This window comes from Triturus cristatus, chromosome 5_1 (assembly GCF_964204655.1).
Source record: "Triturus cristatus chromosome 5_1, aTriCri1.1, whole genome shotgun sequence".
NCBI lineage: Eukaryota > Metazoa > Chordata > Amphibia > Caudata > Salamandridae > Triturus > Triturus cristatus.
The window spans coordinates 841,012,189-841,084,277 of NC_140587.1; positions in this window are offsets into that span (position 1 = coordinate 841,012,189).

The following is a 72,089-nucleotide window of genomic DNA, read 5'->3' on the forward strand; positions in this document are numbered from 1 at the left end:
AGGCATTTTAGAGCACCCTTCTGCTGATCCTGTTTTGAGCAATCTGCCTTCTCTTTGGGGCTGCGGAGAAGGCCAGCTGGCCTGGGTCATTTTGAGTACCTGATGTACTGGTAGGGCGTAAGGCCCTAACGTGAGGCACACTGTGTTTATGCCTAATTATGATGTATGCATAATGTCTCTTGCTATGTTGATACTGCATGCCCTCTGGGAAGGGGTATGGTAACCTGCTGATGCTAATGCCAAATATGTTTCATGCATAAACTGCTGATGCTAAGTGTACCTAGACCAGTAGTTACTGGTTGTTCTCACAAAGTATGATGGTTTCCAAATGTGATTTATGCCCATGGTCATTATGCCTAACGTGCTTATGCTGGTGAGGCCTATTGCGTAATGTTTTTATGCTAATGAGGTTTGGGCCTAATGTCTTTTATTCCTAATGTGATAATGCTGAGTTCATTATTGTACCAGTAGTTACTGGTTGAGTTTTACAGTTACTTACCTGTTCTGATGGTTCTGACCTTGGCCTGATTTGCCTGGTCCTGTATGTAATCCCCTGTGAATATTGCCTAGTGCCAGTTGGCACCATGTATATGTGTGATTATGATTCTAATGTGTTTATGACAATACAAAGGCTATTTTTTGATATAACCTTTTGTGGAGTTTCTTTTGTAGTGTGCCTAGTGTGTTGCTGCTGTGTGTGTGTTGCGCAAACGCTTTACACATTGCTTCTGAGATAAGCCTGACTGCTCATGCCAAGCTACCAAGGGGGTGAGCAGGGGTTATCTTCAGTGTGTAACTCCCTTGACCTGACTAGAGTGATGGTTTCTGCCTGGCAAAGGCACAAGCCCTAGCCAACCCGAAAACCCATTTCTAACAATCTCAGTGCCGCTTTTGACACTGTGGATCATGCTATTTTAAAAGTGAGATTGGAGAAGTGGGAATTCAGGAAAAAGCCTTGGAGTGGCTTGCCTCCTTCCTGGATAATAGATCTTTCCAAGTGATGGAAGGGGACTGCGCTTTAGAGCACCTCCCTACCACATGTGGCGTCCCGCAGGGTTCGTCCCTCAGTCTGACTTTGTTCAATGTTTATGTCCGTCAGTTGGCTGAGCTGGTACAGGAGTTTGGAATATCAGTGGTGTCATGCGCCGATGACACCCAATTAGTGGTGTCCTTTTCCAATGGCTCTGAATCTAGTAACAATCAACTACCTATCTGTCTGGAGAGAGTGGTGAGTTGGATGTCCAACAGCTGTCTTAAGCTGAACGGGGGAAAACGGAGCTCATGTTGCTCGGTGATCTAGGTATCCACTCACCTCTGATCCATTAGCCCAAATGTATGGGAGATCCTCCTGTTGCCAAATCCGCAATAAAAAACCTTGGTATTTGGCTGGAGAACTCCCTAATACTGGACTGTCGATCCAGGAAACTTTCAGGGATATGTTTTTCCCTGCTCCAAATGGTAAAGAAAATCATTAATGTAATCCTTGAGCAGCTCAGGAAAATAGTGATACAATCCCTCCTCATCTCACGTTTGGACTATGGAAACTCCCTCTATCTGGGTTCACCTACATATGTCATTAGGAGGCTGCAAGTGGTACAGAATGCGGCCCCTAGACTCTTGTTAAAGATCTCCAACGGCATCTCTGCTAGGGAAGCACTTAAACAGCTCCACTGGCTACCCATTGAGGCTAGAGATAAGTTTAAAACTCTTTGCATCGCTCGTAAAGCTATTAACAATTCTGGGCCGGAAAAACTGAGGAATCTGATATCCAGGTACATTCCTTCTAGAAATCGCAGATCCGGCCAGCAACAGCTCCTCAAAACTACCAGAGTTAAAAGAGCCAGATGGGGAGTTAGATCTTTCACCCATCAGGTACCGGAGTTGTGGAATGCCCTCCCACTGGAAATTCGTGATGCCCCTATCGAACTAGCTTTCAGGAAGAATTTGAAAACCTGGCTTTTCCCACAATAATTAGGCATTGGCTCAGCTTGTTCACTGTCGGAGCTCTTTTAAGCCCTTGGGCAGCCATGAGGTTTATAAATCCAATACATAGAAATAGAACGAGAACAAAGATGTGCCCAAGGCCGGGAAGCGTCACCGAGGAGCCGCTGCCCGGAAGATCGCAGCGCAGACCGCCCAGCCCCATCCTGCCCTCAGGTAACACAGCTCTGATCTACAATCAGAGCCTGAACTCAAAGCCGGTGTTCTGGAGCGCATTACCGGCAGGCCGTGTCTTGGGGTGCTAAAGGCTGCAACTGTCTGGCGTGCACTCACGCATCGTGAAGGGGGTAATTTCCTGAATTAGAGCTGAGCAAACAACTGTAGCACATTCCGTGCTACAGTGGGGGTATTTATCGATAAGGGCACCATTTTTAAAGTGACTTTCAATACGCTAAGAGCAGGAGTCCTACAGTCATAACGACTCAACCAATTCCATTATTCTTATAAGTACTTTTTCTACAAAGGAACATTGCTATAGTGAACCATTGCTAGAAGAGAGTCTATTTTTGTATTTTGTATTTATGTCATTTTGACACTGTCTAATCAAGATAAAGTGATTTATATTTTTATAAATAACTTGTTTAGTGTCCATTTGTGGTGTTTCACTGTGTTACTGTGAGGGTTGGTACAAATACTTTACACATTGCCTTGGGGATAAGCCTGTCTGCTCGTGCCAAGCTACCAAGGGGGTGAGCAGGTGTTATCAACAGTGTGTATCCTTCTTACCCTGACTATAAGTAAGGGTCCCTATTTGGACAAAGGTACTTACCTCTGCCAACTAGAGACCCCCAGATCTAACAGTGACATAACCATGAATCATGCGACTTTGCGTTACTTAAAGAGCATTTAAAAGCTATACAAATTAAAAGACACTGAATCACAAAACACTGGAAGCTTGTTTTATTGTATTTTATTATTGGGGTGGAAATGATCCCTGTGTCTTAAACTAGGTCCATATGCTACACAATGTTATTCTCTGGTTGGACAAATTAGTGACACTTCTTGAAGCAGGGTCTCTAGTAGTAGTTAATGTGCATTTTGAAGGCAGCGAGCCTATAGCAGTATCTACTGCACATAGTGTGTGTATATATATTTAGAAATACTCATTGAACCCTCATCAGTTTCCAATGCGCCTATCATGTGCTCAGTTTATTGTAGATTCTATCATGCTTCAATCGCAATGTCCCAACTGCTTTTCATACACTCTGACCATTATCATCCTCCTTGTTGGAGACTGTAATGGACTCTTCTACTGGGCAGGTTGTCCCTCCCTGCAAACATCCTGTCACCGCCGTCACGTGCTGCATTTTCTTTTCACTGCCTGTCAAAGGCCAGCAGTGTCACGTTGTGATACATGGAAGCCCTTAAAGCCCATCCCAGGCCTGGTGCAGGTAAGCAAGTGACAACAGGTGCGCTCTTTGCATGCAGTGACAGAAAGGCCAGAGCGCACTTTGTGAGGAGGGTGGATGACCCAGGGCAGCAAGGGGTGAGCTGCCAAGGTAGGCATCCGCAGAACAGACATAAGCAGATGGAGGTGGAAGGGGCGGGGGCAGCGGGCTGGGACAGCCAGCAGGCAGGAGACGTTCATATTCAGCCATCAAAGTCTATGTTGTTAGGAGGGTGGATGACCGCCAATGCTGAGACGCTTGAAGAATAGACACCAGCAGGCATGGGACTGGCACCATTTCCTTCAGCCCAGTAGGCAGGAGACTTTCATATGCAGCTGCTAGGAGACAAAGATTCAGTCTCTCGAGTGAAAAGGCCTGTGGAGAAATGAGTGGCAGCAAATAATAATACTAATAACAATACTAATAATAATAATAATAATAATAATAAACAATTGATAAAGTGCATGGCTACTCCCACTGATGTGTCCCAGCACTAATTCCCTCCACGCACTTAATACAGGAAGACGCGGGAACTGCCTTCAAGCCACGCTAAACCCGACCCACAGCCAGTTCTCCTGCATCCACTGCTGCCAGACTTTCAACACCACCCCAGATACCAAAACCACAGACGACAATACCAACAACACCCTCAGCTGTATCCTCCTGAACATGCGCTCCATGCACAAACACACCATGGAGATATGGAACCTACAAGACGCCCTCTCACCTGACATCAACTTCTTCACAGGGAACTGGACCAACGCCACCTCCTTCCCTGACATCAACCCTGCCATCCCCGATGGAAATAAAATCCAGAGGAAGGACTGCCCCAATCACCAGGGAGTGGGCCTCGCCATCGCCCACAAGAACACCCTCTGCCTCACCACCTCCAGTGAGACCTTCTCCACCGCCAAACACCTGCATTTTCAGATTAAGACCAGCCTCGGCTCCACACTCTGCTGAAACCCCATCTACAGACCGCCCGGCCCCCAGTCCCGCTTCACCGCCACCATCACCGACCTCATTGCACCCCACACCATCACCTCAATGAACTACATACTCATCGGAGACCTGAACTTCCACCTCGACAACCTCAGGGACCCCAACTCCACACCCTCCGGGACAACCTCGCCAACATCGGACTCAAGCAACTCGTCACCACACCAACCCACAGGGCGGGACACACCCTCAACCCCATCTTTGCCACAGGAAACAGTGTACACTTCAGCCACACCACACAACCTCCCTGGACCGACCACCACTGCGTACACTTCACCATCTACAAGCACAATATACCCAAACCTGCCCCACACCCGCCACGAAGGAACTGGAGCATGGCCACCAATGAGCAACTGAACTCCACCCTCACCCGCACCCTAGTAAACCACATTACGGCAGCAGACTCCAACGTCGCAGCCAGGGAACTCCACACCTGGATCTCCACCTGCGCAAACGAGCTCATCCTGCTACGCAACCCCGACAAACAACGACCCAGGAAAGCCGTAAAGTTCACCTCCAATCTGCAAGAAGCCAGATGCACCTGCAGATGCCTGGAGAAGAACTGGAGAAACACCAAGACACCCGAAAACCACACCACCTACAAGAATGCCATGATGGACTACCACGACCGGATCAGAACCACCAAGAGTACTTTCATCCACAACAAGATCCTCGCCAACTCCAAGGAGCTCTTCAGTATCATCCAATAATTCACCAGCCCTGGCAGCGAATCCACAGACATCACGCCATCCCATGACCTCAGCGACAAGCTCAGAACTTTCTTCCATCTCAAAATCAAAAACCTCTACGACAACTTCATCGGCCATCAACCAGATGCCACAGCCGCCCCACCCCCTAGACACACCAGCCAGTGCACCATCTCCACTTGGACGCCAATCATGGCCGAAGACACAACCTCGACCATGAAAGGTATCCACTTAGGGCCCCCACTGGCCCCTGCCCACCCCACATCAACCACAGAGTCGCCGTGGCCATCGCACCCGAATTACAAAACAACACCACCTTCGAAACAGGCACCTTCCCAGACGAGTGGAAACACGCAGAAGTCAGACCCCTACTCAAGAAGCCAACAGCGGACCCCAGTGACCTCAAGAACTACTGGCCAATATCATTTCTCCCCTTTGTGGGAAAAGTTGGAGAGAAAACTTTCAACAGGGAACTGACACGTTTCATCGAGGACATCACCATACTTGACCCGTCACAATCAGGATTCCGAAGCAACCACAGTGCACCGAAACTACCTTACTTGCCGCCACAGACGACATATGCAACATCCTTGACCAGGGCCACTCCACACTCCTCATCCTCCTCGACCCCTCAGCAGCCTTCGACATCGTCTCTCACCGCACCCTCCTCTCCAGACTACATGACGCCGGCATACAAGGAACAGCCCTAGACTGTATCCGGTCCTTCCTCACTGGAAGACGCCAGAGAATCAAACTACCACCCTTCCTCTCTGACTCCACAGTAATCACCAGCGGAGTCCCACAGGGGTCATCACTAAGCCTGACTCTCTTCAACATCTACATGGCTCCCCTCGCCACCATCATCTGACAACATGGCCTCAACATCGTATCCTATGCTGACGACACCCAGCTCATCCTCTCCCTCACCAAAGACCCCACCAGCACCAGACTACACTTCTAGAAAGGAATGCAGGACGTAGCAGCCTGGATGACCAACAGCTGCCTAAAACTCAACGCCGAGAAGACGGAAGTCCTCGTACTCGGTACTCAGTACCACCCCCTCAGCATGGGACAACACCTGGTGGCCATCCGTCCTTGGAAGCCCACCCACCCCCTCAGACCACCCCATAAACCTCGGAATCATACTCGACTCATCTCTCACCATGAACCGACAGGTCAACTCCATCGTCTCCAGCTGCTTCAACACCCTCCGCATCCTCCGCAAGACTTTCAAATGGATCCCCCCCCGAGTCAAGGAAGACCGTTACCCATGCACTCATCACAAGCAGACTGGACTATGGAAACACACTCTACGCGGCATAAACAAGTCCCTACTCTGGAAACTCCAGACAATACAGAACACCGCCGCCAGACTCGTCCTTGGCATCCCTCTGCACGGACACATCAGCCACCACCTTCAAAGCCTCTACTGACTCCCTGTGGAGAAAAGAGTAACCCATGCCTACAAATGCCTACACAACACTGGACCCAAATACATCAACAACAGAGTCAACTTCCACGTACCCAAGAGAAACATCCGATCCTCTAACCTCACACTAGCCGAATTCCCACGCATCCACAAAGCCAGGGCAGGAGAAATTCCTTCTCTCACATTGCAGCCAAATCCTGGAATGAGCTCCCAGGAAACATCAGATGCATCTCCTCCCTGAACACCTTCAGGAAGACCCTCAAGACCTGGCTGTTCGGCTAACAGATCTGTGGACCCCCCCTTCCCCCAATACCTTGAGATCCTCACGGGTGAGTAGCGTGCTTACAGTTCACTTATTAATTGATTGAATGCAAACTAGCTGTTAAAATGAAACAAGGCCTAAAAGAAAAAAATAGCTACATAAAAAACATGTTCTAACCTCTTTGTAAAACAGAAGCTCAGTTTTACCTTGTCAAAGATACAGCAGAAGGAAGTTCCACAGCTTTGCGGGAAGGAACCTGATAGACAGTAGGAACCTCTGTCAAGGATCCTGAAGACCTCAAACACCTTATAGGAAGGTAGGGTTTAATAAACTGGTTAAGATATCTGGCACCATCTTATTAAAATCCCTGTAATAATAACAAAGAGCCATATTATCAAGAACGGGCAATAACATTATCGCTGCTTTAGCCACAGGAAACTGCCGCTAAAGCCCTATGGAATTCCAATAGAAGCCGAGGATTGCTGTCCTTCACACCAGAACCTGGGCTTCTATTGGAATTCTATAGGGCATATTATCAAGCCCCTTATCGCCGCTTTAGCGGCAATTTCCTGCTGCTAAAGTGACGATAATGTTATCGGCTGTTCTTGATAATATGGCCCAAAGAGCCTTAAAAGACATAAGCTTCTTAAATGGTAGCCAGTGCAATTTCTTCAAGACTGAGCCCAACAAAGCCCATATGGGATGGTTCAGCAATAATCTAGCTACAAAATTCTATACTCCTTTGAGTCTCGCAAGACGGGCTTGAGAGACACCCAGAAATAGGATGTTACAGTAATCCAGCCAAGAGATGATAATAGCCTGCATTACTGTTTTCCTTGTGGCTTCAGGCAAGAGTCAAATGATCTTTTTAAGGTATTTCAACATACTGCTAAAGCGATAATCTGGTTGTCAAATGTCAGTCTCCCATCTAACAGGATGCCCAGATTCTTGACCTTGGGATTTGGGACTGAAGGGGAACCGAGTAATGGTGGCCACCAGTGGGGAGTCATAAAGAAAACCTGACCCCCCCAGAATAAGGATCTCAGAGCCATAACGTTAGCGGCAGTTTTCTTACTGTTGCGTATCGCTGAAAACTATCGCCATGTTGGCGACGTACTCACAACACATCACTACATGGCGATAGCTTCAGGGATCGGTGGAAAAACTACTGCTAACATTAGCGTGATGGCGATAGGAATTTCGGCGTTAGCGGGCGAATATCAACAAAAGGCCCATAAGTGGCAAGAAAACCACACGTTAGTCAGCCCAACATGAGTATTTTTTGCCTCTAATGGAAAAAATAGACTATCAGTCGACCTCCAATAGAAAAATAGGCAAAAAAACAATGAAATGCAGAATGGAGCAGCCAGGGCCAAGAGCAGCACAGATCAACAACACCTTCAAGCCACCCAATATCCAGGATGACCAGGATGAGAGCCTGGATGCCTCGCTTGACCTGCATCTGGGGCCTGGATGCCTCGCTGGACCTGCGTCTGGAGCCTTGATGCCCCACTGGACCTGCGTCTGGAGCCTGGATGCCTCGCTGGACCTGCTTCTGGAACCTGGATGCCTCGCTGGACCTGCGTCTGGAGCCTGGATGCCACGCTGGACCTGTGTCTGGATGCCTTGCTGGACCTGTGTCTGGAGCCTGGATACCATGCTGGACCTGCGTCTGGAGCCTGGAGTGTGATGCGGAGGTGCTGTGGAGTCAATGAGCCGTGGTGGTAGACATTGAGGCATGGCGATTCCCCGTACCTGGTGGTGAAGTCTGGCCGGTCACATGGAGACACATTGCTGACCTGTGTGAGAAGACCGCCTTGAGCCCCTTGGAGCTGTGAATGGTAGAGGTGCTCCTGCGCACCAACGTAGGGAGGTCTGGATCGCATACTACGATCCACCACTACACCGGGGTGCACAGAGGGGATTACCAACAGTGGGCGACACCTCTCTGCATCACAGGATGGCTGATGTTGCACTGGCTGGAAGCTGTAGAGGGTGAGGCCCTGAGCTGCGCAAAATTTGAGAGGCGGGAGCACTGCAACTTCATGCCTAAGGGGCTCCTGCTGCATCAACTGCATCAGGAGGTTCACCAGCAGACTTGGTGGCGACTGCTGTACCCAGACTTGTGAAATCCCAGCTGGCTGAGGCTCATGCTGGCTGTGTCACAGATTTGAAGAGAGTGCAGCAGATTGGGCCACGCTGTCAATGTCCAGGTAAGGTGAAGGTGGGACGCGTAGCGTAGGAGGCCCGGGGGTCGATTCACCCATGCCGAGCACCTGTAGATGATGCACCCCAGTGACGGCTCATCCGCTATGGTGGAAGAGTGTTGCCCCACTGCTTTCAAGCAGTGAATGAAAGGGAAAAATCATCACATGATGATGACTTCCTGATGTAACTGTGCTATGTTTCCATTGCGGGTCAGAGAGTGGGTAGGGCTGCTTCACTCACGGAGCAGGGCGGGGGCGGAGTGGCATGGCCACTCAAGTGCGCAAGGACTGTTTGGTCGGTCTACTCAGGCTGCCCAAAGCAGTCATGTGCACTGTCCTGTTCGCAATGCAGGCTACATTACAGCCTGCATGGAGAACATGCCCACTGCTCCAGCCCCTGGTTGACGCCTTGCTCCAATGACCAATCCCAACGCTGCATTGCAGCGTTGTCATTGGCTTAGAAGAGGAAGCCTGGCTGCCTACTTCCTGTTCCTGGAAGCAGACTCAGGAGAGCAGGGACAACAAAGACATGGGACCTGGGCTCAAGGTAAGATTTCTCTCATTCAAATATTCCCAACACCCGCTCACACCCCCCCGCGTCCCTGCCCCTACCTGTGTCCTTTCTGGCATTTCCCCCCTCCCAGTTGTCCAGTCCCCCCGCAGCACTTCTCAATGGCAGCCGCTGTGCTCCCATGCGCAGCGGGCGTACCACCGGTGTGCCAAAGGTATATCGCATTCCATTACTATGCATATTAATACTTGGCATAGTGCAACAGTGGGGAAGATGTAGGATAGCAGAGAGTGAGTGCAACCCTAAAACTAACCCTGAATCCTAAAATTCATCTTAGAGCCCCCAAAACACACCCTAAAAATGATACTTGGTCCTCATGCACACCCTGAATTTCATAATTGACCCCAAAACACCCCCCAAATTTTACCAAATAATACACCCCAGATTTCATCTCAGACACCCAAAAACCTTACCCACCCTAAAACTTGTTGTAATGGAATGTGATGTAAAGGCACCTGCATTGTTGGAGTTGCATTGTAAAGGCATTACAATGTAATGCCTGCGTTGTAATGGATGTCTCCTATGCCAAAGGCAAGCCACAGGCAAGCCCGTTTGCGTCCGTCTGCCCCTGGACCACGCTCAGCACCCAGGACCCTTCCTCTCGGACACTCCACTGCTACGACGCCAGCACCCTCCTCGCCATCAACCCTGGATGCCACATCGCCTACCAGGACCAATCTTAGATCTGGACTGTACATCACGATCTCCATCACTGATGGCTACTAAATCCGCCGCAGGGACCAACCCACTCATCCAGGAGGAGGCATTGCCATCACCTACAGAAGCACACCCCAACTGACCATGCACTCTAATGACCCAATGCTGACCATGGAACTCCTTAACTTCCAGATCCGAACCAACCCCAACCGAATCCTCTGCGGCACCCTCATCTGCAGGCCCCCCGAGCCATGGACCCCCAGTCTCCGATACCATTGTAGACCTCATTGCACTCCAGGCACTCCCATTCACTGACGACATCCTACTCGGTGAACTCAAGTTCCACCTGGACAACCCCAGTGACCAGAACACCACCCCCTCCTGGGGAAGCTCCCCAACATCAGACTCCAGCGGCTAGTCACCGCAGCAAGCCACATAGCAGGACACATGGTCAAGCACATCTCCTCCGCCAGCGGGAACTTCAACTACAGCCACACCACCGGACTCTCCTGGAATGACCAATATTGTAGACATCACGTCTTCACCTTGCCCACCGTACACCACCGCCATCATTGCCCCCTCGCATCTGGATCAAGGACACCGAAGAACGTCTCATCAACTCCCTCAGCACCACCACTCCACCAACGCTTAGAGACGATGACACCGCAGCGCGCAACTGCCACCGAGGGATCTTCAACTGCACCGACACCCTGGCACCCCTCAAGAATGGACCAGGCAAAACTAACACCAGGTTGCACCGTATTTGAAAAGTGACACATGTAGGCATATGCGTGACCTTGTGAAGCCCTGTGCCGTATCATAACTGCATCATGTGACAATTGTAGGATGGCACAGCGTCAATACCTTACGCAGGCGTAAGGGTGACGCAGTGCCACAGGGATAGGCTGGCCCCATGCATTGCTGGAGTTGCGTCATGCGTGTGACACGACTGCAGCAATGCGTGACTTTGGCACAGACAGATACATCAGGATTCCAGACATATCTGTCATTACTCACGTCAAGGAGTGCTGTCCAGTGAATACAGCGCTTCCGTGGTGTCGCAAGAAGGGTGTAGTGAAAAGTGTTGCAATGCTGTCTTCTCGCAGCGCTGCAACGCTTTTCATGACTGAGGCCCAGGAATGCGCACTATCTTATTGATGGTGCTCATTCCTGCCCTGTAGTTTTGTCGTAGGGCAGTGCAGCAACATTGCTTGCAGCGCTGTCCGGCACCAAAACTTCCTGAAAAGAGGCACCAAGTGTTATCTCCATTTCTAAGACCAGCTATTTCCTGGTCTTAAAAAACTGCCTCTAACTGCAGTTAGCTGCAGTTGTTTTGGTCCTCCAAACTTCAGAAATCCCCTTGTAAATATTGTGAAGTGAGGTTAGCGTCTGTTTTTGCATGGGAACGCCTCCCTTGCATGTCATTTTCGCTAACAGAAGTGGTGATATTTAGAAATGACGTTTTCGCTAGAAAACAGTCACTAACAGAAGTTAGCGACAGCTTGGACACACAGCGATAAAAAAAATTGAGGTCCATCCGGAGAGCCACCTCAGACAAGCATGACCTCAGAGAAACTGCTGCCACAGCCGTATTCTGAGACAGGGTGAAAAAGATCTGAGTATCATCGGTGTATGATATGATGTCAAAATCATACCCCTTGATGATATCCACCAGGGGACGTATATAGAGATTGAATAATGTAGGGCTCATAGACGAGCCCTGTGGCACCCCTTGCTGAAGTGGCAAAGCCTCAGAATGAAAAGGCTTCTGCAGTACCTGAAAAGTACGGCCCTGCAGAAGGGATGCAAGCCACTGCAGGTCCTCATAACTGACATTATAGCTGCACAACCGCTCCAACAGCAGGTTGTGGAACACAGTGTCAAAAGCCGTGCCCAAATGGAGCAGCAATAATGCTGCTGTGTCACCTCTGCCCAGAATCTGGCGCAAGGATTCAGAAGACAGCAACAGAGCAGACTCTGTACTGTAATGAGGACAGAAGCCTGACTGGGTGCTGTGCAGTAGGTCCCTTGTCTCAACAAACATTGAGAGCTGGGTGTTGACTAATTTTTCGGCCACCTTTGTGGAAAATGGGTTCAATGGACTCCAACACACACTATGAAGAGGGTCTTCAGCCCCAGGTTGGTAGTAAAAAGCAGACACATAAAGATGCAGTGGCCCCCTCACAACCTTGGGCCCCAGTGTGACTGCACCTGCTGCAACCTGCTAGCTATGGCCCTGGAAGAATTTCAGAGAGTGGACTGACTTTTCCTTGCACCAGCAGCCTGTTAAAGAAATCTCTCAACTGTGTGCTCAGTCCAATCCTCTTTTACCATGGAGTTGGAAGAGAGCAGGGAGTTATCCAAAAGTTAATATACGCCAAGTGTACATGATTTGTTCTTTGTATAGTGTAAAATTCGATGAATATCAGTCATTAACAAGGAACAGGAGGAAAACAGTCCAGGTTTCGGCCCTTTCTCATAGGATTAAGAAGCAAAAAAGTGCCATGCACATTAATAAATATGCATAAAAATAAATGTTGTGCCTCTCTAAAAAGTTTTTTTCTTGACCTTATAAACATTGGCAGAAGCTGCTGGTTCTGCATCTGGGCGGAGCATATTCCATGACGTAACTATTCGCAATGCCAAAATTCTTCCCTCTAACTGTGATTGGACCTTTTCTTTTTTGACCATATCATATGTCCCGTTTATTCTGCTTTTCTCTAACCCCAAAATACCTGCAAGATCGATAAAAGAGTTTAGCGCTTGCCGCTGACATGTGTTATTAGCAAATCACAACATCGAAATAAAACAAGGCCAAATCAGCCTTCCATCTTTTAGTGGTTGGCAAATTGAATGTCATTAAAAATGGCAATACTAACCTTAGTTACACCACTACGAATCAGCAGCATCTTCAGAACAAGATGGATGGCGCTGCTTTGGAAAGCGTAATGGGAGTGAATTATAATTGTGCGTTCCAAAGGAGTGTCAGCCATCTTACATGGTGTTTTCGACTGTAGAGGAGATGGCATAAGTGATTGAGCGGCTAACCTTGAGGCCGGGAACAGGGTTCGAGTCTTGGGGGCTCAACATCCTATGTTTCAGTGTAGATCACTTCTTAAACTCCAAATCCTGTCAAATAGCAAAATAAATAAAGGCGGTACTACATTTAAAATAAATCCTCTAACTTTGAAGTGATTAAAAGATTAGTAAACAGAGCCCTCCTGATGGCAAGGAAAGATGCACAGATGAAGCAAAACAAAATAAGCAGTTACGGGGGTAAGGAATGGGAGGGGGATGGAAGAAATACTACCTGCATTAAAGCGGTAGGCCACTAATTAAGGAACATTAATGTGTAGTTGAGCGGTGCTCCTGAGCTCCAAAGAGAAGAGGTGTTTGGGGAGGGGGAACCAATGAGGAGCCACCAAAGAAGAGTAACGCTGGAGTCAACCTATGGTAAGCAGCAGGCAGGGGTACACTCCATATAGTGAATACAGCAGCAGGTCTTGCAGCAGCACATGCGTGCTGCCCAGTCTGACGATAAAAGCAATAGAAATTCACAGAAAAAAACAAAGATTACAGAGATATTATAGTTAAGAATTAGCATTTAAAAAAACATAGAAATTCACTGAAATAACCAAAGGTTACAGGGACGCTATAGTTAGTAAATGGAACTGAAAAAACCTTAGAAATTCACTGAAAAAACAAAGGTGATAGGGTGTTATAGTTAGGCTCAGGTTTCACTCATACAAAACCAGTAAAATTCAGTTGTTTTAGTTAGCTGAGCTAAATATATCTCATGCCTCCCTCAATGAACATCTTATGACCTCACATTTTACATCACATTTTAAATCATTGCTGACACCTCAAATGATAAATATAGGAATGGGTGCACTCTCTGGCTATTCAAAGCCCTGGGAAATGCCACCTCCCCGGGGCACGGAATGAAACTGTAAATAATGCAGGGGAGGCCCTACTGCCTCCCTTCTCCGGGGCTAAATTTACCAGGAATGCGGGGGAGCCACGCAGCCCACCGCAGCCCCTGGGACCGCTACCTCCACAGGACTAAATTAAATATTAATAGGTGGGGGCATTAGTCCCCCATGTAGCCCCGGTGACCACCACCTTCCCAGGGCTTAATTACATGGAACCCTAGATGGCCCTGGGGACCACCACCCCCCAGGGTCGGCTCCAGGAATGTCCCGGGGTGCCCACTCCTGGGACTTTGCAGTTCATGATGGCAAGCAAGCCAGAGCATGCAGCCCCCCTGCTGAAAAAAGAGATAACAATTATTTTAAAAAATGGCAACTCATTAGAGGCCCCGGCCACTTTTTCCACCTCTCTGTAAAAGCACCTGCTGACATGCTGCTGTTTGCGGCTGAAATACCGTTTACTGCTGAGGGTCCTTAGCGGCCAACAAAACCTTCTGTTACCTCCAGTAAGCCCTAAACAGTGGGATTGCTGAGAAGTGGTTTGAGGCCAAGCACCCTTTCTCCACCACTCAGCAAACACACCTCTCATTGCACTGCTGGTCAGGGGAAAAGGAACACTTGCTTCCTGCGGGCCTCATGACTAAAGTGTACTTCTTCCCCCAAGCAGCAGTGTGCCAGGAGGTGTGTTTGCAGAGTGGTGGATAAAGGGGGCATGGCCTTCAACTAGGTCTCAGCAATCTTGCTGTGTAGGAATTACTGGAGTTAACAGGAGGGATAGTTGCCCCCAAAGGACGTCCTTGGGGTCCAACTATCCCTCCTGTTGTCTCCAGTAAGTCCCATACAGCAGGATTGCTAAGAGGTCTTGGGTAGCCACGCCCTCTTTCTTCACCACTCTGCAAACACAGCTTGAGGTGCACTACTGGTTGGGGAATGAGGTCCACCTTACTCGTGAGGGACCTTGGGAGCCAAGACGCCTTCCTGTTACCTCCTATAAGTCCTACACAGCAGGATTCCTGAAAGCTGGTTGGAGGCCCAGCCTCCTTTCTCCACCACTCTGAAAAAAGGACTACTAGTTAAAAAACAATAGAAATTCACTGAAAAAAACAAAGGTTACAGGGATGTTATAGTTAGCAAATTGAATTTAAAAACCTCAACCGTGCACTGAAAACAAAGGTGACAGGGACATTATAGTTAGGACTTAGCATTGAAAAACATTAGATATTCACTGAAACCCCCCTCCACAGTCCCGGGGATGCCACCTCTCCGGGGTTAAATTAAATAATAATGCATGGGGCTGAGGAGCACCCCATCCCTGGGGCAACTCTGTAGAACTAAATACGCGGGCACGCGGCCGCTGCAGCCCCGGTGACCACCACCTTTCTAGGGCTAATTACATTGGAGGGTGGCACGTCCCCTCCTCGCGGAGCCCTAGATGGCCTCGGGACAATACACCCCAGGGCCGGCTCCAGCAAAGTCCCTGGGTGCCCACTCCTGGGACATTGCAGTTTGCTATGGTTTCGAGGGAGCACCGCTCCTGCTAGCCATAGCAAACACTCTGCTTTCAACAAATAAGAGCATGAAAAATGGTCTCACTTGCTGAGAGCAGAACAAGTCTTTTTCCCTGCCTGCTGTCAAAGCGAACAGACATTGCTATAACATCCAGGGAGCTGCATGTTAGCATTTCCGTGGGTCCCAAAGTAATGCCGGCTCTAGCAGGAGGCAGGGAGCTAACAGGGACCATGGGGGCCTTCAGGCTCCCCATGTGGTCCCCAATATTCCAAAAGGGAGTGCCCTCAGTGGGGCAAGGTCACCCACACTGCAGGCCAAGCCCCTGGGAATGGGGTCCCTGGGCTGAAATTGGCCTGGGAGGGAGGCTGCTGGACCCCCTCCCTTTTTAAAAAAAATCATTAAAAAAAGGGGCAGGCCCAGGGAGATGGGATCTCCAGGGCTGAAAATCGCCCGGGAGGGGGGCTGCATGGCAGCACTCCCATTTTGTTTTTAAAACACATTTTTTAGAGGGGCAGGCAATAGGGGATGTGTTCTCTGGGGCTGAAAATGCCCAGGAAGGCTCTCTTTTTTTATAAAAATATTTTTTGAAGAGCAGGCCCCGAAGGATGGGGCCCCTGGGGCCCAAAACTGTCCAGTGAATGGGGCCATGCAGCCCTCCTTCCTAAAAAAGAGCTAAACAAACAACAAAAATGATAACTTGCCAGAGACCCCACCCCCTTTTCCCACCACTCTGCAAACACACCTACAGGTGTGCTGCTGGTTGGGATGAAGTTCCCTTGGCTGCTGATGATCCTTAAGGGCCAACAAAACCTCCTTTCACCTCCAGTACACAGTGGGATTGCTGAGAGGTGGTTGAGGTCACACCCCCTTTCTCCACCACTCTGCAAACACACCTCTTGGTAGACTGTTGGTAGGAGGAGAACGCCCCTTTGCTTTGTGAGGGCCTCATGACTAAAGTGTACGTCTTCCCCCAAGCAGCGGTGTGCCAGGAGGCATGTTTGCAGAGTGGTGGAGAAAGGGGACATGGCCTCCTACCAGGTCTCAGCAATCTTGCTGTGTGGGTATTACTGGAGGTAACAGGTGGGATATTTGACCCCAAGTACGTCCTTGGGGGCCAACTATCCCTACCTGTTTTCTCCTGTAAGTCCAACACTGCGGGATTGCTAAGAGGTCTTTGGAGGCCATGCCCTCTTTCTCCATCACTCTGCAAAACCAGCTCGAGGTGCACTACTGGTTGGGGGATGAAGTCCACTTTACTTTTGAGTGACCTTGGGGGCCATGAAGCCCTCCTGGTACCTTCTCCTACACAGCGGGATTCCTGAGAGCTGGTCGGAGGCCTAGCCCCCTTTTTCCACCACTCCACAAATGTGACTACTAGTTAATAAATTAAATAAAAAACAAAGGTTACAGGGACGTTATAGTTAGGAATTAACATTTAAAAAACCTTAGAAATTCACAGAAAAAACAAAGGTTACAAGGGCATGATAGTTAGGAAATTGAATAAAAAGATACTTAGAAAATGTATGGTTTATGAGTGGATGACAGTGGCTGTATTAGTGAGTGAGTAGGTCTATGAATAGCTGTATGGGGAGGGAGTATTTTTGTGTGTAGACCTATTAATCAGTGAGTGGGTGTATAACTACAGGTATGAGTCTGTAAATGGGTTTGTGACTGGTTGTATGAGGATGTGAGTGGGTGCATTGGTGATTTTGTCAATGATGTCATCAGTGATGTCATTTGAGATGTCATCAGTGATGTCATCTGTGATGCCACTCACCATGTCATCAGTGATGTAATATGTGAGATCATAAGCATGGCATTGCTGGGGGAATGTTATGGTAAGCTCATCTAACTCTAACCGCTGAATTTCACTGGTTTTGTACAAGTGAAATCTGAGCCTAACTATAATGTCCCTGTAACCTTTTTTTTCTTTGTAATTCTAAGGTTTTTTTTTTAACAGGAAGTAAGATGCCCATTGCAATGCACAGTGGGGGTGGGGTTGAACACAGGCCCTGGTCTGGCATTGTGATGCCCCCACCTAAGCTTGTTGTTCCTGCCCCCTCCTCCTTGCTACACATTGACCATGACCTTGCTCCCTCATTACAGCTGTGAATGGCCATTGTTCTACTACTGCTCTTCCTGCCTTCCCTAAACAGTTAGCTTGCTGCCCCAGCTTCATCCTCCCTACCCTCTGCTGTCTGAGTCAATGCACCAGCCCCTCGCTCCTGCCCTGTATGGTCTGATGTGCTGCCACTGCCTTCCACTTAGCTCGCTGTCCCAGGCCACTCCTCCTGACCTCCGTTTGCCAATTCAATGCAGCATCATTGTCCTCCTGCTTAGTCTCTGTGCTTAAGTGCTGTCCCTAAGCTCCTACCTTCTGCCCTCTGATGTCTTTGTGCATGCCCCTTCTCCATCCTTTCTGCTCACCATATTCAATGGACCTCCTATTTACTCTGAGTGTTCTTTTGAGCAGCCACTGCCCCTCCCACCTACCTAGCATAGTCAGATGGCTGCCACCTGTCCCTGCCAGCTCTGCCCCGCCTGTCCAAGTTCCAGCCACTAACCCTTCCCACCTGTCCTCCATGGGCCATTTTGTTGCCTCTCCCTTCTGCCCTCCATGCTTTGTTGTGCTGCAACTGCTCCTACTGTATGACCTGCATGGTCTGTTGTGAAGTCTCTTCCCCTGGCCTCTTTTATCTGTGTCCAGTCCCTACCCCTTCCTTCTGTTCTTGATGATCAATTGTGCATTCCCCTGCACCCTCCCTCTTGCCCACCATGGCTAGTGTGCTGCCACTAATTCTCCTGCTTGCCATGCATGTTCTTCTTTGCTGCCACAGCCCCTCCCACCTGTCCTGTGTGGTCAGCTTGCTAAACCTGCCCCCTCCCACCTTCCCTCCTGTGTGTCTGTGTATGCCATTATAATCTCTCTGTTGCCCTCAACTGTGTCATTTTCTTCCAGTGCCTATCTCACCTCCACTCCATGGTTAGTTTGCTGCTCCTGCCCTGCCCACTTGCACCCTGCCCTTCTTTTTCCATGTGCAGAACCCTATCACCTCCCTCCTGCCTTGTTTGGTCCACTGTTGTTCCCCTGCCCCCTCCCTCCTGCCCTCCATGGTTCATTATACTGCAACTGTCCCTCCTGTCTGCCCTCTATGGTCAGCTTGCTACCCTTGCCTCTATCCCCAATGCTCTTTCTTGTCCATGTGCCTGGCCGTGTAGATTTTATACCAAGTAGCTCAGGGCACCTCCAGCCTTCTGACTAATGAAACATGTGGTGATATGAGGAGCTTATGGCAGCTCAAATCAGCTACTATGAAGTTATATCTCAAAATTCACCATTGATCACAACATGCAAGCCCCCCAAAATCCCCCAGAACACCAAGCAGCAGCTACACCCTCAATAGTAGGCCTCTTAGCATTAGATATTGAGCCACTGTAGCATCAACACCAGTGGCCACTTCAAAATTGCAAGTAGAACACAGACATATCCCCACCTGGGGACAGTCTCTTCTGCCTACAGCTCCTTGCACAGCTTTATTAGTCATGAGCATCTGTATCTGCAACTATTCACTGTCCTGCGCGATATCTTGCCAGAGCCCGCCACCCTCAAATGGGCAAATGGAGATGTTCTCTTTCCCAGGTGACCACCAACACCCATATTTACCAAAGCAATACAGAAATAATCTTATTAGCAGGACCCAACGCAGAGAGCTGCATACACCTCCATTCATCTTGGACTTGTCATTAATGTGTAAATCATGTAAGTCTTGTTACATACATTTCCATAAACTGTGAGAAATATTTTATCTTTGACAACAGTAGAGTGTGAATTGGCAGAGTAAGATAAACTATTGACAATAAACGCCATGAACGCTCTACTTTGGAGAGGTAAAAAGCATGAACATTTATTAATTGTGTCACTGTTGACACTTGGACGTCAAAGGAAATACCTTTGACCTACATTGAATCCATTGCTCAATTGAACTGACAAATATTTATGATGATCATTCCGATGCTGGATGGCTAGCACAATTTTTTCCCAGATTTAGAAGTTCTGAATTTCAAGTATTAAGGTGCAGATCATGTGGCTTCATTAGGATATAGAGGATTAGAAGCAATCAATGATCAGAGAGCTATCTGCTAAAACAGAAAGATTTCCATTTCATTGTCTTTCATCTGCTGCCATAAATAATGATCGGAGCCAAGGGGATCAATCACAAGTTTGTTAAATAAGATCGACGATAAGGTAAAACAATGCAACCCTTATAACTTTATTAAGAGTTGATGGTTTATTGTATAATGATCTTTGATGATATCAGCTTGCATGGCCATTGCACCCACAACTCCATGGAACACCTTTGGAATTGAATTGGCTGCTGCAGGTTACTACATCAAAGTATGAATGATGTTGGTTTGTGATAGTTGTGTGATGAAATATTGCAGACAAAAATGGTGCCAAAGAATATCGAGGACACAAATATCAACTTTCAATGGTTTGTGCACAAGGTCAAAAATATCAACAACAAAATATAAGATCCCACAATATCATTAAAAAATCTATAATTAAATCAAATTTTAACTAGTTACACACTATATTCACTTTAAAACATACATGACGTTAAAAATATGATTGCATTTTTGGAAAGCTAACCTTATAAAAATAAATACATTTTATAAAATATGTAAAACTAAAACAAAAATGTATATTAAAATAACTTTAAAAAATCATATGAAACAATTTGACTTTTAGGGGATAAAATTCTCTGTTCCCACTCCAACTTATCCAAGAGTTGGGAAAGTGAAGGTCTTTGAGGGGAGAATGGTTTTCTATTCACCACTAGTACAAAAAAGTGTAGGACTTGGAGGCGTTTGATTTACTATACCCATCCTGATGTAACCAACACTAGGTAAAGGGTTGAACTTTGGAGGGGTCAGATTTACTATCGAACTCCAACAGAAGCAACAATTGGAAAACTGTTGGACAGCGGAAGGGTTAGGTTTACTATTACCACTGTGATGTAAGCGACAATAGAAACAGTTTCAGACTTTAGTGGGGTCAGATCTACTATTCTCACTCCAACTCCACAAGTGAAAAAAAAATGTTGGACTTTGGAGGGGTCAGATTTACTGCCCACTCGAACGTAAGCAACAGCAGGGAATGTGCTGGACTTAAAAGAGATTAGTTTTACTCTTTACTCTCAAACCTGAGCAACAAGAGGAAGTGTGCTGGACTTTGGAGGTGTCAGAATTACTATTTCCACTCCAACCTGAGCAACAGTAGGGAAAATGTTGACCTTTGAAGGAGTTAGATTTCCTATTCCCACACACTCCAACAGTAGGGAATATATTAAACTTTAATATGACCACATTCAATTTTTACCATCATAAATTATTTTTAAAAGTTACATGTATATAAAATAAACAAATAAATATCAAATATATTCCATAAGCAAATTAAACATGTTTTTAACATTATATAAGTTGTATAAATTATTACAAACTAGAAACATGGAATTAACACGTAAAATGTATATAAATAATAGAATACTAAATAGCTTTAAAAAGTACCACGCCCTGTTATCCTATAATTCCAACAACCACAGTAAGAAATTAAATTAACAGCAGAAAATAAATAAAAAAATAAAACATAATAAAAAATGTAATCAAACGTAACAATACTTAAATGAACAGCTCCCAAAAAATAATTTATTAATATCAGAATTATTAAAAATAATTAAATAAACACACACAATCATTTACTTAACCAAATGGCAAACATACTACAATCATTTTAAAAAACAATTCTACAAAATACGTAAAACATCTTAAAATAATGATATATCTAATCAAATTAAAACTTACTTAACATGTTATAATCAACTTAAAAGAAAAATATTTAAAATGTCCATCCTGTTTCCCTTCAAATCCAAAAACCTTCCAGTAAAATACTTTACATAATTTATTTAAAATGATTACCACATTTAAAAAAAAACTACTCTACACCATGATTATACTTTCTTAAAATTAAAATACTCGATGCCTATAACACAAAAACTAATGAAGCTCAACTAAAGAATTAAAAACAATATATATCACTATATTTAAAAAAATATATGAAAGACCTTCAAAATGATATTCTTACAAGCTATATTTTGTCACACAGTATTTCTGACATCAAGGTTTCGGTTTGTGACATGTACTTGGACTGCGTTGAGGGAGGCAAAGTGCTTGATTGCAACCATATTGTCTTTCTCACAGTCACACTAAATGACAGTGTCAAAGGAAACACAGTACTATCCACTCTCCTCTGATATCCTCCTCATTAGTACTTGTGATAGAGATTTGCAGCAAGGTGACCAATTTCCACCAGGAATTCACATTTCATCCAGGAACCAAAAAAACAGAAAGAATGAAACATATCACTGCTAAAAAGAAATTCAACAAAGGTCATGAATAGTGTGGAGAAGCAGTCACAATTGTCAGCAATGAAATGTATTTTAAAATGTAGCATTTAAAATGAATGAGAGCTAATAAAAATACGAGCTAAATTCAGAAAGAAATATAGCAATAATCAAATTTTCTTAAACATTTCTGGGAAAACAAAATATAGAGAATATATTATAAATCCATAATGAAGAATAATAGTAAAACATTATGGGTCAGATGTATGACCGTGGAAATAGTGCCTCGCAAATTGCGAGTTTTTTGCGACTCGATATTTGCGAGGCGCCATTTCCAATGTACAACAGTGTTTTTCACACTGTTAGCGTTTCCCAATGGGGTTGCAAATTGAGAGGCTCATGAATATTAATGAGCCTCTTGCAATTTGCGACCCCATTGGGAATGTCAGGCCCTCCCAGGTATGGTGGCCTGCTGGGCTCAGCAGACCACCATGTCTGGAACTGCTTTTAAATAAAGCAGGTTTTTTTTTAATGCAGCTCATTTTCCTTAAAGGAAAAAGGGTTGCATTGAAAAAAAAAATGAAACGTTTTTGTTTTGTTTTTTAAGGGCAGGTAGTGGTACCTGGGAGCACTGCCTGCACTTAAAAAATGCTTTCCCCTGCATTTGCAAAGAAGAAGGGTCTTATGGGGACCCCTTCCGTTTTGCGAGTACATTGCCACCCTCTGAAAAAGGGTGGTAATTTGCAAGTCTTTTGCTACGGCAATTGCGGTTGCAAAACATTTGTACATGGGGTTGCTCTCGCTATTAGGAAGGGAATGCCCCTTCCTAATAGCGACTCGCAATTCCAACATAGCGAGTCACAAATAAATTGCGACTTGCTATTTCAGAATGGTACATACCCCTATGGGTTTTTGCATGCGCAAACAGGCACATGCAAAAGCGGTCGTACATCTGGCACTACAATTCTAAAGCAAAAATAGGAAAAATAATTAAACAGGAAAAATAGGACACAATCTGGCTAAAACACGTGAGGGTTCTGCTGATTACCGTTCCAAAGGTAAACAAGTTGACCATCTTTTTCGATAATGATCTTTTTTACACATCTACATCCAAGAAATGTTGTCCTCCAACTGCTGATAGCTTCAGCTTCATCTAAAGTTCCAGCACTTTATCCTAATTCATATGCATGCAATGGTAATTATCACTAGTTCTCTTTTATTCCTTGACCATGGGAATGCCTTGTACCTCTAATTACAGGACTTTTTCTAAGTGGCTAAATGTACAGATTAGGGCCTGATTATGGCTCTGGAAGTCCACGGACTGCCAGACTCATGGTGGCATAGCAGTCTCTGTCCAGCCACCACCACATCAGCGTCTGACTGCCCCATGACATGTTGGGTGGTCAGACCACCATTGCACTGCTCCTACGCCAGGTACCAGAGGTCCCTGGCAGTGGCGCAGCGGTCTGAGGGCCACAATATGCTTGGTGGTGCCCGGAGGCACCGCCAAGCATATTAGGACTTTCCTCACCGCCAGCGGTCTCATGTAGGTTCTTCCTCCATGAAACTGCTGGCGGAGAGGAAAGAAGGCCCCCTTTTGCCCCTGTGCACGGGGTTGCATGCAGGTAGTTTTGCACCCCCAGTTCCTGCTCGGGAAGGAATGCATGATATGATGCATTTCTTCACTGGCAGGAACATACACTGGCGGCCCAACAGCGGTGCAGTTTAAGGCTCACTATGAGCCTTTAAACTGTACTGCTGCGGCACCGCTATGCCACCCGCTTGACAGACTTGTATTCAGATGGGTGGTGGTGAGTTTTGTCAGTGCAGGAGTGTGATGGTGGCCTGCCGCCCGCTCCCACACTGGCAAAACTCAAAATTCGGCCCTATGTCTGTGAGGCTGCCCTATGAGTTTCAAAAGTATGATAGCACCTTGAAGACCGGACATTCCTTTCACTGACTTCTGGAGAAGTAAACAAAGTCAGTATGAGGCAGTTTGCACTGTTCAGCACGCCACCTGCTGATGGCAGAAATCACTGTGAGGCTCTTCAGATGTGTCACAGTCTTTCTTCTTAAAGTGCTCTGATTCAAGTGGGTGTGCTGCAGAGATAGAGGTTTAAGTCTGCTAGGATCAAATCTGCAAATGTCCTTCTGTTGGTAGCCCATTGTTTAGTGGACAACCTTGGCAAAGAAATGCCAGTTATACACGGCCTTCATGGATTTGTAAAAGGCGTTTGACTGTGTGGTACACAGCAAACTGTGGAACATCATGGAGGCCATGGGAGCTGCGGCTGCAATAACTAATGTAATCAGAGTCTTATGTAGACGCTTTTGCTATGGTTTGAGTTGGAAGGCTTGGTGAATGCACAAAGCCTTTTAAAATCAAAAGGGATGTGTTCTGGCCCCCTTTCTATTTGCCCCCTATACTAATAATCTGAACAAAGCTCTAGTTAAAACATCGAAAGACACCCCTCAAGCAAAGACCACCCTCTTCCAATTTTATTATACGCGGATGATGCAGTTTTGTTAGCTAGAGCCCCATAACACTTAAAAGTCTTATTGCTGACTACACAGCCTTTATGTCCAACTTGGACCGCCAAGTAAATAAAACTAAGACTTTTATTTTGTCCATGGGGGGTGCTAAAAAGAAACCACTAAGTTGTAATCTTGATGGGGAAAACATAGAACAGGTCACAAGCTTTAACTACTTAGGGGTAGTCTTTGATTCAAAACAGTCCTGGAAGGTGATAGAATAGGGCAGAGAGTAAGGGCAAGAGCATAGCCGCTATTTTCAGTTTAAAAAAAAAAACACTGTGCAGTAAGCCCCTTCCGGAAATGATTAAAATCTATCTGGCTAAATCAAGATCTATTTCCACTTATGGGGCGGCGATCTGGGGCATGGCGGATACTGCTGCCTTGCAGGTATTAGAAGACAACTTTGTTAGGCTGCTGTTATCAGTTCCTACAGCCTGTAGCAATTTTGGCACTCACAAGGAAGTCGACCTGCCTCACATTAGTGATGGTATTAAACTGGCCCCGCTTTCCCTGTGGTTGTCACTGTGGAAAAGGAACAGTGTCAACTTGAACCAAATGATCCTGCAAGATATCATGTCTTTAGACCATGCCACCAAAATCCCATGGCTATCCTACGTAAAACACACTTTCGCTTCACTGGGGCTATCGGAACTTTATGATACTCCTAGCCTCTGCAAAGGTTTCCCTAAATCTAGGTTAAAGGAACTTTTTATCACAAAAACTGTTTCTGATAGGGGGATAGATGCAGGGGGTAAATCTCTGTTTTGGCTTACAATGGACAAATTATCACATTCACGGCAGGGGGCTCCATCATATCTCTCCTTTGTTGAGAACATCCAGCTCCGGTATTTTTTAAGCAGATTTCAGCTGAATTATATACCGATTATGCTGGGGTATCCAATGAATGTATTCTTAACTTCCCAAATCCCCCCTTGCCAGTGTAATAACAAGTCACTTCAATCGACCTTGGAAATATTGTTCTTCTGCACTTTCTATGTAAAAGAGAGGAAACAATATATTATTCCCTTGTTGAAAAACTTTAGCCACCCCTCGGCCACATTGGCACTTGCTACTTTACAAAACCTAGAAACCCCGTATGTCTGTCTCATTATGGTCGCCTTCCTACAAGCCACGTTAAAAATCTGTAAAGGTTCTAATGGACCGCCCCTTTTATCTGAGGGAATTTATATCTGGGGCAAACCCCAATTTTAGCTGTCCACTGAGATATGTTTTTAATGCCAGCTAGATTTGCACAGTCACATTTTGTACCTACTAACCAATTGTGGGGTATATTCTCAAGGATCTATCGCCGAGTTATCGGTACTTTAGCGCAGCCAAAGTGCCAATAAATAGATCGCCCCATTCACAAGCTGGTGCTAGCAGCCCTTATCACCAGTTTACCTGTGAAAGCAGCCAGAAAAAACTTTGCCACAGATGACCCCGGCAACTAACGCTAATGAGATGCAGAGTAGGCGTTCCCGTGCAAAAAGCTGCGACAACACCACTCCACAACATTCTCAACAACCAGCCAGATCAGCGATAAGAACACAAAACAGGCGATAAGGCACGTTAGCTGCAGGATTTTAACACATGCTCTTACCTGGTGTAAAGTCGGACGAGAACCGGCACCAGACAAGGGAGCACTGCCTAGAGCCACTCATGAAGAACAACAGATGCCCAGGAGCAACTGAACATGCAGCCCGGAGCCCCAATAGAGCAACAATACCCACCGCCACCACCCACAGGACCCCCCCCCCCAGACCCACCCTACCGGTACCGGATGCCCCCCCCCCCCCCCCCCCGGACAAAGAGATATCACATCAACTGTACGAAATCCTGAACAAAACAATTCGCCTGATGTCGCACAATCACAACACCTAACATACATGTGTGGACAGAAAAAGAAGAATCATACAACAATCTTAGAATATCCAAATAATTCGTTTATTTAAGAATAAACCCAAAACAACAATTCTGAAGAGTCATGGTGGGTCTTCTCAGGACATTCTGTAAGTCACAGCCTGCAAGACAAAAACCTAGATAAGAAGGTTTGTCATGCGCTCATCAAAGTACGGAGAGAGAGAGAGCGAAAGAGAGAGAGAGAGAAAGAGAGGGAGAGAGAGAGGGTGAGAGAGAGGGAGCAAGAGGGAGAGGAAAGAGAGAGAGAGAGAGAAATAGAGGGAGAGCAGAAGAGAGAGAGAGAGAAAGAGAGAAAGAGAGAGAGAGAGAGAGAGAGAGAGAGGGAGAGAGAGAGGGAGCAAGAGGGAGAGGAAAGAGAGAGAGCGAGAAATAGAGGGAGCGAGAAAGAGAGGGAGAGAGAGGGAGAGAGAGGGAGAGAGAGAGAAAGAGATGGAGAGAGAGAGGGAGAGAGGAAGAGAGAAAGAGAGGGAGAGAGAAAGAGAGTGAGAGAGAGAGAGAGAAAGAGAGGTAGAGAACAAGAGAGGGAGAGAGGGAGAGAGAGAGGGAGAGAGAAAGAGAGGGAGAGAGAGTGCCGACACTGTGGATCCAGGCCTCACTGCTCACCTGCTGCCACCGGTGTGTCTCCAACCAGGTACCGGTACACAGTGCAGTCCCCCAGGTCCCTCATCTGAAACAGTTTCCAGAGACATGAATGGCAGAGTCCAAACAGTAGCACACTGCATCATCGCTTGCCTGCCCCTGTGCTCACACAGACTGATGCACCCCAGCCCCTCCCGCTGCTCATCGGTGATTGCCCACCCCTGCGCAACCAGGCCTCACTGCTCACCTTCCGCCACCGGCGTGTCTCCAAGAGGGCCCACCATGTGCCGGGGGAAGCTCCAAGCCCGGGTCCCATGACCATGGCACCCTCCACATCATACAGCCCCGCACCGCGGGCCACCAGGTCACACACTTGATTCTAGGTCTTGATTTCACAATGGCAGGGAACATATCAGTGCACACGGCATCATCACAGGCTGCACATCCGATCAGATTTAGAGGTGCCACTAACTCTGTGAACTGCGAGGCAACCCCACGTATCGGTAGACCCGCACTGCGTGCTGGCTCAGGCCTACACTGCGGTCCAGCAAGGCTCACACTAATCCTACCAGTCTGGACCACCAGGATGGCGCATCGTCGCAGGCTGCACACACCAAAAGAAACCGCCCCGTGGCGGTGTGCCTGTGCCTGCCGCAGTGTATCCGGTGCCACCAAGTCTGTGCAGCGCAAGCCATAGACCCTTTATGATTGAGTCTCGTGATGCAGACGCCATCATGTCACCCCCGGCACTGTGCAATGTGCTGTGGCAGGGCCCTAGGCCCTCATGCATAAATGAGAACCACACGGAGACACCCAGCTACAGAGTGGAAATGGCATCCAGCAAGTGCGCCAGGCCCTTTATATTGGCAGGGTCACATGTCCTGTGATGGCTGTAAACCAGCTGTGAGAAAGTGGCTGTGGCATGCTGACAACTAGACCTGTGAGCAGCAGATCCCTACAGGAAAGACCTGGGACATGTAGCATTGTCGTCGTCCCCTGTGAGCGTAAGCTGACTGGGCTGGCCTGGCATATGCCAGTCCAGCATAAGGGTGTGAACCATGACCCCGGGGCGCTGGGTGTGGTTCTGTCCTGGGCTGGACAAGGAAGTAACTAATGCGTGTGTCCCCGTTGTAGTGTGGGCACCACCCGTGCCTCAATCGGCAATGTGTCACCTGTGACCCAAGTCCCACAACATGAGCAACATGGACGTAAGGAGGAATCACTGACTCTACATTCATCCATACTTCCACACCTGAAAGATCATGGGCATGACACATCGGTGTCACCACAAATGTTTATTGCACAATCAGTGGAGTTTTGAAGCCGGAGCAGTACAGGGCCATGCAAACCCCACTTCACATTGTTGACCCGTGTAGGGCCAACCAGAGTCATTCAGGGAATGACAGGTACATCAGAAGAGGAGGAGTTCAGTCCGTAGTCTGATAGCTGTGTCATTGGTAACCAAACAGAATATGGCAGTCCATGTCGAGGTCCAAGGTGAGTGTCGCAGAGTGCATGGGGGGACAGTGGAAGGGGATGATGCAGAGGGCAGAACCAAGCAGAGGAACGGAGTTGGCCTAACGGCTAGGGCGGTCGGCCTCGAATCTGGGGAACTGGGTTTGAGCCTCGGCAATGATGCTGAACATCCTGCGATTCTGGACAAATCCCTTAATCTCCCCGTGCCTAACTAAAATGAATGTGTGTCCTCATGTAACGTAACTGGTGCTATGTAAAGTGCTCTGATACCCGAATCGGGTCAAGTTTGCGCTATATAAAACTCTGCAAAAAACAAAAAAAAGAAATAGGCCATAGGGCGGAGATGAATGCTACCGCTTCCTTCTCACCACAAGGCAGAATCATCTGCATCTTCTTCCTCTGCTGTTTCATGTGCCTCACATGTGGGTGGTGGTGTTCTGTCTCCAGCACTGTGTGGCAGTGACACCTCAGGGGCCGGAGGTGGAATGTGTGCCTCACTGTGTGGCACTGTCACATCAGGGGCCAGAGGTGGAATGTGTGCCGCACTGTGTCGCATTGACACATCCGGGGCCGGAGATGTGGATGGAATGGTAGCAGCAGCAGGCATCAGCACCAGTCCTTGTGGCAGCAATGCCATGAAGAGGGTCTTTATGGCATTGAGGGACCAAGCTTGCTCTCGCTGGTGTGCAGCCATGGCAGCTGCTCTTTCTGCACGTGTCCACTTCATGTTCTCCATGGGCCTCCGCATGAGTCCCAACTCTTGGCCGAGCTCGCTGGAGCCACTCTGACTAGACAGTCGTTCTTGTTTCAGAGTCAGGACTCTGGCGATGTCAGCCATGGTTTATTGAAGGGCATGGAGCGGACTGTGGGTGTCCATTAGGGACTGTGAGTGGTCCTTGATGGGACTTAGACACCCACATATGGTGTCTAATTTGGCTGCCATGCAATCAAACCCCACCTGCACCTTTTCAGCCAGCTTCTCCTGGCACTCCAACACACAGCATTGGAAGGCCATGTGTTCATTGTGGGGGTCCTGGGAGGCAGCCATGGTGGTGGATGCTGCCTGCTGTGTGTTCTGTGCAGGGGGTGGGTTCTCCTCGAAGCAGCTGGGCTGCCCTGCTCATGGAAGTGGGCTGCAGTGGCTCTCCATGAGCTGTTGGAGGGCATCAGAGTTGAAGGTGTGGTGGTCCTTTTCGCCATCAGAGAAGAGAGGTTGGGACTGCTCTGCAGGAGTTGTTGAATTTCCCTCTGCAATGTGAAGGGGAGATGCAGTTTAACATTGTGTTCACATGTATGTTGACGCATTGTACATGTTTACATTCAGACTGAATGACAGTGTACACTGTGACTGTTTGTGGGGAGCTGCCTATATGATGTGGGACAGTGGACATTTCGACAACATCATGGATGTGTGTTTGTACTTGTACATTGTCAACTCACATTTCCCTGCGATGCCATATGTGATTGGCCAGTTTCTGCACACAATCGGCACCAGTTGTGTCCTCTGTTCTGTTGTGGATGTGTTGCGGATTGTGCCATATCGTTGTAAATGTTGATGTGCGATGCATGTGATGTAAGTGTGTCGCATTTTGGGAGAGTCGCCCCTGCAGCTCTGATTTGGTTGCCCCTTATCCCTTACATGCAGTGTGCCGCTGACTTCTGTGCTTATACAGTGCTGAGATGTTGCATACTTGGGTGCATTGGTCTCTTGGTGGGTGTTGGGGGTATGGGGCATGGTTTGTCTCCAGATGTGCTATCCTTCCTTGTGCATTTGTGCCATTGTGCCCATCTCCCCACGTCCCCCAGTCCTTGATCGTTACTCACCCTGTTGCTGTTGTGTCTGGTCATGTTGAGCAGTGTCCGGGCCCCCAACTCCTACCACCTTCTCCCCACTGATGACTGTGGACACCATTTTCTCCATCTCGTCCAGCTCCTTCTGTGGTGCTGGACTCCCACCTCCAGTCTGCATTGCTGCTGATCCAGCCTGTAAACCACCCTCAGATACTCTAATATCTCATACTCACCTTGGGCCCATAAACACTCACACACACACAGGCCGGTTAAACCCACTGGGGTCAATTTTTGTAATTTTTTGTTCAAGATCAGTTATCTGACATTTCTTACCAATCTTTCACAGATCAAAAAGTTCTTTCCTCTGGTCAATGGACCATTAGTTGAACTAGTTGATGGTGAAATGACATGAATACATTCTAATTTCTATGTAATGAAATTACCACAGACAATGACGGTATTTGGAAAGGAGAGGATAGAGAGAGCAGCACAAGTTCCTCTACCGGACATTATATTTACCTAGGATGGTGTGGAAACCGACCCCTTAGCCAAGGAGTTGGAAAAGGTTCCCTAGGAAAGGACAGGAGACAACAGCTTCAGGATTCAGGACAGGATTCAGGACAGGATAAGGTGACCTCTTCTCGATCCGACGCCTGCTTCGCACCCCTCTCTGACACTATCTTCCTCCTCGATTCTTCCGCAATCTTCTTCTAATTATTTGGCTTATTTTCTAAGTCTGCAATATGAGTCTTATTCAGCATTTGCTCGTCACTCCGACAGCATCCCAAGCTCTGCCACATTCCGGTCTCTCTGCTCATCTAACTAACTAAACTACCTCAATTATACTTTCCTAATAACATGCACCACTCCTTAATGTTTTGATTTCATAGAATTCCTAACTCTGGTTGGACAGGCAAAGGGGATAATCATCACACCATGCTATGGTTTTCAATATTTTTTTGAGTTCATTGTCTAATAATCCCGCCCCTTAATTTTTATTCATAAAACTTTATTCCCACCCGTATTCACATTTTTATCAACATAAAGTATACATTTTTTAGCAAACTTCTTCCTTTCTCAGGACATTGAACGGCTTCCCAAGGTATGTTGCTGTTTATTTTCTTGGATGGCATTCAAGGATGTCAGTGCGGCTTCTGGCTCACTTAGACTGCGCATGTTCAATAGTCACGTGGGATATTGACTTCAGACTCTGACAGAGCCCAAATATGAACTAATAAGACAAGTCAAAAAGAAGAATATTAATTTCCAAATAAAATGATTTCACTGTATACCATCTATCTCTACTCTAATCCCATTTACTTATATATGATCTCCCCACATTAGCAATTAGTAAAATAGCTTCATTTAGTTTCAACAAAGCAGATGCTCAGCATGTGAATTTCCTACCGGCCATCTTAGAGGTATCTGCGTATGTTCAGAAATTCCCTCCAAGTAAAAAGCTTGTCATACTACGTAGGTGCAGTTGACGCATGCGCAATACAATTTCTACCGTTAGCAGCCATCTTAGATTTCACTCGAGTTACTTGTTAATAAAACACATACGCAAGCTTCTCTTCTTCTAAATATATGTAATGTAGTGCATATTAATTATACACTACACAATAAGTATGATGTTATGAGCTATATGAGGATTGCCTTCAAGCAAGTCTCTTTTCTACGGGTCCTTGCTCCCTCAATCGCCTCTCTGATGGCATTTTGTTCCATCACAAAAGTACCCATCACCAAATCAGATGCCAACTTTAGCACATCTCAATTCGCTTTTCAGTCTTTTCATTCCCTTCCTCATTTTTACCCTTTCTTGTATATTTCACCTTTTATTTCTTCTAACAGAATTTCTTCATACTTTCTTTTCTTTCCCTTTCCATTTATTTCATATCTCTTTCTAATTTTACAGCATTTGCACCATATCATTATTAATAATACTAAAATTGTTATACCAACTATTGGTAGTATTATTTGACCGATAAAGATTTTCCCTATATTTGCAAACCAAGTCCCTATTGAGGTAATACTATTTGTAAATGTCTTCCATACACTATCAACTTCCAGTGGTTTCAATTTTAGCTTCCAGTTTCGAAATATTTTTAATGTATCCTCCAATTTCTACACTCGTGTCTGGAATATAAGTACAGCAATGTTGGGCTTTTAGCATCTTGCAGACTCTGCCCTCTTTTGCTAATAATATATCAAGCGCAAGTCGATTTTGTAAAACCATTGATCTAATTGCAAACATTTTTGTACTGATCATTAAGAAACCTCCAGCAGTATCAGTTGATAGACGATCAACTACTGTGGATAATTGACAAATTTTACGTGAATTCAGAATGACTCCCATTGAAGGTATCAATGCACTAAATTTATCACCTATTTCTGAAAAACTATCTCTTTTACTACGGATTAGTTCTTTGTTGTTTTCATTGCTTCCAGTGATTTTTTTTACACGGTGAACTCTAGGGAATACTATTCCAAAACAGCAACTCCCGTACCACCGTGTAGGTTGCTTAAAATAAGCCTTATTCCCACACACATAATAAACACCAGGAAAAACTGGATCTGTTCCCCCTTTAAGTCTCCAGCTTCCAATAATCAAAAATGTATGTTCACATTCACTGGAACCAATAAATACATTGTTAAAGTCAGTCTTTCATGTATGGAGGCAGATCTTCCCTTTCTTTTCAAAATCTAGGGCCATCGCAGAATGAATCTTGCCAGCTGTGTAAATTCCCTCTTTCTCAGCCCATTGTGGAATATGTGGTTTCTTTTCAGATGCTTTTCTTTGGAAGTCCTGTCTAATTTCTTCTACTACATTCAAAAATATATTTTCTTCTTCATGTAATAAACATGTTAAATTATTCTGGTGTGCTTCTGCTATCTCTATTGACTTCATAGCTAAGAAATATTCAGCCATAAACTGTGCATCTCGAGTAGTAAGCACTGGATTCATACTCTTCTGAATAGGAATCTCTGAAAATATCACATCTAAGTTTGAATAATATTACTGTAACTTGCCTGTTCTATAAAATAAGCTTGTTAGAATACTACATGAAATACCATATGTTAACGGTAGATGATGGTAAGTTACGCCTTCTGCCACTGAAGCAGGTAGTTTCATACATACATAACAATCACTAATCTCCATGTTGTCTTCATACTGAAATAATAACTTTGTGAATACATTTAAAGCATTGTCATTATCTGTCACAGTGTGATGAAAATCTAACTCATCTGGTGCTTCTAATTCTACCCTATCTCTCTTTATGTTAGCTAACTTTTCCTTTGTGTCAGTGTTATTTTCTTTTCTGATATCATTAAGTAAGGAACTGCTATTTTTAATAATACCCGGACTATAATCAATAATATTATGCTGCATATACATATTCTACAACACTTCTTTAAGCAATTTCGTTTTGGTCTTCCAGCAACTCTATCGTCAGCCATTTTAGTCTAAGAAGGTTTCTCTTCTTTCCCTTTACTTTGCTCTACAATTTTTCTTTTGTTACTTCAGGGAGGTCTCACTTCTCCTTTGTCAACCTGGTCTGCAATTATTTCTTCATCTCTTTCTTCATTTAAATCTAGATTCTTGAGCTCTTCAAGAATCACATAGGTCCACTCAGGACCTTTGAACTTATTGTTCAAGATTCTCAGTCTTTGGCTTCTTCGTCTGGCTTTCTCAAGTAACTGTCCAGACTGACTAGTGACCTCATTCACTTGTTTAGGTTCCTCACTTATTGTCTTTAAATGATATTTTAAACTTTTGACACCACCACCTGGCCAGCTATCACCTTTTCTGACCCTTTTGGCTTGTATTAGACTTTCACCTTCCTTGTCACTATCGAGAACTCTCTTATTTACATTAAGTTGTGGCACAATTTGATAAGCTTTGTCTTCAGAGTCCTTCTCTATCTGACCTTGTTCATAGTTTGTTATTTGGGCTTCATCCAACTGAACGTGTTCTTCTTCTATCCGACCCTGTTCAGGTCTGGGGTCAGCTTGTTCTTCTTCTTCCTGAATCTGTTCTTTTTCTAACTGGTCCTGTTCAGGCCTTACTGCACCTTGGTTTTCTGCAGCCTGAACACATTCTTCTACACCTGTCTGTCCCTGCTCAAGCTCAATTAAATTATCGTTTGCCGGAGCATTGGTTTTTTTCTCTGTCTGGTCCTGCTCAGGGTCTCCAGCAGTCTTAGTCGCCCTTTCCTGAGCTTGTTCTTCTACTCCTGACTGGTCCTTTCTAGTTTCCTGTCTTTCTAGTCTGGCTCTGCTTCTAGTCTTAACAAACACCTCAGGTATGTCAACCAATGGTATCCAGTAGTCCTGACTTGTGCTCGGTTGTTCTCTGTCAGCTCCTTCAGAATCTGTTATTCTAGATTCTTCAGCTGCCTCAACTGCTTGTGTTAGTTGCGTTCTTTGTTTCTCAGGAGCTGGAACCCTTTTGGTATGACTAGCATGTATCCAGTTAGGCAAACCTGCACATTTCACTGTTGTTGTGACCAGTATGACCTGTAGCGGATCATCCCACCTGGGTGCTTGGCACGATTCTCGGGTGTGATTCTTCACTATCACCCAGTCTCCGGGATTCAGATCATGTGCTTGATCCGGCTGCCTGGCAGCTGCATCTTCTCCAACCTGGTGAGGGACAGAACGCACTAGGCCAGCCAATCCTTTACAGTAGTCCAATACCTGATCATCAGTTATATTTAACAGTTTATGTCCTGGTATAAATGCTTGTCTAATTGTTTTTCCCATTATAATTTCATGGGGGCTCAGTCCTGTGTTTTTATCAGGAATGCTTCTGAGTCCCATCAGAACAAGAGGTAATGCATCTGGCCGACACAAAGATGTGGATGCACATACATTTGCCAGTCTTGACTTGATTGTGCCATTCATTTGTTCTACCACTCCAGAAGCCTCTGGAAGGTATGCACAGTGCTGTTTTTGCTCAATTTTAAATGCTTCACAGATTAACCGAATTATTTCATTATTAAAGTGAGTTCCTCTCTCTGATTCCAAAGTTACTGGAAAACCAAATCGCGGAATAACTCCCTCAATAGCAGTCTGGCAACTGTTTTGCTGTAATTCCTTTTTGTAGGGTTTGCCTCCACCTACCGTGAAAACAAACATACTGAAACAAGGATGTACTTCAGTCCCCTACATGGTGGTAATTGTATGAAGTCTAACTGCAATCTTACAAATGGTCCTTCTGCTTTTCCAATTTTTCCCCAACTGACCACAGTTTTTCTGCCGGGATCTATCTGTTGGCAAGTTAAACATCTCTGGCAAAGTCTCTCTGCGACTGCCCTAAATCTTGGATTGTACCGATCCTGACTGAAAAGTCTGATCATGGTGTCCCTGCCTATGTGTGTGTCTCCATGATACATTCTAGCCATTTGTGAAAGCAAACAATCTGGCATGACTGGTCTGCCATCTGGATGAATCTACACGTCATCTTCTGCTCTCCTTTGACACCCTGTTTTTATCAAACCTTCCTTTTCACTCACCTCTACCTCATCCTGTAGTTGTCTCACTTCATCCCATGTCTCTAGAGCTCAGAATAGCATAAGTTGCCATTTGATTACACTTGCTTCAATTTTCCTGTTTAGTGGCATTTCATTTCTGGCAGAGTATTGAGCAACCTGGTCAGCATATCGATTACCTGCTACCACATAGTCATTTCCTGACTGATGAGCAGAGCACTTGACCACTGCTAATTATTTTGGCAATTGTATTGCTTCAAACAATTCTTTTACAAATGTCCCATTTTTAATAGCGGATCGTGAAGAAGTCCGGAAATTCCTCTGCATCCAGAGCTGGCCAAAGTCATGCACAACCCCGTAACCATACTGGCTATCAGTAAAAATGGTTACCTTCCAATTTTTCTCAATTTTGCAAGCTTTGATTAAAGCTATCAATTCGGCTACTTGTGCAGACTTGACTCCTGGTAAATAGGATGCTTCAACTACTCCAGATATTTTGCATACAGCATAAGCTGCACTTAATCCTCCTTCCTCATGTCTCATACACGAGCCATCTACAAATAGCTCATGTTCAGATTCTTTCAGGGGTTCTTCCTGTATGTCTGGACGGGGCTTGGTGCATAACTCGGTTACATCCAGACAATCATGCTCAACTACATCTCTCACTTCTTCTCCATGTACATCTGGCAATAAAGTAGCAGGGTTTAAAATGGTACACCTAACCACTGTCACATTTTCTACTTCCAAAATGATTCTTTCATACTTAGTCATCCGACTAGGTGTAAGATACTGTGTTTGAGTTCTAGTCAAAAGAATCTCCACTGAAAGGGGAACATATACTTTAACAGGATCTCCCATCACAATTGATTCACTTTGTTCCAGACTCAAACAAGTAGCAGCTTCTGCTTTTAGGCAACCAGGCAATGCTGAAGCTACAGGATCCAAAGTAGCAGTGAAACATGCTACTGGACGTTGGCTCAAACCATGTCTTTGGGTTAAAACTGAGAGTGCACAACTTTCTCTTTCACAACAGAACAGAGCAAATTATTTTGTATAGTCTGGCATACCTAGGCCTGGGGCTTCGCATAAACAATTTTGTAATTTTACAAAGGGCTCCACACTTTCATCATCCCAAATTACTGGGTCCTTCGCTCTTTTTCATTTCATCCAAATTAATGGTTTTGCTAACAAGGAGAAACCTACAATCCACTGCCTACAGTACCCCACTACACCAAGAAACATCCTGATCTCTCTCTGAGTTTGTGGCAAATGCATCTGTCTTATTATTGTTATTCTCTCAGGCGACACTTTCCTCACCCCCCTTTCTATTTGGTGTCCCACATATTTGACCCCAGTCCGACAAAATTGTAACTTTTCTGGGGATACCTTGTGTCCACCATCAGCCAAATGATTTAATAAGGCAATCGAATCAGTAACACATTCATCTTGCGACCTTGATGCTATGAGTAGGTCATCGATATACTGGACTAGAACTGATTTTCTGGGCATAATAAATTTTTCTAGACACTTTTTCAAAATGTGATTAAAAATTGAAGGACTTTCTGTATACCCTTGAGGAACTCGATTCCATACTAAAATACGGTCTTCAAATTTAAGAGAGAAGAGATACTAGCTGGCTGGGTGTAAAGGTATGGAGAGAAATGCTTGACCTAAATCGATTACTATAAACCATCCTGCATTCCAGGGTATCTGATACAGAATCACTGCTGGATTTGGTACTACAAGACAGCAAGGCACCACAATCTTATGAATCTTTCTTAAATCTTGCACTATCCGGTAGTTACTGCTAGGTTTCTTAATACCAATTAAAGGTGAATTACAAGGACTGCTCATTATTTCTTTCAAAATGCCTTGTTTGACCATTCGATCAATTTCCGATGCAACACCTGCTTTAACTTCAGGACTCATTTTGTATTGCCTGGTATTGGGGTAAACTGCACCTTCCTTCACAGTCACCTTCACTGGATCTACATTTACCATCAACCCTACTTTCCTTTCCTGTGAAATCCCACACTTCTGGATTCACAGTTGTTTTTAATTCATCTGGTAAATCATCTTTGGTCATTAATGAATACATCTCATCTACCTCTGTGCCTTGTTTAGCCAACATTGTTTTGTAAACACTGTCTTCATCACGGGTCTGAATTGCAACACCATCCGGTGTGCAGTAAATTGTGCAGTTCATTTTGCACAATAAGTCTCTTCCTAGCAAGTTTACTGGACTAGAGTCGTGCAACACAACTTTGTGCATTTCTGTGAAATTGCCAATATGCACATCCATTGGTTCTGTAATCGGGGATCTAATCTGCTTATTTGATACGCCTACAACTTGGATGTTTTCTCTTGAGAGAGGTAGGTTTGGGACGTCTGCTGTTCTCACAGTAGAGCGGGTGGCACCAGTGTCCAACAGAAAAGTGATGTCTTTTCCTTCTACTTTCCCATCAATAAATGGACCTGGCTGATCTACCGGTAAGGATGCGCCAAGTATGCACTCCTCTTCCTCCTCCTTTCTCAGGCAACGTCATTGGTCGTTGTCACTGTCACTGCTGTTTTGCAAAAGAAATTGTGAAGATACAGAATTCTTCTTACCACTGCCTCCTGGAAATCCGGCGTCCGCACTGTATTTTGACTTGCTCACAAAATTTTGCATAGGGGCATGTGGTACCTGACACTGCTGATTAACAACCTGCAGCGGTTGACTCATTTGGACCTCACTCTACGTCTGTGGATTTAAATTATGATTTGGGCCATTATTATTATGAATATTTTTACACTCGTTTTTCCAGTGTCCCAACTTTCCGCATCCATGACTAGGACATTTCTTCTTTGCATCCTCTCTACTCACTTGTCCTCTTGGTTTGCCCCCATTCACTGCATTATCATTCTGACCTTGTTCTTTTGATTGACCATCAGCCTGACTATTTAATTTAAGCTCTTGCTGTTCTGTCAATTTCACTTGTGCCCACATCATCTTTTCCTTTAACTTTTTATGCCTGGCTTCAATATCATGCCCGCAATGCTTTGCAAATGTTAGTATATCGTCGATGGGTTTTCCCTGCCAGCACAGCATGTGCTGCTGAATCATCTGACTAATTTCTGGTCTCAAGCCATACACAAATTGATACACAAAATGGCCCATGTCTTTATCTCCAATGTTTTCAAATCCGCTATACTGCTTGAACACCAGTAATAGGCGTTCATAATAAGCATGTACAGACTCATTTGGTTCTTGGGTTGTTCTGTCTATTTTTACCCAATCTGTTTCTGTTTGTGTGTTCTACTTTCCCTTTCAAGAAAGTAATCACTTGGTGATACTTCTTCATAACATCATCTGAAGGGGCTCCTGTTTTTGAGTCTCTTCGGTACTCCTCACTAGGCCAGTCAACTGTGATTTTACATTCTGTCCATAAATCAGCAGGTACCACTATGTAAAACAGACCATACAAATCTTTCCACAACTCCTTGGAAACCTTCACAAACCTTTCAACCTGCTTATACCATTCAACTGGTTTTTCTCTTAACTTGGGAACATCATTAGTAAATGATCAAATCTCTTGTTGACTCCATGCAACATGCATGCACATATCCCCCTCCGGGAACTTCTCTCATTGGGCACAGTCTCTCTGGCTTTCCTGATTCTTTAATATATATTGAAATGTGGCTTGGCTTGCCTGTGCTTCTTCCTTTTTCGTTGTCCACCTAGTCTTCCACCTGTCTAGGTCTCCCCATTTATGTAAAATAGTCATTAACTCCTTAATCTCTAATTTTCTTCCAGACACATTCATATTTTCCAAATCCTTGTTAGTAAATTCTGCACTATATGGCTTCTGCAGTACCTTCAAACTCCCTATTTCAATTCCCATTTCAGAGGCAAGTTCTGTCAACTTTTCATGGAATATTTTGGCATTTCTAGTTATGCTCCTACATGTGAACAACAACTCTTCTTCTCTGTAAGTGTTTAGCCTGTTTATTCCCACATTTCCAGCTACCGTCTCTTCTATTCCACTTTTAATTTGAAAATGTCTTAAATCTTTGGATGTGAAGTTTGTTTTTCTATTCCCTGTGCCCATCTTTCTAGATCCTCTGGAGTTACTGCCGTAGCACTTCTGACTCCGGAGAATGTCACTGATCTTCCTTCTTTTGAACAACTAGGTGTAACTGTTCATGGGGTTCCATTTGATTGCTCTCTTATTGACAAATCCATTAAGGATATTACTGAATCACGTTTACTGATTTGGTCATCGGTTATTACTATTCCTTTTTGATGTTTATTCAATGGGGTGGTTAAAACTGGCGGTTTGGAACAGTTCGCTTTATCTCCATACAATGGAACAACTGGACCTATAGGTACTGGTATAGTGTTCTAAAAACCGGTGCACTAGGAGTAATCCTACTTGTTTCTTCCTGATGTGGTGGAGGATTCTTAGTCAAAATATCTTCCATAAATTTATCTTCTGATTCGCCAAAACCTGTCATTGTCAAATGTTTTGTGTTTTCCTTACATTTTCCTCCTGTCTGTCAATCAACTGTTAATACTTGATATAACCCTTCTGATGCCTTTGCTTTTCTCCATTGCTTCATCTAACCCTCTCGTGATTCACACAAATACCTGGGAAAATTACTCATGTACCTTCCACTTCTTTTCTTTTCTCTGTCATAAGATTCAGTCTCCCACTCTTCCAGTGCCTCATACTGTGTCATTCTGGGTCTCGGATTCAAATCATTCATCCACATTCTCATATTCTGCAAAATTCTTCCATTAAATGTATCATGTTCTGGAAAAGCCAAAACACCATCACCTTTTGTATACTCTATCCAATTCTCCATCCATACACACGTATGATATCCTCTCTCCATCATCATAAATGAAGCTGGCGTTTTTGGCGGAGGAACAGGAATCCCCTCTCTAGTCAATACTGGCTTGTCTTTCTTAAAGAAATTCTTAATTTTCTTCACAAATGTCATTTTCACTTCTCTCTGTACATTCTATACTGCAAATACATAAAACAATAATCTGCAAAACCTCGAGCTTTTCTGTCAGGTCGACTTGCACCAAATGGCAAATGAGAATCAACCATACAAATTTTCCGCCCACCAATCCAAAATCGGCTCTTTCCAAACTCCCAATAAAATTCCGGCTCACGATCATAATCTGACCAATGTCTGCGCGGCCTTTTTGTGACATCAGTATAACTCCTTACAACTAACCCCTCCTTTATATTTCCCTTTCGTGTCACACGCCCGCAGCTTCAACCTATCCCAGCGCGGCTCCCAGTGACGTCAGTACAATTCTCCGACTGGTGAGAAAATTCGATTTTCGATCATGATCGAATTTACCCGCCATATTGTGCTCCGCCGCCATTTTGTGTTGCCCTCACTCAGGCAGCACGACGATCGAAGTCTTTTCTGCTTTTCCTGCAATATTGTGTCGAGATAGCCTTGTGCCTCTGTTTACAAAGCTGGTGTTAGAGACTGGCCGAGTACACTAATCCCTGTCTGGTTTTTCTAATCCCTGTCTTAACTATCTGTTGGTTCACACTATTCTCTTCTGACTTTATCTAATCTTCTGGCCTTCGCTGTCCTCCGCTCGTATTCTCTTGTTTCACAACTGTCCTCCAAAACAAACAAACGTATCTCGCCACCTGCAAACCAGTTACAGACATGTTAATACCTTAACCTGTGGGAGGGGTGGCAAACACAGTTGGAGGAGAGGCTTCTTCAAGTTACTCGATACTTTGTTTTCCAACTTTTCCGATTGGCTCTATCCTATTTTCGAACTAGTTTTATTGGCTCCTTTTATATGTTTTATGTGTGTCCTTAGTTAATGTATATGTCACCTATGTACTATATAAGATTGTGCGCCACGGAGTGAAGTGGCAGTCTCCTGAGAACATACCCTGTGTACTTCTAGGACAACTGTACTAGCTGCAGCTAATAAAATCTGATCTTTTACGCCGACAGAGTGTCCCGTGTCTCTGTGTAGCTAAGCAGGAGAACCCAGGAGATTAAGGCGTACCCTGCGCTGCCAGGCCCAAAAGGTTCTGGTTCTTCAACTGGCACCCAACGTTGGGCGGCTTCAGTGGTAGTGATTCTGCCTGAAGGTCGTGAGGAACCCCGCAAGAAAATTCTGGAGGAATCGCGAGCCACGTTAAGCGACCCCTGTATGTCGAAGTGGTCCGAAGGTCTTTTTTCAGCGCGGGTACTCCTTCCTGACGGCTACTAACGACTGCTGCCCTGACTGCCGCCCTGCTGTGGCCCTTCCTTTGGTGATGTATGGTAAGGCGAGACGATAGACGGACCTCTGTTGCTGTAAGAAGACGTCCTTAGTTAAGTATTTGGTGGGTCGCTCCCACAATCTTTGTCCTTTGGTTCTTTGTTCCTTTGTTTCTTTGGTCCTTAGATTCGACTATTGCAATAGCCGAAGCCATGGGGTAAGTGCATTTGTGCTGCGTAAACTGAGTTTTACCCCCTTGATGTTTGTGAACAGTCCGGTGAAATCACGAGATGCCTGGTCTGACTAAGTTTGGAAAACTTTGTTGCTTTGGTTGTAATAGGGATTCCCGGCTTGAGGACTCTTGTCCGATTCCTTCGGTTGGAACTCCCACATAAGAGCTCTATTCAAAACATGGTGTTGGCCCCATTGCCTTTAACGAGACATGGACCCGATACACGAAGAAGGATGGAATGTGCTAGATAATTTGGAAGCAGTTTTATTCAAAAGAAAAGCCCGGCCGGCAATGTTTGACTCTTTCCGCCTTTGGCGTAAGGAAGCCAAACAGAGAGAAATTAAACAAGCAAAACGAGAAAGGAAAGCACAGGGTATGACAATTATACAGGCTGTCCAACAATTCAAAGATGACGAAATTAATAATGCGATGGAAATTTCAGAAAGACAGCATCGTATGGCGATAGATAAATGCTATCCGGTGTTGCCTGTTTCCCCTTCCGATAACAAGAAAGATTTAGAAGAAGATCCCCTAATGTCTCATTTATTGAGATTGCCTCTGCCCTATGCACAAGGTGCTAATACACCCCAATTGTTACAGCCTGTTCAGCCGCCAGCAGTACCTCCGCCTGTTCCGGCTCTTCCGCCTTTGCCCCTTTCAGTATTACCGCCTGTACCAGTTTTGCCTTTAACTTCAACTTCTTTGCCCTCATCTCCTGATCTTCGACCTCCTTTGCCTTCTGCTCCTCCTGCAATTACCGGCTCTCCCTCCGTTAGTTCACCTAATACCTTGTCCCCTATTCTTATGTTCAATTCTCCGTCTGTGTGTAAGCCACTCACAGACACTGTCACTGGTATTTTATCTCCTTTCTTTGAAACTTTAAATGTGTCTCCGGCTTTTGCTCGAAGACAGTCTCGTAGTCAGTTCCCAGATTCCGAAGAACAAGAAAGGTTGGACTCTCTCGCACGCAAATGGATCAAGAGGGGTCCCCAGTATAGTGTGTCCGATATTATGTCTACCTTCTCACAATGGAATGCGCCTACGCAAAGATATGTTTTTAATGTAATGTGTGATACTCTCATTAAAGAATGGGAGGATGTGAATTTGAGTTCGATTCCACAGGGTCTGTTAGATGTTCAGGCTGACTTCGATAAAGGACTCGTTGTGGGTTCTAAGGTTGAAAACGCTGTAAGAACACTTATTACCTTTAGATCCTTATTGTCCTCTCAGACTTTCCTTGATTCCGATCCGTCGGTTAAACTGACACTGAAAAATTATCCCATGAGAGAGGTTCCTCCAGTGTGGAAGGAGGAAGTTGCGGCTCAAGGTAATAATCCAGCTATTCCTGCTTATTTCCAACGTATATGGGTACATGTCCCTTGTACACGATCTGAAGTTTTAGCACTTAAACAGACTCTACCGGATCCTCGTAAGAATCCTGCGGATTATTATAAAGAATTATCACAGACGGTTGATGCTTGCATCATGAATCTGGCTGATATCGATATGTTGATGGGAAATGTAGTCCCACAAGCATTATGGGCTAAGATTCGTAGAGAGAATCATGTTCAAGCATTAGGGGGTGATTGGGCTGCTATAACTGCCGCGGATGCAGCTCAAGTGGGTGGTGCTAAGCCTGATGCTTTGGTTTCAGAACTCCCTGGTAGGATTATTACATTAATGAAAACGATGATGCCTGCCTTGAGAGTTAACTGGGATAAATTAGCAGCATGCAAACAAAAGAAAGATGAGAGTGTCTCTGATTTCTTTACTCGTTTCGAGGAGACATTTATTGATCACAGTGGTCAAGATATGGCTACAGAGGGTGGACAGCGATTATTTGTGAACAAATTTGTATTTAATTTGCTTCCCAAGTTGTCACACAAATTGAAAGATTCTGAAAGTTCATGGGCTGTTTCTTCTTCTGCCCAGATATTGGCTACTGCACAATATTATGAAAATAGAGATAAAGAAGAAAGAGAAACGCAAGAGAAAAAGACGAAAGAATTGAAAACGAAGATTCTCTTGCAACAAGCTTATCCTCCTCGCTATGTTCAGCCTCAGTTTCAACAGCCTCCGCAGTTTCAGAGGTTGTATCAAAAACCTGAGCCATATATTCCGCGACCTTTGTTAGGACCTAATCAATGTGCCTATTGTAGAGAGGAAGGTCATTTTAAGAATAGTTGTCCGGTTTTATTGCAGCGCAATGAAGCATTATCTGCTCCACGAGGTCGTAGTGGCCTCCAGTCAGCAAACAGAGGTAGAGGTCGAGGTGTGTTGACTCAAGAACAGCGTGCCTTTCCTCCTCCTAATTCCGTGAATTACTTTGATCAGCAAAATGTTAGGTCTACACAGTACTACAATGAAGACCATTATGTTGAAGGCGAGAATGAAAGTCTTCATGCAAACTAGGACAGCCTAGGACAAAGTAAGGGAGTTGTGTCGATTCCAGTAGATCAGAATGGACCTTATGTTAATGTCACTACAATGGGTGTTTCAGAGCCATTTCTCCTAGATACTGGTGCAATGAGAAGTTCTACCATTCATTCTAAACTCCCTGGGGCACCTTTGTCTGGCTTAATGAATGTATCTGTAGGATTTTCTGACGCCCCTGTTCGTAATCCGGTTTCTTGCCCTTTGCCTATTTCAGTTGGCCCTTATGATTTGGAAGCTCTGCTTCTTTTTACGAATGGTTGCGGTGAAAATCTGTTGGGTTTGGACTTATTGAAAAGAATGCATGCTACGATATATTGTTCTCCTTATGGTCTACATCTTACTTTAGGACAGAAACTGACTTCTCCAATGTATTTGTCCAAAGATCAGTTTCCACCTGAATTGCTTTCTCTTCCGGCAACGCTTTGGGCCACGGGTCCGAACGATGTGGGTTGTTTTGAGATTCCACCTTAAGTTGTCACTCTTAAGCCTAATGTTGAATTGCCACGTATTCCGCAGTATAGAATTTCAACTGAAGGTGAAAAAGCGCTTCTGGAAATCATTCATGATTTGATTCAGAAGGATGTGGTTGAGGAAACGAGAGGTAACATATACAATAGTCCTATTCTTCCTGTTCTTAAATGCACTGATCCTCCTCAGCCTCCTGTATATCGTTTCGTAATTGATCTTCGGGAGGTAAACAAAATTGTTGTACCACAATTTCCTGTAGTCCCAGATATCACTGCTCTGTTGACAATCATACCTTTCACAGCGACTTGGTTTTCTGTTATCGATCTAAAGAATGCCTTCTTTAGTATTCCCATTGCAGAAGAAAGTAGGAATATTTTTGGCTTCTCTCTTGGAGGCCGAAGCTTCCGGTTTAAGCGCGCACCTCAGGGCTATTGTGAAACTCCCTCTATTTACAGTCAAGCTTTAAAATGTCATCTTGATGCTTTTCATTTGCCGTCTGGTGCTGCTCTTATTCAGTATATGGACGACTTGTTGATCGCTGCTGATTCAGAAGATATTTGCAAAAATGTGACTGTTGCATTGTTACGCCATTTGTTTAATCTGAATCATAAGGTTTCACCTTCTAAACTACAATATGTTCGTCGAGAGGTTACCTACTTGGGTCATCTCCTATCGAAGGAGGGACGACGATTAACCCCAGAACGAATTCAAGCAATTGCGCAAATGTCTGTGCCATCCACACAAAGGGAGGTACGTGCCTTTCTGGGTATTACTTCTTATTGTAGGCTGTGGATTCCGAACTTTTCTTTGTTAGCTAAACCTCTGTTGGCACTCACTTTGAAAGATACACCTCAGCCCCTTCCATGGACTGAAGAATGTCAGAAGAGTTTCACTGACTTGCGTGCTGCTCTGTGTTCTGCTCCTGTATTGGGTACTCCCGATTACAGTAAGCCGTTCACGCTCTATGTCCATGAGAGAGAGGGTTGTGCGTTGTCAGTTTTAACACAGCGTTTTGGAGACAAACAGCGACCATGTGCATATTTTTCGGCTACGTTAGATCTAGTAGCCAAAGCATTGCCTAGTTGTCTTAGAGCGACAGCAGCAGCAGCAATTTCTATTCGACAAACTGCTGGAGTAGTGCTAGATAACACACTTATTGTTATGGTGCCGCATGCAGTGGATACTTTACTAAATAGGACAAAAACGCAACATCTTACAAGTGCTCGTTTGTCTGGATATGAGCTGATGCTTTTGGCTAGTCACGTGCATATCAAACGATGTAACACTTTAAATCCAGCTACTTTGTTGCCTCTTCCAGTAGAGAAAGGTGTTCAAGAACAACATGATTGTTTCCTCCGTACTAAGGAAGAGACAAAGGGAAGAATTGACTTGAAAGATACGCCGCTAGAAAATCCGGATGGAATTCTATGGGTGGATGGTTCTTGTTTCAAGCTTCCTAATGGAGATACAGTTTCAGCCTATGCTGTTGCTACTTTATATACAGTCGTGGAAACAGCACGTATCAGACACAATTCAGCTCAAGCAGCAGAACTGATAGCTTTAACGAGAGCATGTGTGTTGTCAAAAGGAAAAAGAGTGAATGTGTATACTGACAGCCAGTATGCGTGTGGTGTAGCGTTCAATTTTGGGCGTCTTTGGAAAGAGAGGGGATTCCTTACTTCCCATGGCACTAAAATACAACATGGTCAGTTGGTGACTGATCTTCTTGAGTCACTTTCTTTACCTGCCCAAATAGCAATTGTGAAGTGTAGTGCACACAAAAAGATTACTGACAATGTTGGTCGAGAAAATGCATTTGCAGATGAAGTAGCGAAAAAGACAGCGAGAGATGCTACAAGTCGAATGTATGTTGCGGGTCCTGCGAATTGGGTTAGAGAGAGAGGAATGTATGAGAATACAGTAGAAAGTGTAAGGTCGATTCAGAAAGAGGCTACAGAGAAAGAATTGAGCAAGTGGAAAGAAAGTAAAGGAATGCTAGATGAGATGGGATGTTGGGTGGAATTGTCTGAATACCAACGTTGGCTGTTACCAGACGCTTATGTACTACCAGTAGTTACTATGGCGCATGGTCCAGCCCACTTAAGTGCGAAAGGTATATGCAAGCTTCTGGCTCCAGTGTGGCAAAATGAAGGAATCCCAAAGTGTGCAGACAATGTAGTGAAACATTGTATTGTTTGTTTGATGTACAATCCGGGAAAGGGAACCCCAACTCCGGCAGTTCACTTTGCTCCTCCGACATATCCATTTGAGGTATTGCAAATTGATTACAATCATATGGAACGATGCAACAACCTCAAATATGTTCTGGTGGTAGTATGCGCCTTTTCTAGATGGATAGAAGCATACCCTCTAAAAGACAATACAGCCTTATCCACAGCCAAAGTTCTACTAAAAAACATTTTCCCCAGGTTTGGTTTGCCGCGCATTGTCTGGAGTGACAATGGGAGCGAATTTGTGGGCCAAGTCATGCGAAAAGTTTGTGCGGGTCTTGGTATTAAGCAAAAGTTCCATGCGGCAAACCATCCACAGTCAGCGGGTTTAGTGGAATGCTACAATGGAACTTTAAAACTAAAACTAGCGAAAGTGCAGGCTAGTACAGGACTTAATTGGCCCGATGCTTTACCATTGGCTCTTCTGTCCACCAGAACTGCAATACACTCTCGTTTGGGACTTAGCCCTTATGAAGTGGTTTTTGGGCGCCCAGCTAGTATATGGGGAGTCCCTCGCACTAAGAAATACTCAGACTTGCCATATCCAATGTTGATTGATTACTTCCATGACCTTACGACTAAATTACGTGTTCTCCATCAACAGGTTCAGAGTGCTTTGCCGGAGGCTTCCACAGATCCAGGTCATTCCATCCAACCAGGTGACTGGGTTTGCACAAAGAATTTCCAAAGGATGAAAAATTTGGAGCCCCGGTGGAAGGAGCCTCGGTTGGTTCTCCTAGTGACGAGAACAGCAGTGAAAGTCGAAGGAAAGAAAAATTGGATTCACGGCGTGCATTGCAAGAAAGTGCCTTTGCCTTTACCGTTTGATCAGTGGGTACGTAAGGGCATTAGAGACTCTGAGAGCGAAAAGGTTCCATGATTTGTACCTTTTAGTGATGCACGCCTGAGTGAAACATTGTCTGAGAAAGAGGACGACGACATTCTTCAGGAAGCGATAACACCACATCGTCGCTTGAATACGACAAATCCGCGAACATTGTTCCGAGACCAAACTGTACCTGATAAAGAACACTATAACCTAAGACCTAGACTAAAGAACACTTAAGATGTTTTCTCTCCTATGTAGTTTTTCTATCCCGGTTGCAGGGTCACGGTAGGATTCTTGGTTGCGACCTGAGTAGTGGCAATAGGCCTGCAGGACTAGCAGTGTCATAGGACAGCAGACAATCGTGACTAAGTGATTGAGGAAGATTGCCTTGAGCATCCACTTAGAAAGATGGAGACTACATTAGGCAAAAGAGAAAGAAAGGATAAAATGAATCATTGTAAAGAAATGTATAGTCGTTGTGGTATTACTTTATGTATTATTATATTATTGTGTATTCTTTTGACGTGTATAAGTTGGATTATTTATGCTCTGCAGCAAAAAGTTGTCTCTCCTCCTACCTCTCCGTCTTCTTCTACTGTCTCTCCACATCTATTTCATACACTTCCTCAACATGAACTCATTAGAAGAACCGAATATTACAACAATTCATTTGTCCAGTTATTACATCAACATCAATTAGTGATAAATACAACAAACTGTTGGGTGTGTGGACTTATGCCACATACCACAGAAAAAGGAATGCCATATTTAGTTCTTCCGTTCTCCTATGAAGGTTCTGCTTGGGCTTATTTTGTTATTTTCTCCAATGCCTATCAAAGCAAATTCAGACGATCCGTTAGTTCATATATTGGTGGTCCAGATTTTAGTCACAGCTCGTTGATAAAGGGAATGGTAGCTATGGCTAAAATCATGGAAAATAGTAAGATTTCCGTTGACGAAAAGCGTACACTAACTGGAACGTCACCCATTATGTCACTAGCCTTAGTGATAAGGTTAAACAAGGCAAATCTCCACCGATTTGGACTATACCACATCAGGGCAATTTCTGTCTACAGATAAATGGTCAGTCTGCTGACACCGCACAAAGAAACAGCTGTTCCCACACATACGTCTACTCCTCTCAGAATTCGCCGCCTCTAGTACCATCTCAGGGTACATATTTCATCTGTTACGATACGGCTTACACGTGGTTGCCAACTGGTTCTTCTGGTACCTGTTATATAGCTTTCCTTCTTCCCCCTACATACACTGCTTCTTCCAATCATCATTGAAACAGATATGGCAGAGGGATTATTAATTCCAAGGACACAGCAGGACAAGAGGGAGGAGATTTCCTCAAAGGATTTCTTCCTTTTTGGGGTCCAATGGCCAACAGCAGAAATATAAGGCAACCGGTTTGTGTCGTAGAAACCACTATAGACATCACTGTAGGAGCCTTAAGTAATATCACGGCAGAACTACAGGCAGATCGTCTTATGACTTTACAAAACCGAGTTGCCTTAGACTTTATTCTTGCGGACCGTGGTGGAGTGTGCAAACTGATCGGGTCAAGTTGCTGTATTTTCATACCTGATGACGCTCCGACAGTATACCAAGCTATCTCTAAATTACATATAATCTCTGAGTCGATTCATCAGGACGAAGGAGATTGGTCATTATTGGGGTGGTTTTGGGGACTACTGTCCACATGGGGTTGGAAGGTATTGACATTCCTTGGAATAGTTTTGACCATCATTTTCTCTTGTTGCCTTTGTATGCACTGTGGTCCCGCTATCTGCGATCTTTGTGCTACTATGTGCATCCCTAAACCCAAGTCACAAAGAATAGAAAATATCAAAATGATGGTACAGCAACAACTCGATGACCTCATGGCCATCGACATTGACTCAGATTAACGTGAGTCTATCTTGCCTGTGTTCTGGCAAAAGGAGGGTCTGAGAAAATTCGATTTTCGATCGTGATCGAATTGACCCGCCATTTTGTGCTCCGCCGCCATTTTGTGTTGCCCTCACTCAGGCAGCACGACGATCGAAGTCTTTTCTGCTTTTCCTGCAATATTGTGTCGAGATAGCCTTGTGCCTCTGTTTACAAAGCTGGTGTTAGAGACTGGCCGAGTACACTAATCCCTGTCTGGTTTTTCTAATCCCTGTCTTAACTATCTGTTGGTTCACACTATTCTCTTCTGACTTTATCTCATCTTCTGGCCTTCGCTGTCCTCCGCTCGTATTCTCTTGTTTCACAACTGTCCTCCAAAACACACAAACGTATCTCGCCACCTGCAAACCAGTTACAGACATGTTAATACCTTAACCTGTGGGAGGGGTGGCAAACACAGTTGGAGGAGAGGCTTCTTCGAGTTACTCGATACTTTGTTTTCCAACTTTTCCTATTGGCTCTATCCTATTTTCGAACTATTCTTATTGGCTCCTTTTATATGTTTTAGGTGTGTTCTTAGTTAATGTATATGTCACCTATGTACTATATAAGATTGTGCGCCATGGAGTGAAGTGGCAGTCTCCTGAGAACATACCGTGTGTACTTCTAGGACAACTGTACTAGCTGCAGCTAATAAAATCTGATCTTTTACGCCGACAGTGTCCCCGTGTCTCTGTGTAGCTAAGCAGGAGAACCCAGGAGATTAAGGCGTACCCTGCGCCGCCAAGCCCAAAAGGTTCTGGTTCTTCACTGGCCCTCCCTTCACAAGGTAATACAAAAAACGTGTTTATTTTAAATTCGCATTTATTTTCTCAATAATAACAACATAAAAACATTTGCTACTCTGTCTGTTCCACTAAAACCAAAGAATAGATTATTGTTTTTGTAATGAGTAAAACCTTCTGCTTACTCTTCATATACTGCGAGTAAAACCTTCCTCTTACTCTTCATTCAAGCTCAGAAGAACCTGTTACTTCTTCGGTGTTACCCTTTCTAGGTGATATAACACTAAATTTTCACCAGCGAACCCTTTTCTATCAGTCACTCTTGCTTTCACACAGGAAAATAGTCCCTAATTTAGCACTGGTAGCCCTGCATAGCTTCTCAGTCCTTTCTAACAGACGAGTAACCTCACTGCATTATGGTTTCCATTCACCACCCGCTACTCATTTCACGGGAATTTCCAGACAACATAAAACAATGACATTCACGGATTTGTTAGAACATAAATCAATAATCAATAATCGATACTTATCACCAAACTAGTCAATGATAACCATAACTCTGCTACCAGAAAAACTGATCCAGCATGTAAACCAGCCTCAGATACTCTAATATCTCATACTCACCTTGGACCCATAAACACACACACACACACAGGCCGGTTAAACCCACTGGGGTCAGTTTTTATAATTTTCTGTCCAAGATCAGTTATCTGACATTTCTAACCAATCTTTCAAAGATCAAAAAGTTCTTTCCTCTGGTCAATGCACAATTTGTTGAACTAGTTGGTGGTGAAATGACATTAATACTTTCGAATTTCTCTGTAATGAAATAACCACAGACTCGGGGAAAGTTTAAATGTTTATCTAAAAAAAATTCGTGTGAGCCAAAATCAAAAATACAGAACTGTCTCAGTTACCCACGGAGGAAAAAGATTCAATTTATAAGACTTTTAATGACAATACTTGGAAAGGAAAGGGTAGCTAGAGCAGCACAAGTTAACCTACCGAACATTATATTTACCTAGGATGGTGTGGAAACCGACCCCTTAGCCAAGGAGTTGGGGAAGGTTCTCTAGCAAAGGACAGGAGACAACAGCTTCAGGATTCAGGAAAGGATTCAGGACAAGATAAGGTGACCTCTACTAGATCCGACGCCTGCGTCGCACCCCTCTCTGACACTATCTTCTTCCTCGATCCTTCCGCGATCTTCTTCTAATTATTTGGCTTATTTTCTAAGTCTGCAATATGAGTCTTCTTTAGCATTCGCTCATCACTCCGACAGCATCCCGAGCTCTGCAGCATTCTGGTCTCTCTGTTCATCTAACTAACTAAACTACCTCAATTATACTTTCCTAATGACATGTACCACCCCTTAATGTTTCGATTTCATAGAACTCCTAACTCTGGTTGGACACGCAAAGGGGATGATCATCACACCATGCTATGGTTTTCAATCTTTTCTTTAGTTCATTGTCTGATAATCCCGCCCCTTAATTTTTATTCATAAAACTTTATTCCCACCCGTATCCACATATTTTCTATCAACATAAGTATACTTTTTCGAGCAAACTTCTTCCTTTCTCAGGACATTGAGCGGGTTCCCAGGGTATGCTGCTGTTTATTTTCTTGGATGGCATTCAAGGATGTCAGTGCGGCTTCTGGCTCACTTAGACTGCGCATGTTCAATAGTCACATGGGATATAGACTTCAGACTCTGACAGAGGCCCAAATACGAACCAATAAAAAAAGTCAAAAAAAGAATATTAGGAGGAGGAGCCTAGCGCGCATCCAAGATGGTCGCGTGAGCGCAGGGCTCCCCGGACCCTCGCTGCTCCTCGGAATTTATCCTGACATTATCCTGACTTGGCTGACGGAATCTGGAAGGCGAACTCTGGCTGAACGTTGACCTTCTTTCAGAAACCGAATCGGACCTGGGAATCCTGATCTACGGTGGTTGGAACTTCCGAGGCCCAATCGATGGCTGGGCCCGGTGCGAGGGTGACCTGTGGAGCCGGGGCGTAATTGAACAACAGCGGCAGCAGATCTGTGCCAGTGGCCGCTCCATTACTTTCGGTTTCACTTTTGGATCCCTGAGGGGCTGGACATCGTAACTGCTTGGAGCGGCTGGATGTTTATCTCTGCTGGATGCCCTTGTCTCCGCCTGTCGCCAGTGTGCCCGTTGACTTTGGTTTCCTCGCCCGGCCGCATCACGGTATCTGGTGCGGCTTCTGACTGAGTGGCCGGTGCCCCCTTGACGCTTGGCCGGTGGTCCCCGTTGGTGAGCGTGGTTCTCATGGGTGGCAGGGGGGGCCCCGAGGGGCGTAAGACTAAGACATCCCTCCGCGGGGGTCCGGTCCAGACGAACAACATGGACCACTATACTCAAGGAAGAGGGTCCCCTGGAGCGGCTGGTGCCCCCTCGGACGAAGCTGGTGGTGGCCCGTCCATGTCTTTGGATCCGTCCCTGCAGGACATTATGGGCGCCATTAACGGCATCAAGGAGACTATTGCTACGCAATACGAGGCCTTGGCCCGTAAAATCGACACGGTGGCTATTGATGTCGCACTGATTCGGGCGGATCTCTCCAAGACCAACGAGAGGGTTCAATCGCTTGACGTGCGGACGTCCACCCTGGTTGTGGATGTGTCGGACCAGCGGGCCACTCTCGGCGACCTCAAGTCGGCCAACGATCTGATGGCCCGGCGGCTGGAGGACTTTGAGGGACGGGCCCGCCGCAATAACATCCGCGTCATAGGCGTCCCGGAGACCTCCGACAACCACCCGGTGGATCTCTTGGTGGAGGAGCTCATCCTCAAGCATCTTGCCCCCGCCGGCCTGAGTAAGTTCTTTGCCGTGGAGCGGGCCCATCGAGTTCCGGGCGGTCGGCCGCGGCCGGGGGCCCCCCCGAGGCCCATTGTTGCCAAACTTTTCTACTACAGAGACCGAGATGTGATCTTGCAGGCCTCGCGGGCCCATGGCCCGGTCCGCCATGAGAATGCGTCTATTAACTTTTTCCCGGACTTCACCCAACTTGTCCAGAAACAGAGGATGGGCTTCCAGGGGGTGAAGCGTCGCCTCCGCGACCTGGGTCTCAAGTACTCCATGCTTTTTCCTGCTAGGCTCCGAGTGGAGCACGACGATCGGACAACCTTTTTTGACTCTCCCGCGACTGTGAGTGACTGGCTTGACTCGCTGCCGGGCCGCGGGGACCGGCCTGGGCCCTCTGCTGGTACAGAGGGTGGCGGGTCTCCCTCGGAGTGACTTTGGTCCTTGACTTTGCCATTTTGTACTGTTCGGCTGGGTTCAACTTCTCTTTTGCATTTTGTTTCATTATGATCTATGTGGGGGGCGGTTGGGGACGGGTCCCTCTCCTCCTCCGGGGTCTTTCCGTAGAATGGGGTTTATGGGGCGACAGGCACACTGCAAATTGGGGTGGTTTTTCGGGTCGCAGGGGTGCAGGGTGGGGGGAGTTGGAAGTTGGGGGGGGTTGGGGGGTTTTGATTTGTGTGTTTTGTTTTTAATGCGAGGTCTTTGTTCTGTTCCAGTTTTGGGCGTTGCGCTATCTGCTGGGGGACCCTTGATCGACTGGAGGGGATGGGGGGGGACGGGTTGAGGTTGATGTCATGGAACGTCAATGGATTGGGGGCCCGTATCAAACGGGGTGTTGTGCTGCAGTATTTGCGACGTATGTCTCCTGATGTGGTGTTTTTACAGGAGACGCATCTGGTGGGTAACGTTTGTCATGCCATGAACAGGGGGGGTACCGACTCGTTGCCCATTCTGGTTTCACTACTGGCTCTAGAGGGGTTGGCATTCTCCTGCGCTCTTCACTTCCGCTGGAGATCACCAGGGTAGTCCCGGACGATAGAGGGCACTATGTGGCTTTGACTGGGCGGTGGGAGGGGCAGTCCCTTTCCTTGGTCTCTGTCTATGTTCCCCCGGGCCTCCAGAACTCCACCTTTTCAGACTTGGGTCGAATGCTGCTTGAGCTTCCTGACAGTCTTCTGCTTATGGGTGGGGATTTCAATTCGGTAGTCTCGGGCGACCGGGATCGCCACCCGCCCAGGGCCCTCCCTGCTGCGCAGGCGTGGCTTGGCGGATTCTTGGAGACCTTCGGTCTGGTCGATTGCTGGAGGTTAATGCATCCTACACAGTGTCAGTACACCTTTCACTCTGGGGCGCATGGGAGTCTCTCCAGATTGGATTACTTTCTTATGCCCACGGCCCAGACTGCCCGGATTCGAGAGGTTAAGCATCTGGCCCGGGGTATTTCTGATCATTCCCCACTGTGGTTGCTTTTTGACACTGGGACGCGGTCTGCTGGGCGGATCGCTCCTATTAACCCTTGGTACCTGCGGAACCCCACGATCCGCTATAGCCTGGTCAAGTCGATTGACCAATATTTCCTTGAGAATGATGGGTCGGTGCTGTCCGCAGTGTCCCTGTGGGAAGCTTTTAAGGCAGTACTCCGTGGGCAGGCCCTATCCCAGATTGGGGCGGCTAAGAAGGTTAAGATGGAGGCGGTGGTGAAGCTGGAGACCGACATCTTGGGGTTGGAGGCGGCCTTGGAGACGGGTGTCACTCCGGATGGGCTACATGCCCTCAGCCTGAAGCAGTTCGAGTATAAGTCCCTTGTCACTGACGCTGCCAGGACCATGTATAGGGAGCAGCAGGGTAGGTTGTATGATGCTGGAGACAAGGCTGGTAAATTGATTGCTTGGCTGGATAGGAAGGAGAGAGTGAATCGTGTGGTCCCAGAGCTCCGGGTTGCGGATAGAGTGTGTGTGACTGAGCCTGGTGAGATTGTGGAGTGCTTTGCTGACCACCTCCGGTCGGTGTATTCCCCGGTGTCTGATAGAGATGAAGACGACTCTCGTCTTCTACTACGGGATATTGTCCTGCCCGGCTTATCCGTCGAGGACCGTGGGCGGTTGGATGCCCCCTTGGCCATCGATGAGATTGCTACTGCGATTAGCTCCCTTCGCTCGGGCAAAGCCATGGGCCCCAATGGCCTGCCGATCGAACTATACAAACTACGCCCGGATAAAATCGCGCCCTTCCTCCGTCGTATGTTTCAGGAGTCGAACGAGAGGGGTTCCCTTCCCGCCGACCAGCGTCTGGCGACTATAGTCGTGATTCCTAAGGAGGGTAAACCACGTGACCGCTGTGCTTCATATAGGCCTATCTCCCTCTTAAACGCAGAACCCAAAATCCTGGCTAAAGTCCTCGCCAACCGCTTGCTGAGCGTTATCTGTGATCTGATTCATCCGGATCAATGCGGCTTCATCCCCCACCGTAACACCGCTCTTAATCTGCGGCGTCTCCACGGCGTCCTAGCTAGGGCAAAATACTTTTCTGAACCAGCCGTATTGGTTTCCTTGGACGCCACCATGGCCTTTGATACCATCGAGTGGCCATTCCTCTGGGCGGTCTTGGAGAAGTTCGGCTTTGGGGAGGGATTTCTTAGCTGGGTGAAGCTTCTTTATGCCGGACCAATGGCTCAGGTGGTTGTCAATGGGCGGGCTTCCCGGCCTTTTGCTCTCGGGAGGGGCACTAGGCAGGGGTGCCCGTTGTCCCCTCTGCTTTTTGCTCTTGCCTTGGAACCGCTCGCCGCCTGGCTCCGCTGGGAGCCCTCTATCAGAGGGATCCGGTGGGCCCCGGGCTTCGAGGATCGGGTCTCGCTGTACGCGGATGATATTCTTCTGTACCTCACCTCGCCGCGACAGTCGCTTAATGTTCTATTTGATGTCCTCACTTCCTTTGGGAAAAACTCGGGTTTGATAATTAACTGGTCCAAATCTTGCGTGTACCCTATCTCTGGTGGCCCTCCCATTTTGCCGCCTCTACTTCCGATCCAAACGTCCTCATCCGGCTTGAAGTACCTGGGGGTATATGTTTCGTTGGACCCGGCGGTCCGCTATGAGCAGAACCTCCTGTCTCCACTCCGACGTTTGAGGGTGGATACGGCTCGTTGGTGTAGGTTGCCCCTGTCTCCGCTTGGTCGCGCGGCCCTGTTTAAAATGATGTCCCTTCCCAGATTTCTTTACGCACTTCAGAACTCCTTTGATGTCATTCCGGTGGCCTACTTTCGGGAGGTGGAGAGTCTGCAGAGGAGACTGGTCTGGGACGGGCGGGCGCGTATCGCTCTGGCAAAGCTTACTCTCCCCTGGTATGACGGGGGCATCGCGCTTCCTGACATTAGACGGTACTATTGGGCCTCCCAACTGTCGGCAATTAACCATGCCACGTATGCTCCTGGTCTGAACCCGGCGTATGAGATGGATAAATTCCTGCTTCCCGGCGGTAATTATAACAGAGCGCTTTACTCCCGATCTGCTAGTAGGACCCTCACGGGCCCTACCAAGATTGCGGTACGGGTGTGGAAGGCGGCGAATGTAGCGATGGGCTGGAGTGAGCGTTTAACGTGTGCTACTCCCTTGTTTGCCTCAGACCGCCTGGGGAGCCTCTGGACGACGAAAGGCTTTGAGCATTGGGACACGATCGGCATTAGCAGAGTGGGGGATCTGTGGGTTAAAGGCGCGGTCAAGACCTTCGCGGCGCTCCGGAGCGAGTATGAGCTTAGTGAGAGGGAGTTTTTCCGCTACGCTCAGGTTCGGCATGCCCTGCTCTCGGTTTTTGGGGAAGGGACCACGGTCCCTGTTTCTTCGCCCCTCGAGGACCGCATACTCGACGGTCACGTTCCCGATAGTACTATCTCTTTGATCTATAAAAAATTGATAAATAATCGGGCTGACCTCTTGGTGCGTCTACGGGAGGCATGGACGGGGGATGGGGTTGAGTTGGACGACGAGGACTGGCAGTCCGCGCTGTCATCTCCTAAGGAGGTTGCCATCCCGGCCCGTCTCCGTTTGGTCCAGCTTAAGACCAAACGGAGACGGGCGTTTACGTGACGGGTCCCCGACTGGTCTCGATGGGGTTTTCTGAGGACGGGCTCTGTAAGCGTGGCTGTGGGCACAGTGCCACCTTTCTCCACATCCTGTGGGAGTGCCGCGAGGTGGTGGAATACTGGCGTCAGGTGCATGAGGTTATGAGGCGAGTCACCGGGGTCACGCTGTTGCCGGAGGTGCGTCGTTGTGTTCTGAATATGTGGGAGCCCAATGACTATAACGCGGCCCAGACTCGGTGGGCGGCCCTGGGGAACATGATAGCAAAGAGGGACATAGCGCAGCTTTGGGGCTCGTAGCGGCCCCCCACCATGTCTGTCTGGAAGGAGAACATGGACTGGTGCATGTTCAGGGAAAAGACTGTGTATGTGGCTCGTGGTAAACCCGGGGCTTGGAGCAGAATTTGGGGGCAGTGGAATGTGTATCGTGGAAGTATTTGTGCTCCCCCCCTGGTGGAAACGTCTGAGGTAGCCTTGTCCCCCTGATCCTTGATGGTTCCTTACTTATCTGGCTCATCTGAGTATAGTTTTGGTATTCCCGTTTCTCCCCCCCCCCCCTACCTCTTTGTTCCCCTTCTTCTTGACTGCCATCGGGTGGTCGGATATGGAAGTGCCCCTGCTGTGGCCCGACGCCCATCTCATGTTTTCTTGCCTCGCTTTTGTTTTAAGTTGTTATTTATGTTAAAAGGGTGTATCCTGATTTCCTTTATATGCAGTCTGATCTTCTGTAGGGTGCGGAGCCCCGGTGGGCCAGTCATTGTGTTTGCACTGTTTGAACTTTTACCTACTAGCGGCCAGCCCAGGTGGTTGTAGGCCCGTGCTTGTAACCTTCTTTCTGCACAATAAAAATGTTCACAAAAAAAAAAAAAAGAATATTAATTTCCAAATAAAATGATTTCACTGTATACTACCTATCTCTACTCTAATCCCATTTACTTATAAATGCTCTCCCCGCATTAGAAATTAGTAAAATAGCTTTGTTTAGTTTCAGCACATCAGATGCATAGCATGTGAGTTTCCTACCGGCCATCTTAGATGTATCTGCGCAAGTGCAGAAATTCCTTCCAAGTAAAAAGCTTGTTATACTACGTAGGTGCAGTTGATGCATGCACAATACAATTTCTCGCATTAGCAGCCATCTTAGATTTCACTCGAGTTACTTGTTAATAAAAACACGTATGCAAGCTTCTCTTCTTCAAAATATATGTAATGTAGTGCATATTAATTATACAATACACAATAAGTATGACATTATGAGTTATATAAGAGGATTGCCTTCAAGCAAGTCTCTTTTCTAAGAGTCCTTGCTCCATCACTTCCTTCCGGTTGTTTACGAGTTTCTGCTTGGTTTTGCTCTTGACATCATTCCATCGCCTCTTGACCTCTTCCATTGTCCTCTTCAGCACTCTGACTGCATTCACCTTTTCCACGATGGTCTGCCATATTCCATTTTTAGTTGCCAATGAAATAGTGGAGGTGACGAACAGTAGTTGATGGTGTTCTATCACATCCGTTATCAGGATCCTTTTTTCCTGCGGACTGAACCGCTTCTTGCTACTCTTCCCTGACCCCGAAGTCCCAGGCTGGTCCTCCGGGGGGCTTGTGGGGTTCTGGTTGTCCTCTGCACTTGCACTACCTCCATTGGGCTTCGCTGTTGTTTGGCTTTTTTCTGTGTTTTTTTGCGACTTTTATGGTGCACTTTCCCGCATGACGTGTGGGAATTGCAGGCCTGTGTCTGGTTTTCACTGATTTTTGTATCACGATCGGCCTCATCGCAGCTTTTTTTGCATTTGTGTTTCGCATTTTTGCGACGTCGCATTGACTTTATCGCGGTCATTTGACGCGTTATCGTGGGACTATCGCATGGTGTTGCCGGGTTGAGAATACCACGTTAACACAGAGTTTTTTTCCCGCGATAGACTGCGATGTGAAGAGTTGCATTAAGCTGGTTTTGCGGTAGTTATCACACGTTCTTGAGAATATCCCCTTAAATGTTTCTTGGCTGTTGTGCTAAGTTCGTAACCTCGGCAAATCTGCATAGCTCTATCCAGCACTATGAATTTATTAATTGTCAAATAATCGCAATGAATTTTGTTTCTAATTTTCGTTTTTAGCCCCATGTACTGTCAATTTCTTGTCCTTCATTTTATTGACTCAACATAAGAAATTTTGGGTAATGGTTTTATTCCCTTACAGCATATTTTAAATCGCATTTTATCCTGACCTGCACTGTAATTGCACATGTATCTCGTGATTTGCCGTGCGCATTATATGAACCGTTTTATCTATGTACTTTTATGCATTTAATCAAATGAAAATTAAGTTTTGAATTGAATTGACAACCTAGAGGTTATCCACGCTCCAAAAACCCACCTCTTTTATCAGATGTTGCCATGCCCTGTTCAAGACACGTCCCCCAGTTTAAAGTGCCATGAAGCCTACGGGTCATAGAAGTGCTTGCAAGTCAATAAATAAACTATTAAATGTCCTCACACGTGACAAAATCCATTTGTAACGAGCAATGCTATGCCTAGCATTTAGCACTCACGATTTCATTGAAATGTGCCACAAATAAATATTAAAAGGTGCCTCAAACATGATTAATTTCCCAAAATTCAAATACTTGAATAAATTGTGAATTGTGGCAAACAATGCAAGTTTTCAATGTTGAGTTGTATGTTAGCGCCGCGTGCGGATTGCTTCGTATGAGTTCAGCAGCAGGATGGGGCAGGCGTCTGCTGCCTTTTTGTTATACTGCCTCTTGGTGCAAAGTTATTCTCGCTTTGATGTTTCCAATACTGACACGCAGTGGGTGTTTCTTTATACCAGACACACTGTTCACCGTTCCTCATCGCTTTTTGTTCCTAAGCAAACTTGTACCAGCATGCCATCTATAAAGGTGGGGGGCTTTCCGCAGGACGCGCTGCGTCTCAGTTTTGTGTCTATTACATCACTTTTTTAAAGCTACCAAACAGCTTCCGTGAAAAGTGTAAACTACATATACGCCAATATATTTGCCAATTTAAAACAACAATGGGAAAATGATGCAAGAACTTCTACATCTATACATCACACACAAACCCACGCTTGCACACAAACACACACATGACATGAGGATACTCCCATGTGCACAGACTCGCACATACGCTCACACATGCACACACTCAATGCACACACCCAGGCCCTGAAGTTAATTTTTCACAAACAAATGTTTGCATTTATATCAACACTAACATGAGCACACGAAAATATATGTAATGTGTCTTATTCATGTTTAGACCGAGTATGACTAATGTAGGCCTGTATTATTAAATGGCTAAATTCTGGTTGACATCTTGCTTCACCTACTAGGTCTTTCATTATTCCAGGAGAAGTTGACTGCACATTAACAATCATCTGAAATGTTTTTCTCTTATGCAACAACTGCAGAATGTCCTAATTAGTTGCTACTGTGCACCTGTAGAGTGTAGCTTGGTATGATGCATCTCATTATGTCACTAGTAACTGTGAGTTTGAAGGTTGTTTAGAGAAGCCTCAGAGTGTAGGAGCTTGAGAAAATAATGAGCTTAGTTTTCTACTTGTGCCCTAACTCTGGTTGTTTTTTTATAAGGGAACCGTGTCTAGGCGCATCAAATGTTTGAAGTTTGAGATTTTAAGCTGATGTATTTTTCAGAAACCCCTTTCCCTGGCTTAGCAGAGCAGGGTGCTCTCTTTAGTGGAGAACTGATTTGACATAATCTTCCTTTTGAGACAAATTTAATAACAGTTTGTCTTTAATTTCATGACTTTACAATTGGTTTGAAACATATTGTCTAACACATGCATCTACTGATTATTGTTTTTAGCTAATTTGCTGATTTCAATCTGTACTTTGCAAATCCTTTCATAAACCATTGGGGTTTGAAACACTCTCTGTCTTCCTTGTGGAGCCCAACGAGCTTCACTTATTGAAATGTATTGATTTCGATTAGTGGCCTCAATTGCAAATCAAGAAGCCCCCGAGAGCACTATATGGGCCCCAAACTTGCAGGGAGCAAAGTGCTCCATCACACACACACACACACACATAGAAAATATTGACCAATAGTGGTAGAACTATAAGTTCTCTCCCATTTCTTTTTTAGTATAAAACCGAAGTGTGTTTTTCTTAGATGTGGCCTAATGGCAAGAGCTGTCTTTGGGGCTGGGGAACCATTGTTCGAGTATCAGCGTCGGCTGCGCATCCTGTGATTCTGGGCAAATCAGTGGGGGGCATATTATGAAGTGCAATATCGCCGCTTTTGCGGCACTTTTTGCCGATAAAGAGGCAATATTTTTATCGCCCTATTAGCAAGCCTGTGCTAACATGCGCTAGCGCAAGCTTTCAGGTGTTAGCTGTCGCATTTTCTATCGCCTTGCATGTCAGCGATATTTATCGCTAATGACATGCAAGGTAGGCGTTTCTAACCAAAATGTACACGTTAAAAGTCTCTAACACCACTTCGCTGTATTACAAAAGTTGTGCCGTGATAAAAAAAAGTCGTGCTAATCCCCGAAGATCGCAGGTTTTTAACACCTGATAAAAACCTGACTAAACATGGTTATACATGGGGGTACTTAAGGGACACTAAGCCTGATCTCCATCTGAGGAGCCACAGACACCAAAAAGGTACAGCATTAATAGCCCCTAAGCATGTAGTTGCATGTAAGCCAGCCTATTTCTGCTGCTCATGTACAAGAAGGTGGCATGGTGTTGTAAGGGGGTGCACTACAACAAACACGCCACCCCATCACATAACAGGTCCTCACAATGTGTTACTGCTGCAGAGTGCAAGACTAATTGTGCCAGTGATCTTGTGCCACAGATCGGGTCTTACAGGGTGTTCAATGGGTCATATTGGATGCTATTGGCATTTTAGCTGCAATACTATCGCCGCTGACCCAACGCTAACGTGCTGATCCATGCTATCGCATGAATTCCTATTGCGTGTTAGCAGGAGTTTTCGTGTCCTTTCCCGGAAACTATCGCATGTTACCAACGTGATGATAATACGTTGAAAACAATGCGAAAAGTATCCGGGAAACTATGCGATACAAAAAATGATGATGGCTTGCGCAGGCGAGCTTTATCGCCATTGCTAGATAATAAGCCCCTTAATCTCCCCGTGCCCACCAAAAATGAATGCGGCCCTTTGTAATGTAACTGGTGCTCACGTAAAGCGCTCCAACAACTTCGGGTCGAGTTCACGCTATATAAAAACTGCAAAAAAATAAATAAATACCAACAACTCCCCGCGGGTCCCCTCCTATCGACTAACATTCTAACACCTGCTTACAATCACAACTCCTTTTTAACTCTTCAAGGACAATTCTGAAATTCATGTCTTTTCTCGGATGCAAATTAAGGGGCAGATTTATGTTAGACTTGCGCCACTTTTACGCCGCCGTTGCGTCACTTTTGTGATGCAGCGGCAGCGTAAACCATGCACCATGTTGTGCCTTATTTACAACGTGACGCATCTAGGGAGATGCGTCACGTTGTAAAGCCCTGCGCTACATTAAACCTGCGTCAGGTTTAATGTATGCAGGGTGGGCGTTCCATCGGAAAAAGCCTCGGAAAAGTGACGCAGTGAAATCTACAAGATTTCACTCAGTCACTTTTCCGACGCTGCTGCGTCGAAACCTTGCGCCTGCTTGAAGCAGGCGTAAGGCATGACGCAGCATGTTAGGTATGGGCAGCCCCTAAACATTGCTGGAGTTGCGTCGTGCTTGCGACACGACTCCAGCAATGCGCCGCCCTTTCGCCATCAGATGCGTCACGCATCTGTTTATCCTTGCGCCACGATGCGCTGCATTGTAAATGCGGCGCATCTGTGGTGGCGCAAGGATAAACTTGCGTGACGCATCTTTCCTGGCGCATCCCTGCTGATTTGCAGGGATGCGCCAGGAAACATATATCTGCCCCAAAGTGTCATAAATGTGTGTGTGTGTGAGCGTGCGTGTATGTGTAAAGGCATGTGCATGAAAGAGTCAGTGTGTCGATTAGTGTATTTGCATGTGTTTGTGTGTGAGTTCCCTAAATGTATCAGGGCTGCTACTAACCGCGCTACTGGCATTTTACAGGTTAATATTACAATGCAATAATCGTTGAAATGAAGACACAACGCTTAGAAAGAATGTAATGAAGAGTGATATAAAATGCCCTCGAGCACTTTTAAAAACGGGGCACCTGATCGTAAAATTCCCTTATTAATTTACTTTTTCACTTGAGAGTTTCTGGAATAGCGAGGAGCTGCTAAGAGTTCCAAAGCATTGAGCACTGAACGCGGAATGCATTGTGGGTAATCTCGCCCATTGCAACAACAGAAAAGAATGATGGACACGTGCCACCCAAAGGAGAAAGCGATTTACTTGAGGATGGAATGACTAATGCGATAGAACCATCACCTGGGGTTCCCTGCTGGCCTCAAAGCACAATGAAGAGCAGAGAGCGAATAAAAAATACACGTAGTTAGCACTGTTCTGGGTCAAAAAGAAAAGTTGTCTTGTGAAGATGAAACATGAGTTACTCCCGCCTGCATTCTCTTGCCCTAAGCCATTGTTTTCGCATAGTTTTGTGAAGAAGTAAGGTGTGCGTGTTGATGGATTGCGGGGAGGCACAAAGCAAACGTACTTCTTCAATTAGTTAAGTCTTTGCTGAGGTAGACAGGATTCTCTTGGCCCACGCAGGGGACCTGTTTTGATTTTACTCTCGCCGCGTTTCCTCGTTCTACACCGTGGTGCGTATTGTTTGCGGGGTGCTTGTTTTTGCTGTGTAGCCTCTTCGCTTGCTGAACTATGTTTTGTGTTCATGTACCTTTACACAAGCTGCTTTTGCTTCAAGTATTTACATTTTTTTACCAGTACAAATGAAATGACAAGGTTTAGGTTCTTAAATGTAAGTTTGCCATGACATCCAAACTTCTGATAGAACAAAAACACGCAAGGAGAAACTTTTGTGATCAGCTCCAGCATGTTGAATATAGATTAGTACAAATAAGGTGCCCCTTCCTGCACAAAAACAATCTCCCCACGGCGCAGGCATCCTTGCACCATGGTGCGAGGGTGCCTGCGGCGGCGCATGGCAGCAGTTTGTCCACCAGCGCAGGGAAAGGCACAGAGATGCGACATGTTGCTGTAAATATGTTCCATCCCGGTGCCTCAAAACACAGTGCAGCGCAGCAAATTAACTTGCCGCACCATGCTGTGTTCGTTTCTCATAAATAAGCCCCAAAATATACTGCTACGATGCAATATGAAAGAATAGATTGCTTCCAGTCAACCCTGTTGAATGCTTTATCAGCATCATGAGTGACAATGATAGCTTGTTTGGCACCCGTGGTGCCGCAAGTAAGTGGAGGGACTTGTTGTGTTGTCGCCCACTTGCTGTGTTGGAAAAAAGCCTGATTGGTCGAGGTCTACCAAATTCTCTATCAGGGGATTAAGCGTCAAGGTAGCTATCTTGGTGAGAATCTTGGAATCAGTGTTAAGGAGGGAGATAGTCCGATATGACCCACAGTCATTCAAGTTTTTATTAAGTTTGAGAATTAAAGCATTAGTGGATTCATTCATAGTGGGCATGATCCTGCCAGTCTCAAGGATATCTCCATACACTTAGTGGACTACAGGTAAGAGCGTGGGGCCGAAGCATTTATAAAATGTTGCTGTAAAGACACCCAGACCCCAGTGTCCTGGAATGTCAAAACTTAGATATGGCTGCCGAAATGTCCTTCTTTTCTAGCTGTCTATTGAGGGTCGTAATTGGGCATCTGCAAGATATCTTGAATGCTTTTGGGGGGCAGTGCATTGGTTGTTATACAGTTGGATGTATTATGTGTGGAAGCCTGCAGGCTTTGTTCTTGCCTTTAGTACACATGCTACCTTGTGGAAGTTAGACCTCTGGTATCTTAGTTTTAGAAGGGTGAGCTCTTAGTAGGTTGGGCATCATTCGGCCTGACTTATTGCTATGGTTGTGATATCTATTGTCGAGTTTCACAAGAAGGTATGCAGATCTATCATCTTCAAGCATGCTCAGTTGTCCCCGAACTCCTAGGACTTTTCTCCTTGTTTTAAGGGATTGGATTTTCTTATGTTCCATCTGGGGTGTCTCAAGCTTTCCCTATAAACATATCTCAAAGGACCGTGTTTAGGGCACTGCAGAGGGTGGCCGCACTCATTTTCCCAGTATCATTATGGAGGCGGTAGGCCTTAACCCCCTTTTTTATATTTCTTCATCATCACCAGGACCTCCAAGGGGTATCCTGGAGTATCCAGGTACCAGTAATTCTGGATTACTGAGAACCATTGTCTGCAAGTTCATAGGAGACTGGTCCATGGCTGTAAAGTGTGATATAATGTTAGATGGAGCCTTCCAAATTAAGGAGCAGGTGCTTGTCGAAGGGGATGTGGCTGAGACTTCTGTATGTTTTGTGGGCTACCAAATATTAGGAGTAGTCTTATATCATAGGGTGTTTGGTTCTCCATGTTTCTACTAGCTCCAGTTCTTCTAGTAAGAAGAAGAAGAATTTTATTGTTTAGTTAGTTAAAACCATAACAATTTTGCATAGATCAAATATCATACCCTAAAATGTTTAAAATCATTTCAGCAATAGCAGTGTAAAACGTAACTCGCAGTGTTTAAAAACAGCAAATGGGAATTAATTCTGTTTTACAATCAATCTATCATACATGTGAAACTAGCATAAGACGTTGTTCGGACTTCCTCACTTTTTGCAAGCTCTGCATATTAAAAATTACTAATAAAATGCATATTAAAACTCAGAATTTCCTATACCTAGCTGATTATTTACTTTCTATCTGGCTGTATTTTAAAAATGTATAGGTCTCTGTGTCCCGTTACTACCCAATTGACCGGTTGATGATTCTTCTAGTAGTGTCCTGACTGTCATGGATAAGGCCCTTCAGCTTCTCCTCCCCATTTGATCAGTATCAATTGTTGGGTTGAGAAGCAGGTTATGGTATCAACTGATAATTAGGACTGCACTAGACCAAGACCAAGAGGGTGTGACTCTTCTTTGTTAGGAAAGGTTCTTGTCCCTGATTGGGAATGTAAACTGAGGCTAGCATGAGTGGCAGACCTGTAGCAATCCCCAAATGGCTACCCATTTCCACCATAATCTCAGTGTCCCCTCTACTACCAATGGTCAATGGCAGTCTATTAGAAGGATGCTCACTTCTGCCATTTTCTTGCAGCTTGAGGAGAAGTATTGACTTGGATAACCTCTGGATTTCAAGCATAATTGGTCTAGGTTTAATAGGCTGGTTTCCTGTAGGAGTCCTATATCAGCTCGGAGAAGGGATAGTTCATATAGGACAGAGGGCCTCTTGGAAGGTTTGTTGAGGCCCTGGACATTATAGGTGAGAATATTGAGGGTGTTTGAGGACATAATTAAGTCACTGGTGGTCAAAACGATGTTGCTTGTGACAGAGAAGGCCAGCAAGGGCAGATGGCTATTCCCTCAGAAGACCCAAATTACCGCAATAAGAATGAAATCAAAATGAACAAACAGGAAAAGGGCATAAAAGCAGTTGGAATGTGTCAGTGCTTTGTAGAGAATAGACTCAGTTCGGTCCTTAAGAAGCATCCACAGTCCAGTAAGAAGAAAAGGACTAAACCTGCAGGGGGAAAAGGGCTCGGTCAACACAGGTCTGAGGCATTGCTGCCCCAACTGGTAGCACCCGAGAATACTGCTCAGTAGTCATGATACCGCTGTGCCCCTGGGGCTGCCCCGTAGCTCAACTCATGCATTGTGGTGGCTGAGGAGCAAGATTAGTCAGAGTTTGTCAATTGGCCCAAGGTGGGTGTCGATGATGGCTGTGGGTCCGGCGATGATGGTACACTCACTTTGTGCTCTTATTCAAGGGCTGAATTCCAGCCTGCCAGCATTCCCTCCTGTTTGGGAATACTCCATTTATGGCCCCATTGTGACTGTGTCCACGCAGCATTCTTCCAGTGGAGTGGTTCTCTTTGCGCATACCCTGTCATTCAAATATAATGAGGAAACGATGCCCCATCCATTTTGACTCTGTTGTCTCATAATAGCTTGGTAATCAGGCAAAATGATCTTCCTTTGATCAATGTGATCTGTGATGGATTTTGGAATATTTAAAAATTGTCTCCATTATACTGTATTGAGCTTCTGCCTCTCGCTGCTTCTAGGATCGCCTCTTTATTCTCTAAGTGGTGGAAACAGACAAGGATATCTGGGGGTAGTTTATATTTCTGGGCCCTCCCCTATGCACCCTGGTGATGCTCAAAGGATCAGGCCCATGTTCGTTGAGGATAGACTCCGCCAGGCCCTGAATGTAGCTTTTTATGTCCTTACCCCCTTTGCCAAGGGACGCCCCTCTAAACCGGAGATTGCATTGGTGAGATCGATTGTCTAAGTCTTCCTGTTTTTTCTGGAGTGTGATCAGTTGATCTTTTATAGTGACCAGAAGGGAGCAGTAGTCCTCAAGGTCTAAGATACGTTGGTTTTGGGCTGCCTCTAGACGGTCAACTCTGGTCCTCAGTAGGCCTGGGCGTAGTGGGCGTAGTGGGGCTATGCGGAGCATTACGGAGTGTGCCCAAATCTACGCGCACCCGTACACTCCGCGTAGCCCCACTACGCGCCACCCGCCTTCCTCCCGCCCTCATTTTAGAATTACTTAGAACCTTAAAATAAAGAAAATTACTTACCTGAGCTGCCTCGTCCCGAGGCTCCATCTTCCTGATTCCTCGCTAGCTTCTTCCTCACAAATGCGCATGAGCGGGCTCCCGCGCATGCGCATTTCTCCCGAGAAATGTGCATGCGCGGGCACCCGCACATGCGCATTTCTGAGGAAGAAGCTAGCGAGGAATCAGGAAGATGGAGCCCCGGGACGCGTCAGCTCAGGTAAGTAATTTCTTTTTTTTTTAAGGTTCTAAGTAATTTTAAAATGAGGTCGAGAGGGAGGCGGGTAGCGGGCAACTCTGCTCCGCCGTGGCGTGTGCATAGTCTGCCTGCTACGCCTACTTTGCGAAGCGCGAAGTAGGCAGCACTACGCACGCTCTGCGGGCGGAGCGGAGCACTGCACCCACCCTTAGTCCTCAGTTCTTGTAGGTCTTTTCAGAGTTCATATGAAGATTCGTCAAATGGCAACAATGTTATTAGAGAACACCAAAACACTCTTACGCTCTTCATATATATATATATATATTCACTGAAAAAACCATAGGTTTTAGGGAAAGTTATAGTTAGTTGGACATTTCACTCGTACAAAACCATAGAAATTCCCCCGTTAGAATTAGTTCATCTAACTATAACTTGCGCCCCCGCAATGCACTGCTGATGACGTCACATATTACATCACTCATGACATGGTCAGTGACATCACTGATGACATCACTGATGACATCTCATGCCCCAGGGGCCCCTAGGATTTAAAGGAAATTAATTCCCCAACTTTAAATGCGCCATAGGGCGTGTTTGCACACATGTCACCTCTGGCCCCACCCCCTCCCTTCACCACTGTGCAAACGTGCTCCGTGGCACATTTTAAGTTGGGAGATTAAGTCCCCTTGAATCCTGAGGGTCCCTGGGGACCAACTAGCCCACTAGGTACCTCCAGTAAGCACCACAGAGCTGCGTTGCAGAGAGGTGTAAAAGTGACATGGCCTGGACCACCTCTCTGCAACGCAGCGCAGTGGCACTTACTGGAAGCACCTGGTGGGCTAGTTGGCCCCCAGGGGCCCTCAGGATTGAAAGGGAATTACTTCCACAACTCCCGCTGAGACCACGTATCATCGCAGGGTGCGCACATGCTGAGTGCTTCAGTTGCCACTAACTGTGCAGCTCAAGAAAGTTTCTCCCATCCTGACCGCTGCCTCCGGCCTACACTGGGGTTAGCACGGTTCACAATTCAAAAGTAGTAGCGATGCAAATTGTGTAAGATACTATAATGCGTTAACAAGACCAAATGCTCCCAATCTGTGCAGCTCAAGTCAACATCACGTGGCTGAGGACCTTTGCTGACCGCTGCCTCCGGCCAACAATCTGGAAGACTGGCGACACGTGGTGCCACTAACCCTGTTCAACACAAGCCTATCCCACATGTGAAACTGTGTCCTGAGTCCTGAATGGCAGTGACCCCAAGTCCGTGGCAGCAACCACAGCACCAGACTCCCTTCGATTAGTGAGGGGTATTTGCATATGGAAGGCCGGCGACACGTGGTGCCACTGAACCTGAATTATGCAGGCCGGTGGGGCCACCAACCTATGCATGTGGCTCTGGGCCCTTGCTCACCGCTACCTCTGGCCTACACTATGGTCAGTAGGCCTCACAATTCACATAGAGTCCTGATTGCACATGACGCAGTCTAGTAGGCAAGACACATTGCTCCCAGTGCGGCCCGTCCGCACCAAGCATCATCACAGGCTCATACAGTCTCAATGCTTCTGGTGCCACTAACTGTGCACCTCAACTCAACGCCACGTGGTTATGGGCCCTTGCTGACCACTACCTCTAGCCTACACTGCGGTCATCAGGGCTCACAATTAAAATTAAGTCTTGATTAATTAATTACAGAGTCCACTAGGCAAGTAACAATCACAGGCCTAAAATCTACATAATATCCTTTTAGTATCCTTTCTTCAGGAACATTTTTTATATCAGTTATAGCTTTAGTACAATCACCAAATTCATTTTCAAGTGCAAACGTACACTCATTAGCAGTCTACACTGCGGGCAGCAGAGCTCGCAATTTAGAATTTTGGACACGTGGTGCCACTTACCCTGTTCAACACAAGCTGCGACACGTGGTGCCACTAATCCTGTTCAACACAAGCCTGCGACATATGGTACCATTAACCCTGTTAAACGCAAGCTGTGACACGTGGTGCCACTAACCCTATTCAACACAAGCTGGCGACACGTGGTGCCACTAACCCTGTTTAACACAAGCCGATCCCACGTGTGGAACTGTGTCCTGAGTCCTGAATGTCAGTGACCCCAAGTCCGTGGTAGCGACCACAGCACCAGACTCCCTTCGATCAGTGAGGCATATTTCCATATGGAAGGCCAGCGACACGTGGTACCTCTAACCCTGTTCAACACAAGCCAATTCCACATGTGGAACTGTGTCATGAGTCTTGAATGGCAGTGACTTCAACTTCATGGCAGCGACCACAGCACCAGACTCCCTTCAGTTTTATTTGGTGTCGTTTTCTTTAAATAAAATGTTTTGTATGTAAACCTATACATGACTAACATTCTTGTTTGTCCAACCACACAGGGACACTTCTGGGCCCAAGAAGGTTGTTGGGGGTATGTTGGTAATGTGGGAAGATGGTGCATTACCTGCTGATGTGAGGAGAGGCAGCGTGAAAGGGGTATATCTCACAGAAAGAACTCTGATATGTTTTTAGAAATGCCTCGGACAGATGCCAGCTGACGGACTGAATCACAAAATGGTTTTTCAATGCTTATGTAGTGTGAGTTATGAACAGTTCGCAACCAGGCTCGCAGAGGGACAACTGCGGCCCGTCCGCTCAACTCACAGATGCAGTACTACGAGCCGTCCGCTCCCAAAGGAACAGCAACGTCGTAGCTCGCAGAGGTACAGGCACAGTAGCATACTAGCTCGCAAAGGTAGAGAGCTGCGAGCCGACGGACTGGCTTCTAACGGCAAAGCTGCGAAGTGGTGATGTTGGGCAGAGGGAGCGAGAAAGAGTTATCTCGCAGAAACAGAGCTCTGGTATATTAAATTGCCCCGGAGACCTTTCTTTTAAATTTTCACTTGATGCAAAAAAGCGCGCTTTCTGGACCAAGACCTTTCTCCCTGCCAAATATGGCGTAATTCCGTTCAGCAGTTTGACCTGTAGCCTTGTCAAAAGTTTCCTATGGAAAATCCATTGAGAAAACATGTTTTCACACCCCCCACATAGGTACCCGTCACAGGCGTACTTGCTGTTGGTGTGCAGGTCAGTGGTCTAGTTGTCAACATATCACGGCCACTCTCTGAGGGCAGGTTTGCACACACATCACACCCATCCGGCACATGCATCACAGGCCATGTGACCACGCAAATATAATGGATCGACAACGTCACATCCTTTATTGCCAGTGGTGACTGGATGGTGGATGCTCCACGGGTCTCAATCATAAAGAGTCCATGAAAAGTTGCGCAGAGGGTTAGTCGCACCCTGAGCTGTATGGCTGTC